The sequence below is a fragment of the Somniosus microcephalus genome, chromosome 9 (assembly GCF_052327205.1).
Source record: "Somniosus microcephalus isolate GS21.2 chromosome 9, FLI_Smic_1.0, whole genome shotgun sequence".
NCBI lineage: Eukaryota > Metazoa > Chordata > Chondrichthyes > Squaliformes > Somniosidae > Somniosus > Somniosus microcephalus.
Window position 1 is genome coordinate 204149752 of NC_140995.1, and position 72089 is coordinate 204221840.

Consider the following 72089-nt stretch of genomic DNA (forward strand, 5'->3'; position numbering starts at 1 on the left):
TTGACACAGAAAGTTAGGGCTGGTACTTAACAGCATATGGACCCTTTTAATGACAAGATTTATGTTCCTGCAAAATGACACTCAACCTCTCCGGCCCAGAAAAGGAACAATTGAAACTGTGGAGTCTCATTCCTGCAGGTAGTAAATTGTTCTTTGAGATTTTTTTAATGTTTAAATCTTTTTGTTACTTGTCTTTCCTGTCTCTTTTTTTCTCTCTCTCTTAATCCAATCTCTTTATTTCTCTTTCCGTACATGATTTGAATCTAATTCACCTCATTTCCTTCTCGGTCGTTTCTGTTTCTTTCTCAGTTCTTAAACCTCATTGGTTAAGGAAATAGACTGTGGTCCTGTTGTTCACCAAGGTCTCAGATACCCCATTGCCATTAACAGCTCGCACTTCCAGCAATATGTAGCTGAAGGATGAGGGAAAAAGTTTAACTAACGGAAACGCCGCGAGATGCCCCACTCCAGCAAATTCTGGGCCAATGACTTCAGGTCAAGTTCAGCTTGTCTTAAGTAACAATAATAGGACAAGTGAACAATTCCTTGGAGCAAGAATTTAGCACTTTAAATCAGAAGGAAAAGGATTTAAGAAAATAAATCTAATGTATGTATAATTAATTCCTCAGCCAAACAGTAAGTTTTACTCTCAATCCACTTCCACTGTATTTTATTCACAGAATATATATGCCTACATTACAATAGTGACTACACTTCAATTGCTTTAAAGCGCTTTAGGACATCCTGAGGTAGTGAAAGGCACTATATAAATGCAAGTTCTTCCTTCCTTTATAATCTAACGCTTGTGTAGTTCTGGGAGCATCTTTCCACATTAATGCATCACAATTGTTCTACAACATGACCCAGTGTCAATTTAGTTGCCTAAATAAACAATAAGATGTTCATATAATTATTTTTTAAACCTAAAAAAAAAAATAACTTTTTATAAATAAGTATTCGCACCCAGCCCCCTCGCCGAGTCTCCCCTCACCACACAACATCCCTGGCCAGGGCGGCAGGCTGCAGACCAGCTCTCGGGCCTCCGGAAATGAACAGGAGATTGCCAGAGGGGCTCAGGGTGACTGCAACCCCCCGACTCACCTTCTCCCCCTTTGGGGAGGCACCTGACCTCCACGCCATTGTTTGAGGCAGGAACCCTGAAGTGAGGAATTGCGGGCACAAGTCTATATCCCAAAACTGATGCGGGATCACGCCTGTTAAAATGGCCGACAGAGGAATGTCATACTCCAAGCATTTGTCTGCGAATATCAGCAACAGTAAATTGCAGCCTATGATCGGGGCAATTGATTTCTTCTTGTTGATACAGAGATTCCCCCCCACCCACCACCGTTCATTAGCATCGACAATTCTCACTTTAGTTAATATATAATTTACCATAAAATAATAAAGACTCCAAATTGTGTATGTGGTGTAAGAAAACATTTTATTGTGAGGACATTAAATAATGTGCAGGAAACCTAAATGGGATGTTATTGTAGCCAAACTAAAAAAGCAATAATGTTTAGGGAGTATAGAGGCCACAATTTGTAATTTTACATTCCACCGTTGGTCTCTCATTAGATGTGGGAACCGTTTCCAATTCTTTAAGAACTTCTGTGCCTGCTATCAGGTGTCTGGCAAAAAAAGATAAAGGTCAAGTAAGATTTCATTCCGAAGAAAAAAATGACAGCTATGATTAACTGATGGCTATTTCATGTAACAGTTGAAGACTGCTCCCAATCTGAGAAAATCTTCAAACATCTTTCACATGTTCCTGGATAGGATGCAGGGAAAAGCTTGTTGATGGACAGGTACTTGTTCTTTCATCTTTAGTCACAAATCTTTCTCCATCACAATCTTTCGTGCTTTTCTCTATTCTATGTACAGTATAGTAATATGGTAAGTGTTCCTCTGAATTTTTCTCTCGTTATGTCCTACATGTCATTCCTCTCATCCTCACTCGATATGAAACTATGATTCATCACACAGCATCCTAATCTAATTCTTTCTCAGGTCCTCACTGCTACTCTCCCGCAGTCTTTACTTTCTCCTACAACCCTCAGTCTTTTAAAACCCAGGCAGGATGTCACCTAATCACTTACTTCTTGATTTACCTAATCTTCTGTTTCAGTCTTTTCAAGTTTGATGGTGTCCTGTACCTTGAACCTTCACCTTGGCTTCTCAATTAAAAAAAATAATCTCACCCCTTTCTGTGAGTGGACTTTCCTGAAACTGTAATCCATATGTATGTAGATACAATGTGCGTGTACATATATTCATGTGTCTGTACATGTGTGCGTGCAAGCCTGGGGTACAAACAACACTGCAGGTTAAATCTTTGAAGGATGGATAGTTTCTAAACCTAATTTGGAATAAGAAATTAAACAGGAAAATTGTATTCAGTTGATCTTTTACGAGAGTAGAATTTAATTTTTTTTACAGAAAATATTGCCTTAAGAATGGTAAAACCAAGATTACAAATCTCTAAATGAACAATTAATTTAACCATGTTCTTACAAACATACCATGTTAAACCAACAGTGTTCAGACAGCAGTAAGGAGAAAGCCTGAAATACCTACCCAAAAGATACAAATTTGGTGTTCATCCAAAGAGTTGGCTGTAGTGTGATGTAGAACTGGCTTCCATTAGTATGTCGTCCCTTGTTAGCCATTCCAAGAACTCCTCTCTTGCAGTGAGAGATTGCAAAAGTCTCATCTAGTAACAGAAAGCACATCCTGTGCATTAGCAACCTTTGCTAACACTGGTGGTGACCTAAACATTTTCCATTTGGAATCTAGAAATATTAAGCACTCCTAGATTAGGTGGTGAGGGTCTTCCTACCCTAGGGCCAATGTCCTATTTTAATCCCAACCTGAACACCTCATCGCTGGATTGTAGTATATGTATTACTTATTTCACGGATCATTTCACTCAGGGCATATTTAAAACTTCAAGATAAATCACTCCTGGAATAAATTGCACTCAAATCTCAAAGGGATATTTTTTCATGGAAATAACTTATGATGCCATCTGAACTGCTTCATGAGATTACTGCCTTGTAATCATGCCTATCTATTGATCTCCATAACAATTTGATAATACTGATAACTGACCTTCAGTAGGATTAATGCTAAATTTGCACACAGTGAATGTCATTGTGTTTTCTGTAACAACACATTTTATTGCACATTTCCACCTTCCTTCATGATGTATTTCTTGAGGCTAAAGGGATCAAGGGATATGGGGAGAAAGCAGGGACAGGGTACTGAATTTGGATGATCAGCCATGATCTCATTGAATGGCGGAGCAGGCTCGAGGGGCCGAATGGTCTACTCCTGCTCCTATCTTCTGTGTTTAATATGGATTTACGGATGCTACATCTTCCACAAGCGCACATGGGCTGTCGCCAGCCAGATGGCTTCTATCAACCATCAACTGTAAAGCACAATCTGTTCATATGCTGCCTGTAAACTAACATAAATTATCGCATCCAAGGATTGTAAAACTGGTTCATCTCACAGTAAATGCATTTTTACTATATTCACACATTGGTCGATTCCTGCAAAATATATTTTGACATTATTTGCTGCTTAGGCAGAAATATGAAAGAATATGGAGAAGGCTATTGGTTGTTTACGCTCTAAAAAGAATGAGAAGATAGACCCATTCCTGTTGGGAGATCTTCTCGCAGTTTGATGGCCTTGACATATGGGAGTAAAATGTAACGTGTAAATGTAACGTATTGGTGATATATTTTTTAAGATAGTTTTGCATCTGTAATTAAATGTGACAGCTGGAATCTGATGGCTGTACGTTTGCACTTTGTATATATTAAATACATTATATTTATTTATACTTATTGTCCTTAGACACTTTTATTTATTACAATAAATTTTGAACTAAGTAGGCCATGTCATGCCAATGAAGTGCATGTGAAATATACCTCTTTTTACAGTACGTTTGAGATACCGGTTGTTAATACCAACAAAAGAACTTTCATAATCTACTGTCTATTATGTCATAATTTTTATATACCTAGGCCTTTCAGATCAGAGAGTGTCTAAATCAGTTGTGCCATGATCTAGAAGATAATGCATAGTTGATGCTTAAGGACAATAAGTATAAATAAATATAATGTATTTAATATATACAAAGTGCAAACGTATAGCCATCAGATTCCAGCTGTCACATTTAATTTAAAACTATCTTAAAAAATGAAAGAAAGCCAAGTAATTCACAGACCTAGAATACACCTCAGAAATTTGCAAGCAGCTACAATTATCTGGGGAATGAGCTTAGTAGGAACATTCTCACATCTGAGTCAGAAGATGAAGGGTTCAAGCTGCACCCCAGACAGCCCCGGCGAGTGAAGACTAGAATACAGTCTTTAAATACTGGGCTGACAGCGGCAGTGGCGGGAACTCGAGCGGCGGCAGTATTTAAGGTAAGCCCGAGCGCGGGTAGGCCTCAGTGCGGCAGCGGCGGGAACTCGAGCGGCGGCAGTATATAAGGTAAGCCCGAGCGCGGGTAGGCCTCAGAGCGGCAGCGGCGGGAACTCGAGCGGCAGCAGTATTTAAGGTGAGCCTGAGCACGGGTAGGCCTCCGAGCGGCAGCAACTCGAGTGGCGGCAGTATTTAAGGTGAGCCCGAGCGCGGGTAGGCCTCAGAGCGGCAGCGGCGGGAACTCGAGCGGCGGCAGTATTTAAGGTGAGCCCAAGCGCGGGTAGGCCTCAGTGCGGCAGCGGCGGGAACTCGAGCGGCGGCAGTATTTAAGGTGAGCCCGAGCGCGGGTAGGCCTCAGAGCGGCAGCGGCGGGAACTCGAGCGGCGGCAGTATTTAAGGTAAGCCCGAGCGCGGGTAGGCCTCAGAGCGGCAGCGGCGGGAACCCGAGCGGCAGCAGTATTTAAGGTGAGCCCGAGCACGGGTAGGCCTCCGAGCGGCAGCAACTCGAGTGGCGGCAGTATTTAAGGTGAGCCCGAGCGCGGGTAGGCCTCAGAGCGGCAGCGGCGGGAACTCGAGCGGCGGCAGTATTTAAGGTGAGCCCAAGCGCGGGTAGGCCTCAGTGCGGCAGCGGCGGGAACTCGAGCGGCGGCAGTATTTAAGGTGAGCCCGAGCGCAGGTAGGCCTCAGAGCGGCAGCAGCGGGAACTCGAGCAGCGGCAGTATTTAAGGTGAGCCCGAGCGCAGGTAGGCCTCAGAGCGGCAGCGGCGGGAACTCGAGCGGCGGCAGTATTTAAGGTGAGCTCGAGCGCGGGTAGGCCTCAGTGCGGCAGCGGCGGGAACTCGAGCGGCGGCAGTATTTAAGGTAAGCCCGAGCTCAGGTAGGCCTCACCAATCTCCAATCTCAGAGGGAGAGAAGTAAAAAGTAATCGCGATGTGACGTCACCACGAAGCAGGTAAGTGATTGGTTGGGAGTATTTCTCTCTTTTTAAAAAACTTTAACTCTGTGGTTTATAGTTTTTAAGGTCTCTGTGGTGTAGCAGGACAGTTTGTAAACCAGGGCCCTTAAATATATCATTTTAAAATAATATTAATAAATTTAATTAATTACATAGAATGGGAGAGCAGGTGATGTGTTTCTGCTGCAATATGTGGGAGCTGGTGGACACCATTGATGTTCACAGTGATCACATTTGCAGTAAGTGTTGGCTGCTCGAGGAACTCCGGCTCCGTGTTGATGAGCTGGAGTCCGAGCTTCAAACACTGCGACACATCAGGGAGGGGGACAGTTACCTGGACTCTGTGTTCCAGGAAGTAGCCACACCAATTAGATTAACTAATTCAGATGTAGTCCATGGTCAGGGACAGGAGGGTGTGACTATGAGTGAGGCAGGTACGGGGAACCAGGAGGTAGTGTTGGAGGAGCCGCAGCCCTTGCTCTTGTCCAACAGGTTCGAGGCTCTTACTCCCTGTGGGGACGGGAATGGGGACTGCAGGGAGGATGAGCAACCTGGCCACAGCACCGTGGAACAGGGGGCCATTCAAGTGGGGGGAGTAAAAAGAAATGTTGTAGTGGTAGGGGATAGTATCATTAGGGGGATAGATAGAGTTCTTTGCAGCCGAGAGCGAGAGTCCCGAAGGCTGTGTTGCCTGCCCAGTGCCAGGGTTAAGGACATCTCCTCTGGGCTGGAGAGAAACTTGGAGTGGGAGGGGGAGGATCCAGTTGTCGTGATCCATGTTGGTACCAACGACATAGATAGGACAAAGAAAGAGGTTCTGCTGAGGGAGTATGAGCAGCTAGGGGCCAAATTAAAAAACAGAACCACTAGGGTAATAATCTCTGGATTATTACCTGAGCCATGAGCAAATTTGGCTAGGGTAAATAAAATCAGAGAGTTAAATGCGTGGCTCAAAGACTGGTGTGGGAGAAATGGGTTTTGCTTCTTGGGACACTGGCACCAGTATTGGGACAGGAAAGAGCTGTTCCATTGGGACGGGCTTCACTTGGCCAGTGCTGGGACTAGAATCCTGGTGAATCGAATAACTAGGGCTGTAGAGAGGGCTTTAAACTAATTAGTGGGGGGGAGGTTTCAAGAGAGCAAAAAATAAAAATGTCAGCGGAGAAGGCAATAGAGCAAGGTAGCAGTGGGGGAATTAAAAACCAGAGCATGTCAGGAAGGGACAGAATGTATAAAGTAGTAAAGGGGGTAAAAGCAGGAATAAATTGTCACAAAACATATTTAAAAGTTCTTTATCTGAATGCACGCAGCATTCGTAACAAAATAGACGAGTTGACGGTACAAATAACTACACATGGGTATGATCTGGTGGCCATTACAGAAACATGGCTGCAAGGTGACCATGACTGGGAACTAAACATCCAGGGGTATTTGACAATTAGGAAGGACAGACAGAAAGGAAAGGGAGGTAGGGTGGCTATGTTAATAAAGGATGGAATCACTGCAATAGTGAGAAATGATATTCGGTCAAAGGATCAGGATAGTGAAACGGTTTGGGTGGAGATAAGGAATAATAAGGGGAAAAAGTCACTAGTGGGCGTAGTCTATAGGCCTCCTAACAGTTGCAACTCTGTTGGTCGGAGTATAAATCAGGAAATAATTGGGGCTTGTAATAAGGGAACAGCTATAATCATGGGGGATTTTAACTTTCATATTGACTGGACAAATCAAATTGGGCAGGGCAGCCTTGAGGAAGAGTTCATAGAGTGCATTAGGGACAGGTTCCTTGAGCAGTATGTTACTGAACCAACCAGGGGGCAGGCAATCTTAGATCTGGTCCTGTGTAATGAGACAGGATTAATAAAAAATGTCCTAGTAAAGGATCCCCTTGGAATGAGTGACCATAACATGGTTGAATTCCAAATTCAGTTGGAGGGTGAGAGAGTTGGATCTCAAACCAGCGTACTAAGCTTAAATAATGGAGACTATGAAGGTATAAGAGCAGAGTTGACTAAAGTGGACTGGGAAAATAGATTAAAGTGTAAGACGGTACATGAGCAGTGGTGTACATTCAAGGAGATATTTCACAACTTTCAAGAAAAATATATTCCACTGAGGAAAAAGGGGCGTAAAAGAAAAGATAGTCATCCGTGGCTAAGTAAAGTAATAAAGGATAGTATCCGACTGAAAACAAGGGCATATAAAGTAGCCAAATCTAGTGGGAGGATAGAAGATTGGGAAGCATTTAAAAGCCAGCAAAGAATAACTAAAAGATTAATTAAGAAAGGGAAGACAGATTATGAAAGAAAAGTAGCAAAAAATATAAAAACAGATAGCAAGAGTTTCTACAGTTATATAAAAAGAAAAAGGGTGGCTAAAGTGAATGTTGGTCCCTTAGAGGATGAGACTGGGAAATTAGTGGTGGGGAACATGGAGATGGCAAAAACGCTGAACAAATATTTTGTATCAGTCTTTACAGTAGAGGACATTAAAAATATCCCAACATGGGACAAACAGGGGGCTATGGGGGGGGGGGGGAGGAGCTAAACACGATTAAAATCACTAAGGAGGTGGTACTCGGTAAGATAATGGGACTAAAGGCGGATAAATCCCCTGGACCTGATGGCTTACATCCTAGGGTCTTGAGAGAAGTAGCGGTGGGGATTGCAGATGCATTAGTGGTAATTTTCCAGAACTCCCTGGATTCAGGAAAGGTCCCAGCAGATTGGAAAACTGCTAATGTAACGCTCTTATTTAAAAAGGGAAGTAGACAATAGGCTGGAAACTATAGACCAGTTAGCCTAACATCTGTGGTTGGTAAAATGTTGGAGTCCATTATTAAGGAAGCAGTAACAGGGCATTTGGATAAGCATAATTTAATCGGACAGAGTCAGCATGGTTTTATGAAAGGGAAATCATGCTTGATAAATTTGCTCGAATTCTTTGAGGACGTAACAAACAGGGTAGATAAAGGGGAACCAGTGGATGTGGTGTATTTGGACTTCCAAAAGGCATTTGACAAGGTGCCACACAAAAGATTACTACACAAGATAAAAAAATCATGGGATTGGGGGTAATATACTGGCATGGGTGGAAGATTGGCTATCTAATAGAAAACAAGAGAGTTGAGATAAATGGTTCATTCTCGGGTTGGCAATCTGTGACTAGTGGCGTTCTGCAGGGGTCAATGCTGGGACCCCAACTCTTTACAATCTATATTAACGATTTGGAGGAAGGGACCGAGTGCAACATATCCAAATTTGCCGACGATACAAAGATGGGAGGGAAAGCAGTGAGTGAGGAGGACATAAAAAACCTGCAAAAGGACATAGACAGACTAAGTGAGTGGGCAGAAATTTGGCAGATGGAATATAATGTTGGAAAGTGTGAGGTTATGCACTTTGGCAGAAAAAATCAAAGAGCAAGTTATTATCTAAATGGAGAGAAACTGCAAAGTGCTACAGTACAAAGGGATCTGGGGGTCCTGGTGCATGAAACACAGAAGGTTAGTATGCAGGTGCAGCAGGTGATCAGGAAGGCCAATGGAATCTTGGCTTTTATTGCAAAGGGGATGGAGTATAAAAGCAGGGAAGTCTTGCTTCAGTTATACAGGGTACTGGTGAGGCCACACCTGGAATACTGCGTACAGTTTTGGTTTCCATATTTAAGAAAAGATATACTTGCTCTCGAGGCAGTTCAGAGAAGGTTCACTCGGTTGATTCCGGAGATGAGGGGGTTGACTTATGAGGAAAGGTTGAGTAGGTTGGGCCTCTACTCATTGGAATTCAGAAGAATGAGAGGCGATCTTATCGAAACATATAAGATTGTGAGGGGGCTTGATCGGGTGGATGCGGGGAGGATGTTTCCACTGATGGGTGAGACTAGAACTAGGGGCCACAATCTTAGAATAAGGGGCTGCCCTTTCAAAACTGAGATGAGGAGAAACTTCTTCACTCAGAGGGTAGTAAATCTATGGAATTTGCTACCTCAGAGAGCTGTGGAAGCTGTGACATTAAATAAATTTAAAACTGAGATAGGCAGTTTCCTAGCTGATAAGGGAATTAGGGGTTACGGGGAGCGGGCAGGGAAGTGGATGTGAGTCTAGGTTCGGATCAGCCATGATCCTATTGAATGGCGGAGCAGGCCCGAGGGGCCGCATTGCCTATTCCTGCTCTTACTTCTTATGTTCTTATGACATCCAACGGGTTACTTGCATCCAGACGGAGTGACCACTGGCTCTCTGTCAAATGTCTCGGGGTTCAAGCACCACTCCAGGCAACCCTGGCAAGCGGAGACTGGAGAGCCAGCTCTGAATACTGGGTTGACATACAGTGGAGGGGGGAATTTTCTCCCCAGCAGTCTGTTTCAACTCCAGGGGGAACTGGAAATATTCACTAGCTGATTTTCTTTCCCTGGGGAAGTGCACTCCCTCTCCCCGAGTGGCCAAAATCCCAAACTCTCAACTTAGGGACTTTCAAGCACCAACATGGCACGACCGTACTAGCGTGGTTAGGCGATACACTAACACTACGGATAGACTCCTTTCCATCATGCTATAATGATTATCCCATGACAATACATTCTTGGTAGGTTTTTTTTTACCTTTAAATGTTTCTCCATAAATAGATACTCCACCATCTCCTCTACTTGTTAGAACATCTATGGGTTCAGAAAAAAATACCAAAATGGAAATTTGAATTAAAAAAAGGACAATATTTTAACAATTCTCCCCAAATACTGCAATAGTGATTAGTTTCCATTATTATACATCAGTTCTGTATTCTTGTAGTCCTGAAATTAATTTTAATGAAGGCTATTGCATTAAATATAAAATTATATATATCTGACAGTCTTCTATCTCCCCCTGGACCCTCCTATTCATAGTAGCCATCTTCATAATCTCATGTTTGAGTATTGTAAACTGGAGCAACTGGCTTATGACTGGCCTGGCTTCCCACCAGTGGCCACCACCATCAGTGCCACCCGCCTGCAACCAAATTCTCCTGTTACTTTAGGGTTATTCTGGAGAATAAGGACAAGCCCAAACTCCTCTTTTCCACCCCAACCACCTCCTTCTTCCCCTCCATTCCCATCTCTGATCCTAGATGGGAGGAGGTCATGAACATATTAGTTTCCAAAATCAAGCCCAGGCTCCTTTATCCCTTCCTTTCTCTGCTCATTTCTTCTTTACAGTCCCCCAACTCCAGCCAAACTGACTGACCGGCCATCCCCAAATTCTCTGTTGCTTCCAGCTGAATTTGTTAGATCCGTGTGTTAATGGAGACACGGAATGCAGGAGTTGATTTAACAAGTGTTTACTGAACAAAGTCTGGAGGTGAACTAACTACACAAGACGCTACACAGGCTTATATACCCGAGTGGTCACTACTGGTACTACAGTATACAGGGGCTTCAAAAACATAGTTCCTCTTAAAGGTACATACACTACAGAATTCGTTGTACAGGTGATGAGCTGCTGTTAGTAACACAAGTAGTTATGTGTGGTACAAATCTAGATTTCCTCGGAGTGAACGAGGACTCCGGCGTTACAGCGGTGGAGCTGGAGTGGGAGCCCCGTTTATGTGGGCAAATGAGGGTTTCCGACACACTCCAGCTGAAGGAATGATGACAGAGTGGGAGCAGCCAGAGGAATTTCCTGACCATTATGTGTGGTATAAACCATAATAATTTATTGTGAAATGTGGTTTTAAACCTGGGTAACCAATCTTCCCTAGATGCGGGGGAGGTGCCTGAGGATTGGAAAGTGGCAAATGTGACACCATTGTTCAAGAAAGGTTGTAAGGACAATCCTAGTAACTACAGGCCGGTCAGTCTAACATTAGTGGTGGGTAAAGTTTTAGAAACAATAATCAAGGAAAAAAATGAACGGGCACTTGAGAGGTTTAAGCTAATTAAGGAGAGCCAACATGGATTTGTAAAAGGCAGATCGTGTTTGACTAATCTAATTGAATTTTCTGATGAAGTAACAGGGAGGATTGATGAAGGGAATGCAATGGACGTTGTCTACATGGATTTTAGGAAGGCGTTTCACAAAGTACCACATAGAGGCTAGTTAACAAAATTGAGGCTCATGGAATAGGTGGGTCAGTGGCAGCTTGGATAAGGAATTGGCTTAAGGGCAGAAAACAGCGAGTTGTGGTAAATGGCTGTTTTTCAGACTGGAGGATGGTAGACAGTGGTGTTCCTCAAGGGTCAGTGCTGGGGCCACTGCTTTTTTTGCAATATATAAATGACCTGTATACTGGAATACGAAGTAGAATTTCTAAATTTGCCGATGACACCAAACTTGGGGGTGTGGCAAACAGTGACGATGATACCAATCTACAGCAACAGGACATGGTTAGCAAAGCTTATGGGATCTTGGGCTTCATAAATGAGAGGTATTGAGTACAAAAGTAGAGAAGTTATGCTGAACCTTTATAAAGCACTGGTTAGGCCACAACTAGAGTATTGCGTCCAGTTCTGGTCACCACACTTTAGGAAGGACATGAAGGCCCTTGAGAGGGTGCAGAGGAGATTTACCAGAATGGTTCCGGGGATGGGGGATCTTAGTTACAAGGACAGGTTGGAGAAGCTGGATTTGTTTTCATTAGAGCAAAGGAGGTTGAGGGGTGACTCGATAGAGGTGTACAAGATTATGACGGGTTTGGATAGGCTAGACGGGGAAAGGCTGTTAATGTATTACAAGCCAAATGAATGTTGAATGTTTAAATGTCATAATCTAAATGTACACTCTCGGGAGCCGCAAGCCTACATTTCGTTGTACTGCACTTATGCACTATCAATGACAATAAAGTTGATTATGATTATGATTAGGATTGATGGTACAAGGACTAGGGGACACAGATTTAAGGTTTTGGGCAAGAGATACAGGGGGGATGTGAGGGAAAACTTTTTTACGCAGTGAGTGGTGAGGACCTGGAACTCACTGCCGACGGAAGTGGTGGAAGCGGAGACACTCAATGTTTTCAAGGCACCTGGATAGGCACTTGAGGGAAATAAACTTGCAGGGCTATGGGGATAGAGCAGGGGAATGGGACTGACTGGATTGCTCTACAGCGCCGGCACGGACTCAATGGGCCGAATGGCCTCCTTCTGTGCCGTTATGACTCTAGGACTTAGAGTCACGGCTACTTTAGAATGTGTAGAATTCTGATCAATGTTGGATGCTACAATAATGTTTTTAAAGTAGCTTTCAGTCTCACCTCCTCCTTGAATCCAGCCATTCCTCACTAGTCTGTGAAATATAGATCCTTTATAACACAGTTGGAAGCCCGTAGACGAGAAGCCTGCCTCTGCTGTGCACAGTGCCTCAAAATTCTTGCAAGTCTTTGGACAAACATCTGTAAAAAGCTTTCAATGTATAAATTGATTAGTATCAGTATTTTAATAGCTGACTTAATAACGTTGATCATAAATAAGCTTTAATCTCTCCAGGAAAGAAAGACTTGCATTTATATAGCACTGTTCATGACCTCAGGACATCCTGAAGCGCTTTACAGCCAATGAACTACTTTTGAAATGCAGTCACTGTTGTAACGTAGGGAACGCAGCAGCCAACTTGCGCACAACAAGGTCTCACAAACAGCAATGTGATAATGACCAGAGAATCTGGGTTAAGTGATATTGGCCAGGACACCGGGGATAACTCCCCTGCTCTTCTTTGAAATAGTGCCATGGGGTCTTTTATATCTACTTGAGGGGACAGACAGGGCCTCGGTTTAGTGTCTCATCTGAAGGACGCCACCTCTGACAGTGCAGCGCTCCCCTCAGTACTGCACTGAAGTACCAGCCTAGATTTTGTGCTCAAGTCTCTGAAGTTGGACTTGAACCCACGACCTTTTGACTCAGAGACGAGAGTGCTACCACAGAGCCACAACCAACACCGAGGGCTCACTGGTGATCTGAACCATAGAGACTAGGAAGGTAGCTGGTCAATGCTGAGTTAGATGACCTTAGTTAGCACAATGGTGAGGGCAATACATTTGGACCTAGCATTCCTGCCTTAGGGAAGGGGAATAAAAGCTGCCAAGAATCCTGCTACTGACTGTTATCCAGTGACTCTTGTTGAATATGTGGGTCTATACAGGTGTGTATAAATGTGGGTGAGCAGCAGTGGTCCAGCCTCCCAGCACTCCGTCCAGACTCACATATGAAGACTGGCCAGTTGGTTGAGATGTTGGATGCCATCATTCCCCATAAGACTATATACCAGTTTGAATCAGCACCTTCACAAGAGGAGGGGTAATGAGAGAGAAATTGGATGGGGAGGGGGGGAAAGGGAGGAGGGCAGAAACAACCTTTCACTGCATTCCTTACCTCAAATAATAACCTCCCAATAGGTTGCCGATCAATGGAAATGTCCATGTAAACAAACGTGTGCTGCAGGAAACAAAGACAGCCTGTCAAACATGGAACTAACCGAATTGCACTTCCTATTGAAGGAGACAAAAAATCTGGGTAAAAGTGATTGCATTTCTTCCTTTGGCTGATGGAAAACCTAATGGGTTGGAGAAAGAACTTACAGTAGGGACCAGCGTTGAAACATATGGAGGGTTGATCTAAAAGATGGCTCAAATTGATTGCAGCCAGATCAAGAAGTTTGCATGGTGTACAAGGTGTGCTGGAGACTGGACAGGAAGGCTATTCACTTGAAGTAATATAAACAGAGACAGTAGCTGTAATTCTTGCAGTTAAGAATCAGTATAATACATTCTGGATAGAACAGGGGGAAGTTTATCATGAGAGAGATTACACAGCTCTGAAGTAAAGGAAGATCCTACTGAGGCAGGCAAAATGTTTTTGACAAGAAAACAGCTTCAAAAGACACAGGATTTGGAATAAACCAAATGAAAAATGGAAATCCGGTGGGGAAAAAAAAGTATTAGAAGGATAAAGCAGGTAGGCAGCATCTGAATGGGAGATAAGTTAATGATTCTGGTATGAAGGGTTATCTTTTATCATTCAGGTGTTGATTGACCTGATGCACATATCCAACAGTTTCGGTTTTTATTCCAGGACCCGGGGGGGGCGTTCAGGGGTGGGAGCTTAGATTTTCTGCTGCAGTGAGGGAATGTAGCGGCGGGAGCAGATCAGGTGGCTCTCCTCTCGCCTCTCACTGCATCTGGTGTTTAAATGGCCCAAAAGCTAATACTTTCAATCACATTGCGTAGCCTGGAGCCCTTGGTATTTTTTTTGCATTTATTCTGACAATATTTTCTCTTCGACCACCAGTGTGGCGCCACCGGCACTCCGCCGCTCCAGCGAGGGCGGAACCCCTCATTAGGGGTGGCCGGAGGGCCTGCTTTAATTATGCAAACGCTCCAGAGGGCAGAAGATTGTCCCATGGCCAGGAGTGCACCGTTCCGGCAGGCAGAGGCCCCACCACCCCGAAGATACCCTGGAATTCCGCAAAAGTGGAAGATCCGGAACATGCCGGAAAACTTTGCTGTAACTTGGCAAAATGATTAAGGTTGGAGGGACGGTTGGCTTTGCAATTGTATTTCATAAACAGTTCTCTACACGGTTCAGCCTTTGTGCTTAAGGCAGTGACCCGAGTGTGAGAGGTTTGAAAAAAAGTCGTCACTTTATTATGTTCTGCAAAGTTATGAGGAAGATCCATCAGTTTCACCAAATCTCATAATCACCATTTAATAACAAAATTATTACTAAGGCCTTGGCAGGTGCATTAGATTATCCTCAGAGTTCTACAAAAAAATAAACTAAATTTTACCATGGGCTGACAAGCTTCTGATAAATAGAAAATTAACCAAAGCACTTCAAATGTACACATATTGAAGGCCTGTCTTTAATTAAAGATCCGTTCTCCATGTATTAATAAGGTTATTGAGGTAAAGGACTATTCGGATGGCAGGTGGCACAGGGAGACCAAAGTGGTGAACGGGGAGAAAGCAACTTATAAAACTGAAGCGTAAAGTTACGCTCAGCAAAGACTCAAATCTCAGATAGCGCCATTTGCTGAACTATTCCATCATGTGGTTTAGCATTAAAATTCAGAGGACAATATTTCCAGTCATTATCCATGTAAGTGTTACATTTTTCAAACCTTTTTGCCTTTGTATTAATTCTGACCCCAGCTTGTTTAATGTATGGATGAGGGCAATGTTATCACGTGTATGAATTACTGAGAAGTTTCCCTTCACATTGGAAGGAAATACTGAGACTCACCTGGATGCCCTTCAGGTACTTGGAATAAAAATCTGCAGCTATTGCAGCGTACAACGCTTTCGGTCTGAAATCCGTGTAGCCAAACTCAGCGGCCGCCCAGTTCAGGAAGTCTTTCTCGTCTCCAAGAAGCTGGCCATTGATAAAGCACATGACTTTGGAGGAGAAGCCCCAGATATCTCCGTTTAACTCCTGTGAAAAAGAATAGCTGGTGTCTTTAACTTCTACAAATTGTATAACACTCTTTGTAAAAAGGAGCACCATCTTCATAAACATTTTTTGGCAAACTTTTAATTTGTTTACAGATACACAATGATGCAAGGACAGAGACTGCACTGGGCACATTCTCTTGCCATTTGAGGATCAAGTCATCCAAAGTATGCAAGTTATTTGCTGTGAGGAGCACAGCAGGAGGCCAGTTGGCCAATTGTACCCGTTGCATAGCCTCACCGTTCAGAGAGTCACTCACCTGGGTATCAACAAGGAATGATCCCTTACCTTGGTGAGAGAGATGGGGGGAATCCCAGAGCCTTTGGAGCAAAGGATAAACTAGAATTGACACTGGTTCATGAATATCTCATTCTCACCCATCTCAGGAGTGGTATCTCCAAAATAGTTTGTGAAACCACTTAACAGGGTTAGCAATGATTAGCCAGGGTCAGCCTGAAGCAATGACATTATCATGTTGATTGTTAGTTAACTCTGGCTCTACTTACATGAAGTTTTTTTCTTTAAAAAGAGAAAAGGAGTTTCTGAAATCAAAGCAACAGGTTAGGAACATAGGAATAGGAATACGCCATTCAGCCCCTCAAGGCTGTTCCACCATTCAATTAGATCATGGCTGATCTGTACCTCAATTCAATTTACCCATTGCTTGGAGCTTGGCGACAGAGCTGGGAGAATGCAATCGGAGTGGATTGCAAGCAGAGTGGAGGAATTTGGTGAGAGCAGGAATTTGGTGGAGAGGAAGAAGGTGGTTCAGACGTCAACTGAAAAGGAGGAGTGGAGCCACAAAACACAAGGACTTAGTTAAGGACAAGAGCGGACTTACGGGAGAGCGAAGGGAGTGGCTGCAGATAAAAGTAGGCCCGAGAGACCAGAGCCCAGTGCGAGTGCGAGCATCAGGGAGCGAGGTACAAAACGTAAAGTGACGTCAGCACAAGGGAAGGAGCTGATTGGAGAGTAGCTGATGATTGGTTATTTCTTAAGTCTTAAGTTTATTTCTGCTAAGTTAGTTAATAGTCTATTAAGCAGTGGCATGGCAGGGCACCTCGGTTCCATGGAATGCACATCTTGTGCCATGTGGGAACTCCAGGACACTTCCCGTGTTCTGGACAACCATGTGTGCAGGAAGTGTCGTCAGCTGGAGCAGCTCAAGTGCCAGGTTTTGGAGCTTGAGCAGCAGCTGGCATCACTGAGGTGCATCCGTGAGGCTGAGAGATACGTGGATAGCACGTTTCAGGGGGTGGTCACCCCGCAGTGCAAGAGTGTGCAGACAGAGAGGGAATGGGTGACCACCAGACAGACAAGGAGGACCAGGCAGGCAGTGCAGGAGACCCCTGAGTGCATCTCGCTCTCCAACCAGTACTGAATACTGGTTGAGGGCAATGGTTCCTCTGAGGAATACAGCCAGAGCCAAGTCCACAGCACCAAGGGTGGCTCAGCTGTACAGGGCGGGAGGAGGAAGATCGGGAAAGCAATAGTGATAGGAGATTCGATAGTCAGGGGAACAGACAGCCGTTTCTGCGGCCGCAGACGTGATTCCAGGATGGTATGTTGCCTCCCTGGTGCCAGGGTCAAGGATGTCCCTGAGCAGCTGTAGAACATTCTGAGGGGGGAGGGTGAACAGCCAGAGGTCGTGGTCCATGTTGGTATCAATGACATAGGTAGAAAGTGGGATGAGGTCATGCAAGCAGACTTTAGGGAGCTAGGAAAGAGATTAAAAGCAGGACTGCAAAGGTAGTAATTTCTGGATTGCTCCCGGTGTCATGAGCTAGTGAGTATAGAAATAGGAGGATAGAGCAGATGAATGCGTGGCTGGAGAGATGGTGCATGAAGGAGGGCTTTAGATTCCTGGGACATTGGGACCAGTTCTGGGGGAGGTGGGACCTGTGCAGACCGGACGGGTTGCACCTCAACAGGGCTGGGACCAATGTCTTCGCGGGAGGGGTTGCTGGTGCTGTTGGGGAGGGTTTAAACTAAATTGGCAGGGGGATGGGCACCAGGATATAGTATTAGAAAGGAGAAACAAGGTGCACAAAGGATTTGGAAAGACAGATAGCACTAGAGTAAGAAATATTACGGTGGGGTCAGACTAAGAGAGAATACAGGAAGGTTTAAGTTAGGTTTACAGTGCATGTGTGTAAAGGCACGAAGCGTGGTAAATAAGGTTGGTGAGCTGCAGGCGCAAATAACCACTTGGGAATATGATGTTGTGGTGATAATGGAGACCTGGTTCAAAAAAGGACAGGATTGGGTGCTAAATATTCCTGGATATAAGGTGTTCAGAAAAGATAGGGAAGGAAAGATAGCAGGTGGTGTGGCAGTATTGATTAAGGAGAGTATTACAGTGCTGGAGAGAGAGGATGTCCTGGAGGGGTCAAGGACAGAATCTATTTGGTTAGAGTTGAGAAACAATAGAGGTGCCATTACACTACTAGGTGTATTGTATAGGCCACCAACTAGTGGGAAGGATATAGAGGAGCAAATTTGCAGGGAAATTACAGAGAGGTGCAAAAACTATAGAGTAGTGATAATGGGGGACTTCAACTATCCTAATATAGACTGGGATAGTAATAGTGTAAAGGGCAGAGAGAGGGAAGAATTTCTGAAGTGTGTTCAGGAGAATTTTCTTGATCAGTACGTTTCCGGCCCAACGAGGAAGGAGGCATTGCTGGGCTTGGTTCTGGGGAATGAGGTGGAGCAAGTGTCAGTAGGGGAACATTTAGGGAACAGTAATCATAGTATCATAAGATTTAGATTAGCTATGAAAATGGACAGGGAGAAATCTAGAGTAAAAATACTTAATTGGAGGAAGGCCAATTTCAGTGGGTTAAGAATGGATCTGGCCTGGGTAAATTGGAATCAACTGGCAGGCAAAACTGTAATCAAACAATGGACTTGAGATGGTTTGGGTACAGTCCCACGAGGGGGAAAGGTAGAGCAAACAAAGTCAGAGATCCCTGGATGACGAAAGAGACAGAGAGTAAGATGAAGCAGAAAAAGGGGGCGTAAGTCAGATGTCAGGTTGAAAATACAAGTGAGAACCAGGCTGAATATAGAAATTTCAAAGGGGAAGTGAAAAAGGAAATAAGAGGGGCAAAGGGAGAGTATGAGAATAGATTGGCAGCTAACATAAAAGGGAATCCAAAAGTCTTCAATAGGCATATAAATAATAAGTGGGTAGTAAGAGGAGTGGTGGGGCCGATTAGGGACCAAAATGGAGACCTACAAGTGGAGGCAGAGGGCATGGCTGAGGTATTAAATGAGTACTTTGCATCTGTCTTTACCAAGGAAGAAGATGTTGCCAAAGTCAGTGTGAAAGAGGAGGTAGTTGAGATACTGGATGGGATAAAAATTGATAGAGGAGGTACTAGAAAGGCTGGCTGTTCTTAAAGTAGATAAGTCACCAGGACTGGATGGGATGCATCCTAGGATGCTGAGGGAAATAAAAATGGAAATTGTGGAGGTACTGGCCATAATCTTCCAATCCTCCTCAGATACAGGGGGTGGTGCCAGAGGACTGGAGAATTGCAAATGTTACACCCTTGTTCAAAAAAAGGTGCAAGGATAAACCCAGCAACTACAGGCCAGTCAGTTTAACCTCGGTAGTGGGGAAGTTTTTAGAAACGATAATCCGGGACAAAGTTAACAGTCACTTGGACAAGTGTAGATTAATTAAGGAAAACCAGCACGGATTTGTTAAAGGCAAATCGTGTTTAACTAACTTGATTGTGTTTTTTGATGAGGTAACAGAGAGGGTTGATGAGAGCAATGCGGTTGATGTGGTGTACATGGACTTCCAAAAGGCGTTTGATAAAGTGCCACATAATAGGCTTGCCAGCAGAGTTGAAGCCCATGGAATAAAAGGGACAGTGGCAGCATGGATATGAAATTGATTAAGTGACAGGAAACAGAGAGTAGTGGTGAACGGTTGTTTATCGGACTGGAGGAAGGTACACAGTGGTGTTCCTCAGGGTTCGGTAATAGAATCACTGCTTTTCTTGATGTATATTAATAATTTGGACTTGGGAGTACAGGGCACTATTTCATAATTTGTAGATGAAACAAAACTTGGAAGTTTAGTGAACAGTGAGGAGGATATTGATAGACTTCAAGAGGACATAGACAGGCTGGTGGAATGGGTGGACACGTAGCAAATGAAATTCAACGCAGAAAAGTGCGAAGTGATACATTTTGGTAGGAAGAATGAGGAGAGGCAATATAAACTAAAGGGTACAATTCTAAAGTGGATGCATGAACAGAGAGACCTGGGGGTATATGTGCACAAATCATTGAAGGTGGTAGGGCAGGTTGAGAAAGCGGTTAAAAAAGCATACGGGATCCTGGGCTTCATAAATAGAGGCATGGAGTACAAAAGCAAGGAAGTTATGATGAACCTTTATAAAACACTGGTTCGGCCTCAACTGGAGTATTATGTCCAATTCTGGGCACCGCACCTTAGGAAAGATGTGAAGGCCTTAGAGAAAGTGCAGAAAAGATTTTCGAGAATGGTTCCAGGGATGAGGGACTTCAATTATGTGGATAGATTGGAGAAGCTGGGGTTGTTCTCCTTGGAGCAGAGAAGGTTGAGAGGAGATTTGATAGAGGTGTTCAAAATCATGAGGGGTCTGGACAGAGTAGACAGAGAGAAACTGTTCCCATTGGCAGAAGGGTCGAGAACCAGAGGATACAAATTTAAGGTGATTGGCAGAAGAACCAAAGGCGACATGAGGAAAAACCTTTTTTATGCAGTGAGTGGTTAGGGTCTGGAATGCATTGCCTGAAAGGGTGGTGGAGGAAGATTCAATCGCGACTTTCAAAAGGGAATTGGATAAGTACCCGAAGGAAAAACATTTGCAGGTCTACGGGGAAAGGGCGGGGGAGTGGGACTGGGACTTGCTGAAGTGCTCTTGCAGAGAGCTGGGCTCGACGGGCTGAATGGCCTCCTTCTGTGCTATGATTCTATGATTTCATATCCCTCAATACACTTACCTAACAAAATTCTATCTCAATTTTGAAATTTTCAATTGACCTAGCCTCAATAATTTTTTTGGGGAGAGAGTTCTAGACTTCCGCTACCCTTTGTGTGAAGAAGTGCTTCCTGACATCACCCCTGAACGGCCTAGCTCTAAAGGTTGTGCCCCCTTGTTCTGGATACTCCCACCAGAGGAAGTAATTTCTCTCTAGGTTCTCTATCAAATCTTTTAATTATCTTAAAAACCTCAATTAGATCACCCCTCAATCTTCCATACCCGAGGGAGAACAAGCCTAGTCTATGCAACCTGTCAATGCGCAGTCTGACCAGAGCGTTGTAAAGTTTAATCATGACCTCCTCTGATTTCTCTTCTACTGCTTTAACTGACTTTAGTTTGGACCATGTGGAAGTTATGAATGGCCTTAGCATCCTTGGGCTTGGCTGGAGGCGATCTGGTAGAATGGAGTTCCCACTTTTGATTGCTATGTAGTGACTCCTGCTGGTAAGTCAATTGTTTTGCACCCCAACTGATAAGGTGAATCAGTTCCAGTGTGAAATCAGTATTTATGAACCTCAAACGTTTACTCTGATGAATTGCCTCAATTTAAAGGTTTTTCTAGCTTTCCTAGGAACCAAGCTGGCCTGTAATGAGAAAAATTATAAACATTCTTCGGCGTAATTTTTAAAAATTATGTATTTGTATTCTTCTCAGCCAATAAATATGAAGAATGGAAGAGGAAATTAATTTCCTGACTATGATCATTTTTAACATCAATGTGCTACCATTAGGCAAATGACAATCCAGGCATGGGAAGGCTACTAATGCAAATTTACAAATTTTGATAAAGGATTCCTAAGATGCGGAATTCTATGAAGGAGGAACATAGGGGGAGAAATTCAGTAGGTTGCAACACCTGTTAGCGCCTTAAGAGGGCGTTAAGTGGGTCGCAAGCCAACTGGCGCCCGGGCGCGGCACTGGCCACGCCTCCCGCTAAATTCCACGGGACGTTAGTGGTGGCGCTAACCGTTAGCGCTGCGCCACTACCGACGATGTCATCGGTGTGCGCAGCGCCCCGGCCGCAATATTTGGCAGCGCCCCCTGATTTACCGCCGGACGCTATGTCCGACCGGTTCAGGGGGGCCTACCTGCGGCCGGGGAGGTGCAAATTAAAGGAGGTGCGGGGCGGCCATTTTTGTTGTTCGCCGCCTGCCAGCACCTGTCTGCGGTCCCGTCCCCGACCTCCTGAACCCCCCCCGCGGAGTGCCGGCTGCGTTCCAAGAGCCCAGCACTTCTCTTCGGTGCCGGGCTCTTTTGCCTGCACTCCCGATCCTCGGGGGCCCAGCTGGGCCCCAGATCGCGCTGCACAAGGCCCCTCCCCTTTAAGAAGGGGAGGAAGGCCTGCAATACCGCAGCGCGACGTGCCGCAGCATGTTGCGCTGCGGCACGTTGCGCCACGATATTCAGTCGCAGCGCCCCAAGAGAGATGCGGGGCGCCTCCAGTAGCGCCACGCTTCCCTTTGGGGCGCTACCACTCAATTTCCGGCGGGCGGCCGCGAATGCTTCCGGGGCGCTACTTTTAGCGCCTTGGCGAGGCTGGCGCCCCAAACGGGGCTATACTCAATTTCTCCCCCATAATGTCAAAGTCTTGTGAAAGTCCAAATGTAGATGTGCCCAACCAGGACCTCTGATGTTGACCACACCAAATTTTAGCAGGTTGGGGTAAGACTTCTAATTTGAATGGGAAATGTGGGTGGCAGCATCACTAAGCTAGCATCTGAGGTGTCTGTCCATCAAAGAGACCACAAATTGTGGTGGTACAGTGGCTAATCTCCTCTCTCCCCCTCAGGAAATAACCATCCTTTGTAAGGGGCTCGTATTTAAAAATGAAAAAAAAGCCTCACCCAGTTTTGAGGATCCAGGCCACAATCTTGGCCTGGGCACCCCAGTGTGCCACTTTGGTTCTTTGGCAGCATGACATTCCTGGTCTTATCAGGTATACTGCCGCTGATGCTATGTCGGATCCCAGGAATTTGCAGCTTTGGAAGCCCCGACCCTGGAAGAAGCCCCACCCCTTACAAGCCCCATGGAAATCCTGACATAAGGGCAGGTCCCAGTGTATCTGGATCCTGGCCTAATTTCCACAGCTTTCAGCACACTCCTGCTAAAGTCATAGAAGGAATTCACTGTTGGGGCCTTGTATTTTTGGCACCCTGATTCTGTAGTAGCCTGCAAGGGAAATCCATTATTGCGATGTTTTAAGGGAGCGCCACTGATAACCAAATGATGTTCTTGCTACTGAAACAAATACTTAAAACAAACCCATTGCAGTCTGCAGTATGCCCCTTGTAAATGAGCTCAGCATAATGAATAAAGACATAAATACCCTCTTCTTCTCAGCTAAGTACGCATCCCAGGCAAATTCCAAAAGTGGACGTATTACTGGGTCAGCCAACTGGGAAGGAAATGTCAGCTTCAAGACCTACATAAAAAGAAAGAATTTTTTTAACTTTATTTTTTCTTTCAGTCTTTCATCCCACAATGAGGAGAGTAGGACGCTTTTAGTTTTGAATTTTTCAATTGACTCCCCCAACCCTCAACAGATTTTTAGGGGAGAGAGTTCCAGATTTCCACCAACCTTTGTGTGAAATGTGCTTCCTGAGATCACCCTTGAACATGCCCCTTATTCTGGACTCCCCCCGCCCCCCCCCCCCCCGACCAGAGAAAATGGTTTCACTCTATCTACCCTATAAAATACTTTAATCTTCTTAAACACTAAAATTAAGATCACCCCTTATTCTTCTATACTCAAGGGAATACAAGCCGGTCCTCATAATTTAACCCTTTTAACCCTGGTGAATCTGTGTTGCCAAGGCCAATAAATCCTATCTGAGGTGCGGTGCCCAGAACTGAGTGCTGTACTCCAGATGGGGTCTAACCAGAGCTTTATAGAACCAACATAACTTCCACCCTTTGTATTCCAGACACTTTCAGATAAAGGCCAACATTCCATTAGCCTTTTAAATTATTTTTTTGTACCTGTCCACTAGCTTTTAGTGATTTCTGTACTTGGGCCCCTAAATCTCTCTGCTCATCCACAGTTCCTAGCTCCTCACCATTTAGAAAATACACTGATCTATCTGTCTTAGGTCCAAAGTGAATGACCTCTCACTTTCCCACATTGATAGATTGAGTGGGCAAAACTGGCAGATGGAGTTCAATGTCCCTTTGCAACTTCCTGCTCCCATCTACACTATTTACTGTGCAGCCTAAATTAGCAAACTTAGATATACAGCACTCTATTCCTTTGTCTAAGTCATTTATAAACACAGTGAAAAGCTGTGGCCCCGGTACAGATCCCTGGGGGTCACCACTAGTCACATCCTGAGTATATACCCATTATCCCTACTCTTTGTCTCCGAGCTCCTAACTAATTCCCTACCCATGTCAATAGGTTGCCTTCAATTCCATGTGCTCTCTTTTTTGTTAACAGTCTCTTGTGTGGAACGTTATCGAATGCCTTCTGAAAGTCCATGTACTCTTTAAAAAATTCAACTAGGTTCGTTAGACATGACTTGCCCTTTACAAATCCATGTTGGTTCTTTCTGATCAGCTCATATTTGTCCAAGTGCTCAGTCACTATGTCCATAATCACAGATTCTAGTAACATCCCCACAATAGATATTAGAGTAATAGGCCTATAATTTCCTAGGTTATCTCTCCTACCCTTCTTAAGTAATGGAGTGACATTGGCAATTTTCCAATCCAAGGGGACAATTCCTGAATCAAGAGAGTTTTGGAAGATCATGATTAGAGCAACTACATTTCCTCACTTACTTCTTTTAATACCCTGGGGTGGAAACCATCAAGTCCTGGAGATTTATCTATCTTTAGTCTCATTATTTTCTCACACCTTTTTTTAAACTTACATGAAATCTCGTAAGTTCCACCCCTTGATTTAGTTTTAGTTTTCGTCATATCTCTGGTACTTTATCCTCTTTCTCTACTGTGAAGACCGATACAAAGTAAATGTGTAGCAAGTCAGCTATTTCTCAATTTTCAATTACAATATTTGGGCCCGAGTCCTCACAACATACCACTGTAGCAAAGACTTGCACATCAGTACCGGTCGCTTTCATTTTATATTAGGAAATTAGCCAAATAGCAAAATTTACAGCAATTTGGGAAGGACAGAAGTACAGTTGGTTGGAGCATAGGTGCTTCTCTGCAGCATAAACTGACGTGCTGGGAAATGGAGGTGCAACATTGCCACCATTGGTGGCAGAACGCAGTTACAGCATAACACTTATTTCAGCCGTTTCCATAATAAACGTGGGCATAAGTGACAATAGTGTGACAAAGACATGACAACAGGAAGTAATGTTTTGCAGACAGCAAATATAGGTTACTTAAAATTTCATAACATTTTCAAGTTCTCATCAAGCTCCTGATTCTACAGTAATTTCAACAACAGTGAAAATTTTACACAAGATATTTCCTACACACACTGGAATGAAGATAGTTTTAGCACAAGTGTTTCATTCTGCTGGTGTTTTGGGCATGTCACAAGACTTACATTTCACATGCAATTTCCTTCGCCCCACCATTGGTGGCCGTGCCTTCAGCTGTCTAGGCCCAAAGCTCTGGAATTCCCTCCCTAAACCTCTCCTCCTTTAAGACACTCCTTAAAACCCACCTCTTTGACCAAGCTTTTGGTCACCTGTCCTAATATTCCCTTATGTGACTCGGTGTCAAATTTTATTTGATCATACTCCTGTGAATTGCCTTGGAATGTTTTACTATGTTAATGGTGCTATATTAATGCAAGTTATTGTGGTATGAAATTTTTTAAAAGAGTAAGAATTCACATGTACAAAGCAGAAATTAAGCCTTCCACAGGTCATTTAGATATCTGCACTGACTCCTTGAATGGCTCAGGCAGTAAAGTCTATGGGGGGAAAATTCGGTTGCTTTGTGCCTCATTAGCGCCCCAAGAGAGCGCTAATGGGGCGCAAAGCAACTAGCGCCCTGGTGTAGCAATGTTTGCGCCGCTCGTGAAATTGACCAGACATTTTGCGGTGGCGCTAAACACTACTGCCACAATCTCCTGCGCCTGCAGATCGTGACGTCAGTCGAGTGTATAACGCCCTGGTAGCGCCCCAGACATTGAGTTTCGCCCCCTGCCTTACCACCTGCTGTTAGCAACGACAGGCTGAGGGGAGCGTTTTGCAGTCGGGAAGGGACTGGGGGAGCGCTATTTAAAGACGACCGCTTCCTGCCATTTTTTCGGCGACATTTTTGCACCACGCATTCTGAGAGAAAGAGATACACTTCTGGAGAGATTCAACGCTGTGTGAAGGAGTTTTGGGTACCGAGCTGCACTTTGCAGGTCCATTTTGATTTGACCTTCCTTGCATCGATTTAGAAGAGACTTTGGGGGCTGCACTCTGAGCTCTTTCCCTGGGCCTCTCCATTGTTCTTTCCAGCAGATTTGATGTACAGGTCTCTCCAGGCCGAGATTCAAGGCTGCAATGAGCAGAGTGTGGATGGAGAGCAAGACCGACCCTCCCCTTTAAGAACTGGCCGGCGCCAATGTGTCAGGGATTCATTGCTGACTGACATCACATGAGCTTCGCCAGCGCTCTGAGGTAGCGTCTCGCTCCTTGGCGTTAGCATCTTAAGAGAGGTGTGTAGCGCCTGATTTAGCGCTCCAATCACCTCCAGGGGCGATAGAAGCCAAGTTTGCAGTCGGAGGCGATAATTAGCGCCAGGCGCTAAACTTTGCACCCGGCCGATAATTGCGCCCCAAGCGGGGCGATACTGAATTTCTCCCCCTATGTGTAACAGCTAATTTATACAAAAAGCTCCAGGTTCAATACCTGATTGGTGTGGAGTTATCTGATCTTTGCTGGGATGGCAGTAGGGGCACTACAATTTAGCCTCAGTGCCCTGGACCAAGGGAGGAGAAAAAAACCCAACTAGTTGTTATCAATATAAAACATTTCTAATCTTAAAGCACAGATGAAGAATACATGCCCCTCATAGTTTATGACATCACATTAACTCCCTGAATGTCCTTCTGCCTTGTAACCGCCATGTAATTTACTGAGAGATATCAGCACCAGAACATGACATTTTAAGAACAGGAAGTTACCACGAAAGATCATAGACACAAAACGGTTCAATTGGATGCATTTACAGAGGCAGAAGAGATAAGTGGATATGGTAAGATTGAAATCACTCAATAAGTGATGGCTAGGTCAAGCAAGCCACCTCTTATTGAGTGATTTCAATTTTACCATATCCACTTATCTCCTCCTTCTCTGGAAATGCATCTAGTTGAACACATTTTGTGTCGCTGACATTCTGAGGTAATTTATTTAATATGTCTATTAGTGTCTTGTGTGAAATTATTACACTTACAGGTTCCTAGTTTTTAAATTGTGTCCCCTAGTTTTTGAACCATTTACTAATCTGAACAATTTGTCTGGGGCGACTTTATCAATCCTTTAAGAATTTTGAAAACTGTTATGAGATCCTTTTGAAGTCTTCTCATTTTTCTCATGTCTTAAGGTGTAGAGACCTGGCGACATATTTACTGCCCTACGCTGCACCCTTTCAAGTCAATAATGTCCTTCCTATGGGATTGTGCATAGTACTGGGCAGTCAACAATAGTCCAAATAGATTCTATCTAACCATATCTTTGCAGACCGCATCACTGTTTTGATTTATATCCCGCCCCCACCCCTTGCTAGTGCAACTCAGGAGTTATGGACTGTAGCTCAATTCAAATTAAACAAACCAGTAAAAAAAGATAAAAAACAATAAAACTCCCTTGAATCACCTGTGCAGTTACTGTTGCTGTATGAAATCTTGAATCTTTGAGGAGCCCCACCACCTCTATGTGCAAGGATGGATCCATGCTGGGTTACTATCTATGAACAAGTATGCGGCTTCCTGGGAGGTGGTCACAGATCAACATAGAGGAACTTTGCACGGTGTTTATGAAAGGTCAATCGAATAGTTAACATTTCAGAGAGAGAGAGACCACATGTGGCAGGGAGGACACAACACAAATTTATCATGTCGCCGTCAAAAAAACATTCACAATTAATCTTTTGTGATGTCAGAGCAAATGCACCTTGAATCAGAGGCTTGGCCCACTATCATTTTCCACCCATCAAGACATTGGACAACTTGGCCAATGACACCGAATGTTTTTGCAATTCTGACAGGATTGGCTTTAAACACAACTTTAAGGACAAGGTAACAGGATACAAGGATGAGCACTCGAGTCAAAAATGTAGTGTCAGACACTGGTTAGTCAAGCAGTGACCCAGAAATGTTCTCAATTTTAAGAACAGTTTTTCCCACACTACTGCTGGAAGAAGTAACTCGTGTTAATTTTAAATGTGCCAAAAGTACCGACCGCAGAATGTTATATAACGTTCACATGACCTGGTTAACTAAAGATCTTAGAGGTCATACCTTTGATCTCACAATTAGCCCACATTATAACTTTTTACCACTGAGATCAATGGAAAGCTGTCATGTGTTTTCTTGACACTTTTTTATGGACCAATTTACACAAGGACACAGCAGGCTGGGAATAGGTAGGGGAGACTGAATGTGGAAGCATGATTATTAATGAAAGCCTTGCTCATAATCTCAGAGGATGTTGCTGACTAAGAAGTAGATGTCAACAACAGAGGAGGTGAGACCGAGTAGCACAAAGGGGCCAAAACTGGGCAGGACAGCAAGGGCAGAGTGGTCCGGAGCAAGAAATATAGTGGGAGGGGCCAAGGGCAAAGCAGGAAAAATTGGATAGGAGAGTTCAAGCACAAAGTAGGTTAATTGGAACAGACACATTAAAAGCAAGCAAGATATCAAGATAAAGTGAGATGATTGGGGCAGAACTAATTGAGATAGTACCAGAAAAGAGAAGCCAAGTTAGATGGGGAGCTAATAATCTGACCACCTCTAGTTTAGCTCCAATTTGATCAGTTCCACCTTCGCTTCATCACAGCCCATCTGTTGCAGAAAGCCTCATCCATGTCTGCCACCTCCAGGTTCTACTATTCCAATGCTCTCCTGACCAGCTTCCCATCCTCCATAAACTTCAGCTCCACCAAAACTCTGCTGCCAGTATCCTACCCCGCACCAAGTACCACTCACACATCACCCCTCTACTCGCTTATCTACATTGGCTCTCGGACCCCAATGCCTCAAAATTAAAATTCGTATCTATGTGTTTAAATCCCTTCATGGTCTCGCCCCATCTCTGTCATCTTCTCCAGATCTACAAGCCCTCCGAGAACTCCGTGTTCCTCCAACTCTGGCCTCTTGCGCACCCCATTCCCTTTGCCCCACGATTAGCAGCCATGCCTTCACGTCTAGACCTTATAATCTGTAATTCCTTTCCTGTATCCTTCCGACTCCGCCGCCCTCTCTTCCTTTAAGATCCTCTTTAAAACTCATCTTTTTGATGAAGCGTTTAGTCACCCTTCCTAATATCGCTTTCTTTGACTCTTTTGTCGGGCTGTGCCTTTGTGAAGTGCTTTGGGACCTTTTCCTACATTAAAGACGCTGCATGTATGGAAGTTATAGTTGTTGTTCTGACCCCAGCCTTTTCTGCTATAACTCCCATTCTGCCCTCAGTGTCTCAGTGTTCCATCCTGGTTAATTCTATCACTGCATCTTCTACTCACTCCAGTGGTTTTTTTGCACTTGGAGCCTATTTGGAGTCAAGGTGATGAATGTGGCCGACAATATTTTTTGATACTTTAGCAGTGTGTGTTCTCCAACTATCTAAGCGTGTCATGGTATGACACTACACAAATATAAGCTTTATCCTGTTGGTTTTTATGTACAACTCATTTATCATGTATTTTCAGTTCCTTTTTCTTGATGTTCCCTCATGTCAGAAAAAAGCGACCATTTCATAAGTAACCATTCTGACGAGGGACAATAAATCCTCCCCAATAGATGGAACATTAGCGTCAGTAAATGCTTTTCTCAGTATTCTTTTTCAATATCACAGTTTCCTACTAAAAAGGTGACATTCCCTGGTTTCCTAAGAGAAAATGGCCTGTTTTAAGACCTGCCACACCATGTCTCCCAGCCAACATCGCCCCTGCTGACGTCTAGCGTTACGTCTTTGGCCATAATTTTATTGACCCAAGAATGGCCACATTCCTGAAGTTGGATGCCAAGCTTAACTTTCTACTGTCATTGAAAAGTTCATTGCTTTAGGGGTGGGGTGGGAGGTTCAACCTCTGCTGTGTAAACTCTTTGCTTATGTTAAGAGTGCCAGGATCAACATCCAAGACCACGATGTGAATTTCCATTCAAGGTAAGGAGAGCAAGCAGAAGGTGGCCTTGCTGTCACCTGACTAGGCCTTTCCAACCAGACCCTCTGATGAGGCTGGTCTCATTTGACCTCTACCTCATTGGGAAATCAAGACAGTTTGTCCTTGTAAGAAGAAGGTCTTCTAAAGTTTTTTTTTAATTTGCTTTTTCGAGGGGAATATTTTCCGTTGAAGCAGCTCCCTTTCTACATTCTGTCAGTTACTACAGCACCACTGTCTCAAAGTTTTTTCCAGCAGGTCATAAAAATTAATTTCTCGTAGTTTGTTAATTTTTGACTATAGTATCAGATAACAGATGGCAGCCTAGCAATACATAAAGTGCAAGAACAAATCTCAAGGTCTTTTGTGAACAGCAGGAGGACCTGGACATTAAATTAGTCTGAAACTCACTGCCAGCTATTTATTATTCATTACAATCCATACATTTAAAAAAAATCCTATACGCGTTTACCTACCATGACTACGGCAAGCAGGTCGAGCATTATAGAAGTATCATGAGGAGGAAAAGGGCAATGGTGATGATGGGCTGGAAATTATGCAACATTTAGCAAGAGATTACAGCTGTTTTTAGTAGTGATGTGTCAGTACACGGTTCAGTGTAAAATATAATTTATACCGTATATATTCCAAGTATTTTGGTGTTATTTCTGTACATGTATATTAAAAATATATTCGAAAGAGAAAACTTCTTATAAGTGCCACACTTGATGCTGCAACACTTGCTTCTCATCACTTGGTTGATAATGCCCTCACTATTATAAAACACCATGGGGGAAAAATTCGGTTGCTTTGCGTCTCCCGAGGGCGCTAATGGGTCACAAAGCAACTAGCGCCCGGGCGCGGCAATGTTTGTGCCGCTTGCGAAATTGACCAGACACGGCGCGCTAAACACTACCGCCACAATCTCCTGCGCCCGCAGATCGTGATGTCAGTCGAGCGTGCAACGCCCCGGACCGGATATTGAGTGGCGCCCCCTGCCTTACCGCCTGCCGCTAGCAATGACAGGCTGAGGGGAACGTTTTGCAGTCGAGAAGGGACTGGGGGAGTGCTATTTAAAGGCGACCGCTTCCTGCCATTTTTTTTGTCGGTGACATTTTTGCACCATGCATTGAGAGAGAGAGAGACTTCTGGAGAGATTCAACGCTGTGTGAAGGAGTTTTGGGTACTGAGCAGCACTTTGCAGGTTCATTTTGATTTGTCCTTCCTTGCATCGATTTAGAAGAGACTATGGGGGCTGCACTGTGAGCTCTTTCCCTGGGCCTCTCCATTGTTCTTTCCAGCAGAATTGATGTACAGGTCTCTCCAGGCTGAGATTCAAGGCTGCAATGAGCAGGGTGTGGATGGAGAGCAAGATCAACCCTCCCCTTTAAGAACTGGCCGGCGCCAGTGTGTCGGTGCTGCATTGCCGACTGACATCATATGAGCTTTGCCAGCGCTCTGAGGTAGCGCCTCGCTCCTTGGCGTTAACGCCTTGAGAGGTGTGCAGTGCCTGATTTAGTGCTCCAATCACCTCCAGGGGCGATAAAATCCAAGTTTGAAGTCGGAGGCGATAATTAGCGCCAGGCGCTAAACTTTGTGCCCGGCCGATAATTGTGCCCCAAACGGGGCGATACCGAATTTCTCCCCCCAAAACCTTTGACTTGCTGTGAGCAGTACCACAGCAGATCTGCTCGCACATATAAAACAATGGCTGGGAGGTCGCTATAAGGATATAACATAACACCCTCGAGGTTATTGAGATGACAGTGTAAGATCAAAAAACAAGCTTGAATATCTTAGATTGTCACAACATTAAACCCTCGGGTAATTTTGTCACGAATTTCTGGTGCTCGGGTCTGTATTTGCAAAATCCAATAACTTTCCACTGGACAAAGAAGGCTGCAGCTTCACAGCAACTGACACAGAGGCAATACTGCAGTAAGGAGCAGCAAACGAGTTAGTGGGAAAGGGAAAAAAAACTTTTGCACAATGTTTAGTTGAGCGATTACATTTTCAATTTCCACAGGTTGAGCTTGTGGCTACCTCTCTCAGCAAACGCTTTCATATAGGCAGCTTGATCTCTCGCTTATTGACATTTAGGCCTGCTATTTATTCTAGCCAGGTGGGCATTTCCAGCAGCTGTCCTAGTTTCTCAGCATTCCTGGAGCATCAATTGTATGCTCCCCCTTCACCTGCACTGCAATGTGCTGAAAGTCCAACTTAGAGCTCAGAGCCGAATTACAAGTTCCCCAGACCCTGATTAAAAGGGCAGTGGCGATGTGGATACAAAATTGGTTAAGAGACAGAAAACAGAGAGTAGTGGTGAATGGTTGTTTATTCGACTGGAGGGAAGTGTACCATGGTTCTCCCCAGGGGTCAGTATTAGGACCACTGCTCTTTTTGATATATACTAATGACCTGGACTTAGGTATAGGAGATATTCCTACATTACAACAGTGACTACACTTCAAAAGTACTTAATTGGCTGTAAAGTGCTTTGGGATGTCCTGAGGTTGTGAAAGACACTATATAAATGCAAGTTCATTCTTTCTTTCCATAATTTCCAAGTTTGCAGATGACACAGAGCTTGGAAATGTAGTAATCGGTGAGGAGGATAGTAGCAGACTTCAGGAGGACAGGGACAGACTGGTGAAATGGACAGACACACAGCAGATGAAATTTAATGTAGAGAAGTGTGAAGTGATGCATTTTGGAAGGATTTTTTTTTAAAGGGGGTGCAGGAACAGAGAGACTGGGGCTTCACATACATAAATATTTGAAGGTGGCAGGACAAAAGTGGTTAGGATCTGGAATGCAATACCTGAAAGGGTGGTGGAGGCAGATTCAGTCATGGCTTTCAAAAGGGAGTTGGATAAGTACTTGAAGGAAATAAATCTGCAGGGCTACAGGGAAAGGGCGGGGAAGTAGGACTAGCTGAAGTGCTCTTGCAGAGAGCTGGCACGGGCTCAACGGGCCGAATGGCCTTCTTCCGTGCTGTAACTATTCTATGATTCTAAGTTAGTTCTACTCCCCCACCCTTTCCCTGTAGCCCTCCAAATTTATTTCCTTCAAGTACTTATCCAACTCCCTTTTGAAAGCCATGACTGAATCTGCCTCCACCACCCTTTCAGGCAGTGCATTCCAGATCCTAACCACTCGCTGTGTAAAAATGTTTTTCCTCATGTCGCCTTTGGTTCTTCTGCCAATCACCTTAAATCTGTGTCCTCTGGTTCTCAACTCATCCGCCAATGGGAACAGTTTCTCTCTATCTATTCCGTCTAGACCCCTCATGATTTTGAACACCTCTATCAAATCTCTCAATCTTTTCTGCTCTAAGGAGAACAACCCCAAGCTTCTCCAGCTTCTCCATGTAACTGAAGTCCCTCATCCCTGGAACCATTCTTGTAAATCTTTTCTGCACCCTCTCTAAGGCCTTCACATCTTTCCTAAAGTGCGGTGCCCAGGATTGGACACAGTACTCCAATTGAGGCCGAATCAGTGTTTTATAAAGATTCATTATAACTTCCTTGCGTTTGTACTCTATGGGCTGGATTTTGTCAATGGAGACTTGATGGAGGTGGACTCCCACTTTTTGGGTTGTAGTCCCGCCTCCATCGATTTGTGGCCAATCCACGTGATTTTCCCTTGATTGACCTTGTTGAGCCTGCCCAGCGGGCTCAGCAGGCCAATTAAGGGACACCCGGTTACTGGTGACGTCAGTGATTGACATTTCATCTGTCAAGAGCTTTAGACAGATGAAATATCAGCGTTTGACAGCTCTGTGAAGCTGTCAAACACTGACAATCTGACTTCTAACTTGAGTCCTTCTCCACAGACTCAGTTAGAAATCTCTCCAGAACAGAAAGCTGAATGCTGCAACTTTTGACAGCTCGCGGCCATTCTGCTTTCTGTGCCGGTGAGATGAGGGACTCCCGAGACCTGAAGGAAGGAAGCCTGCATTAGTAAGTAAAGGTAAGTACAACTTATTTAAACACTTTACACACACCAAACACACTTACCTCTGCACTCATCATTCACCTGAACACCGGACATCTCGACCCCTCCAACCCAACGGTCCGCCTCGCTAACTTGGTGTGGTTTGGAGCCATCGGGAAGCCCACACTTCAGAGCTAAAAATGGGGATTAGGCCAAAAACTGCCTGTTAACTACTTGTTAACAGGCAGTTAATTGGCACTAATCCCCTTCCTGCCTCGGGGAGGCGGCTCCCAGCACAGGTCGGGTACCCGCCTCCTGGGAAACGGGCATGGAGGCGGGTTGGGGCGGGAAGGGTTCATGCCCCCCGATTCTGCAATTTTAACACCCCACACGCCTCCATTCCCGCCTCCATGGCCCAGGGAAATTCGAGCCCTAAGCCTCTATTTATGAAGCCCAGGATACCGTATGCTTTTTTAACCGCTTTCTCAACCTGCCCTGCCCTGCCACCTTCAACGATTTGTGCACATATACCCCTAGGTCTCTCTGTTCATGCACACCCTTTAGAATTGTACCTTTAGTTTATATTGCCTCTTCTTGTTCTTCCTACCAAAATGTATCACTTTGCACTTTTCTGCGTTAAATTTCATCTGCCACGTGTCCGTCCATTTCACCAGCCTGTCTATGTTTTCTTGAAGTCTATCACTATCCTCTTCATTGTTCACTATACGTTGATAAGGTTGTTAGAAAGGATGTCAAGGCCTTGGAGAGGATATAGAGGAGATTTAAGAGAATGGTACAAGGGATGAGGTATTTTAGTTACATGGAGAGAGGTGTTCAAAAATTACGAGCTGTTTTGATGAAAGTAGATAGGGAGAATTGTTTCCACTGACAGGCGAGTCGATAATTAGGGGACACAGATTTAAGATAATTGGCAAAAAATCCAGGGGCGAAATTCTTTTATGCAGTGAGTTGTTAAGATCTGGAATGCACTACCTGAAAGGGTGGTGGAAGCAGATTCAATAGTAACTTTCAAAAGGAAGTTTGATATATACTTGAAAAGGAGAAATTTGCAGGGTTAAGAGCAGGAGAGTGAGACTAATTGGATAACTCTTTCAAAGAGCCAGCACAGACACGATGGGCCTAATGGCCTCCTCTGTGCTGTATGATTCTACCAGTTAAGCTGCTCAGGTGGTATACGTTGAGGGATGTGCTGATTAGGATACTGGGTCAACTTCCCTGTTCTTCAAATAGTGCCATGGGATCTTTTACATCTACCTAAACGGGTAGAGAGGCCTTTGGTTTAACATCGCATTCAAAACACGGCACCTCTGACTGCAGCAGTACTGCACTGAAGTGATAACATAGATTATGTGCTCAAGTCCTAGGGTGGGGCTTGAACTCAAAGGCGAGAGTGCTACCACTGAGTGAAGCGGACAGTAGGCTAATAATTTGAACTGTTCTGACTGCAGTGTTATAGTAATAATAATTTTAGAAAGTAAATCGCGTGACATATGTACGCTAAAATTTTTATGGATCAAATTTTTATTCCCATCTAAAGTAAAACCAGAGAAGATTCTGCATCTGGTTGCACTCTGCTGTCAGGAAGCTCTTAGTATTCATACATTATATCTGCTTTAAAACAAACCAACCTTTAAATAACAGAAAAGAAGCAAAAACATTTTTATCACCTCTGCTGCACATTTTGCCTGGCAAAATGTTGGGTTTGTAAGGCAGCCGACTACTTCAAGCTGTAAACACGGAGCCATGCTGAAGGAAGAAATTATAAACAGTCACGCAGTTTCCATGGGGAAGGTCAAAGTTCTGTACAGAGAAACCTCCCAGCCATGGGAATAGGGCAAGCTAGTTCCACACTGACTACAGGAGAGCTAATGTTTCAGGAAGACAGAGCTTGTGTTGCAGGGAAGATTCAACACACAAAACCTGCAAACATTCAATAATTTAGGACCAGAGGACAGACCATTAAAAAGAATCAACTCGAGGCACAGGACTACTGAGCATTCATGAATAATACAGCCTGATGTCATCTGATGATCATATTCTGGGTTTTCCCTCCTTTTCTATATGAAGCTGATGAGAAGGATCTTACAACTTTTGCAACTCTGCTAGATATGTGTGCAGAAAGAAAATATTTTAAAAAGTTTATACAAAATACCCCAAAACTTTCTTTTAAAACAGAAATGAAAAAATTAACCTGCCTCGATTTAATACATTATTTTTCAATATTCATCCATTAGAATTTAATAAATCTATAATATATCTGGTTACTTTTTAATAAGCTCAGGCAAGTCAGCTCAATAACAGTCATCCTATTCACAAAATGAAATAAACAGAAGATATCGGAGGCGGAAGGAGGAAAGCCACAAATGGCGAGGTGAAAATTGGGCAGTTTCCAATCCAGATAGTTATTTAGTGGTACAAAAGCAAAATACTGCAGATGCCATCTGGTACAGTAGTATAGTGGTTATGTTACTGGACTAGTAATCTACAGGCCTGGGCTAACGAGACATGAGTTCTAAATCCCACAGCAGCTGGGAAATTTAAATTCAGTTAATTAAATAAAAATCTGGAATTAAAAAGTCTAGTATCAGTAATGGGGACCATGAAACTACTGGACTGTCATAAAAACCCATCTAGTCCACTAATGTCCTTTAGGGAAGGAAATCTGCCATCTTTACCCCATCTGGCTTATGTGTGACTCCAGACCCACAGCAATGTGGTTGACTCTTAACTGCCCCACTCAGTTATATTCAAGAAGGCAGCTCACCACCACCTTCTTGAGGGCAATTAGGGATGGGCAATAAATGCTGGCCTTGTCAGTGACGTCCACAAGCTCGAGGAACAGCATCTCATCTTTCAATTAGACACTTTACAACCTTCCGGATTGAGTTCAACAATTTTACATCATAACCACTACTCCTATTTTTTTGTACTGGTACTGATTCTGCTGTTGCCATTTACACCTCCTCTAGGTCCATCTTTTGTTTCTTTACTTGTCCCATTACCATCCCCTTTTGCCTTGCACTATCATCCCTTTTGTCATTTAATCTCTCCTGCCTTCCACCCTATCACAGACCTTCCCTTTTGTTCTTTCCTCCCCTCCCCCCTTTCCCCGCCTCTGTACCTGCTTAAAACCTGTTACATCTCTAACTTTTTCCAGTTCTGGTGAAAGATCATCGACCTGAAACGTTAACTTTGTTTCTCTCTCCACTGTTGCTGCCTGACTGGCTGAGTATTTTCTGTTTTTATTCGTTATTTAGTGGTGCCTGCTGAACACACATACGTGTGGATGTTGGAGAGAGAAGGATCAGGCTTGTCTGTAATTCCATTCACAGCCAAATAGCCTGCCAGACTTGCTGCCATGGTTCACAAATGAATAATGAAACATAAAATTGTAGAATTTTGCTGCTTAACCAATGGAGTCTGTGCCATCTCTCAGTTATCTACTTAGTCACATTTATCTGCCCTTTCCCCATGTCCATCTTATTTTGTCTAATACCTATCCACTTCCCTTTTAAAGAATATTACAGACTCAGCTTCCACTCCTGTTTCTCATTGGGCATTCTGAGTCAAAACAAGACCGACTAAAAAAAATTCTCCTTCCTCATTTCGGTGAGGTCCCAGAAGACAACTGGCCTGATGGAATTCACAAGATACTTATGGATGAGGAAGGTCCCTTTGGTACAGCTTAATTCATCCATCCAGAAAGATCCCAAGTCTCCCCAGTGCTGCATCTAAATCGATTCTTAAATGATCCCAGGGACTCTACTTCCGATACTCTAATGAATCTCTGTTCCCATCCTACTCTCACGGTTTAAAGTAATTTTCTGGATTTTCTTCTTCCAAATCATTTACTATAATGACGTCACTGCTCAGACACCACTTTTCAAGGTTGAAAACCTCAAGTTTCTCCAGTCTCTCTTTTGATAGATCAGGCCTTTGATACTAGAGAATCAGTCTTGTGGCTCTTCCCTGCATTGACTCCAGCACTAGAAAGTCTTGTTTTTCAGCGACCAGAACTGGACATTACTCAAGATGTGGTCTGCCCAGAGCACTGTACACTAGACGTCCTCCATTGAAGTTTTGCCGAACAGATGGAATAATAGGATACTAGTCAGAAGAAGTTGTGATTTACTGCATAACAACCCCCTCCATTCCATTTGCTTTAGTTCTCCACTGAGTTCTTTGAATTTAGACTTGTTGAAATTGTATACCTGACTCCTCAGCTGCGATTTTGCCAGCGCCCAGAGGGCGGGTTTGGAGGTGGGTCAGGAGTGAAAACCTAAATAATTGACGGGTTGCGAACCCACCGCCATCCCGTCTCCACGCAACTTTGCAAAGTGTCGGGTCTGCGAGTCCCAATCAGACCCGACACCAAGCGGCGGGAGAGGCACTTAAGGCAGTTAACAGCCTACATAATCCCATTTTAACAGGTTCTTCCCATTTTACTATATTTTCAGTGTGTTGCACGTCGTGCGACAAACACGCCAGCTGATTGTGCCGGATTCAGCAACTCACTGAATTCTTGACAGCTGCTCCTGCAGCATAAAAGCGGACCTGTAACATGGCTGACTTTCCGATGCCAGAACTTTGTGTTTTGAGGTTTTGGAACACATTTTTCAGGCCTATTGAGCTTGTAAGTGTTTAAGCTGAGATCCATATGCACTGTGACCTCCTTGGAAAACCCTCTCCCCACGTTGACTGAGTGCTTATAACATCTCTTCCTCAACTGAGATATAATCCAGCGGAATGGGAACCGTTTATACCCTCTCATCCTGGTACTCAGAATCGGAGGAAGAGCAGCTGCGGCAGCAGCAGAACCAGGTACAACAGCAGCAGCAACAACAGGAGCGCCAACCTTCTCCTCAGCCACCTGATGCTGAAAAGGGCAGAGGACGTCAGCGCAGGGCTGCACCATGCTGCAGGAGATACCCCCAACACAGGGTTTACAGGCCGAGGATGAGCTTCCTCAACATGAGTGAGCAGCAGTGCCAAAGGAGGCTGAGACTTTCACGAGAGGTAGTCACTAACATCTGCACAATGCTGCACCAACACCTGGAACCCAGAGGAGCGGGTGGACACTCCTTACAAGTGGCTGTCAATGTCACCACCGCACTCAACTTCTTTGCTTCAGGGTTCTTCCGGGGATCAGCAGCAGACATCAGTGGCATCGCCAAGTCGGCCGCACACAGTTACAACACGCAGGTTACCGATGCCCTATTTGCAAAGTCGCACAATTACATCCACTTCTCCATGGAAGAAGCAAGTGTAACCGCGCGTGCGGTTGGCTTTGCAAATATGGCAGGCTTCCCAAGGGTGCAGGGCGTCTTAGACTGCACACGTGACCATTAGGGCACCCCATCACAACCCAGCTGTATTTGTCAACCGCAAGGGCTTCCACTCTCTTAACGTCCAGCTGGTGTGTAACCACAGGAAGAACATTATGCATGTTTGCGCCAAGTTCCCTGGCAGTTGCCATGACTCGTTCATCCTGCAGCAGTCTAATGTGCCTCAGCTGTTCAATCCGCCAACCCAACTTTCCGGATGGCTACTTGGAGACAAGGACTATCCCCTGAAGACGTGGCTAATGACACCGATGAGGAGGCCATCAAACGAAGCTGAGGAGCGCTACAATGTGAGCCACATTTCCACCAGAAGCATCATAGAGCAAACCAGTGGCTTGCTCAAAATGCGATTCAGATGCCTCGACAGATCTGGTGGTGCCCTACAGTACTCACCAGCCAGGGTCTCCAGAATTATCGTGGTCTGCTGTGCAATGCACAACATCGCACAGCAGCGTGGCTTACCGCTGCCTGAAGAACAAGTAGCTCAGCGCACAGCCTTACGAAGACGGATGTGCCAGCTCCACCAGCATGAGAGCACATTGCTGGCTGTGAGGCAAGGGATGCACTAATCCATGCCAGATTCACGCAAGTTTATGCAGCAAACACATGTGGCCGGCACATGGAAATGAGTGTCTGGCCAACCTTCTTAACACACCATACAGCATCTGTACAATAAACTGTGGGTTCCTATCACCCTCAGCACCATCGTTATAAATGAAAGGCGCCCTGACCCCTCACTGTGACACTTCCATTTCTGAGCACACATAGGCCAACTCTTTGAATCTTTGCCATCGCATTTCTTTATTACAATTGAAATAACAGTGAGAATCTTCACTTTGTATCCGATCAAAATACCCAAGTGACTATTTGTGTGTTAACTTTCTCTTACGTGTGCTTCTACGTGGTGCTTCCCCTGTGGCTTCAGCAGATGTTGCGGCAACTTGCTCACTTCCATGCTGCACCTGCTTCGACGCCTTTGGCGGGCGTCCTCTGGGTTTGGGAGCCTGGGAGAGCTCGGCAACAGTCTGCTCCTCCTGCGGCTGTGCAGGGACTGAGATGGCCATCTCAGTTGGATGAGGAATCTGGGGCTCTGACCGAGGGCTCCGCAGTGGCATGAGAGTGTGAGCGCTTGGAGAGGAGCCCATACTTCCTCGTTGTCGACCACCAACATCCCTCTCATGGGTCACCCGCACTTTACTGCTAGCAAGTAGCTGGAGAGCACCTTGCTGCACATCAGTGGGGCCATGAGGACCTGTCTCTGTACTGACAGTTCTCATAATGGGGACGTCCATGTACCTCTGGTTCGTCTCCTCAATAGATGCCCATCTATCCTCCATAGCAGACCATCTATTTAGAAGAGTCACCATGTTCATTTGCGTCTGGCGATTTATGTCCTCCATGGAGGTTGCCATCCTTTCCATGGCGGCACCTATATTTTTATTTTTTAATTTTTTATTCATTGATGGAATGTGGGCGTCGCTGGCTGGCTAGGCCTGCATTTAGTGCCCATCCCTAATTGCCCTCGAGAAGATGGTGGTGAGCCGCCTTCTTGAACCGCTGCAGTCCATATGGTGTGGGTACACCCACAATGCTGTTAGGAAGGGAGTTCCAGGATTTTGGCCCAGTGACAGTGAAGGAACGGCGATACAGGTCCAAGTCAGGATGGTGTGTGGCTTGGAGGGGAACTTGTAGGTGGTGATGTTCCCATGCGTCTGCTGCCCTTGTCCTTCTAAGTGGTAGAGGTCGCGGGTTTGGAAGGTGCTGTTGAAGGAGCTTTGGCGAGTTGCTGCAGTGCATCTTGTAGATGGTACACACTGCAGCCACAGTGCGCCGGTGGTGGAGGGAGTGAATGTTGAAGGTGGTGGATGGAGTGCCAATCAAGCGGGCTGCTTTATTCTGAATGGTGTCGAGCTTCTTGAGTGTTGTTGGAGCTGCACTCATCCAGGCAAGTGGAGAGTATTCCATCACACTCCTGACTTGTGCCTTGTAGATGGTGGAAAGGCTTTGGGGAGTCAGGAGGTGAGACACTCGCCGCAGAATTCCCAGCCTCTGGCCTGCTCTTGTAGCCACAGTATTTATATGGCTGGTCCAGTTCAGTTTCTGATCAATGGTAACCCCCAGGATGTTGATAGTGGGGGATTCAGCGATGGTAATGCCATTGAATGTCAAGGGGAGATGGTTAGAGTCTCACTTGTTGGAGATGGTCATTGCCTGGCACTTGTGTGGTGCGAATGTTACTTGCACCTTGTCAGCCCAAGTCTGAATGTTGTCCAGGTCTCGCTGCATATGGACACGGACTGCGTCAGTATCTGACGAGTCTCGAATGGTGCTGAACAGTGTGCAATCATCAGCGAACATCCCCACTTCTGACCTTATGATGGAGGGAAGGTCATTGATGAAACAGCTGAAGATGGTTGGGCCTAGGACACTGCCCTGAGGAACTCCTGCAGTGATGTCATGTGATTGAGATGAATGACCTCCAACAACCACAGCCAACTTCCTTTGTGCTGGGTATGATTCCAACCAATGGAGAGTTTCCCCCTTGATTCCCATTGACTTCAGTTTTGCGAGGGCTCCTTGATGCCACACTCGATCAAATGCCGCCTTGATGTCAAGGGCAGTCGCTCTCACCTCACCTCTTGAGTTCAGCTCTTTTGTCCATGTTTGGACCAAGGCTGTAATGAGGTCAGGAGCCGAGTGGCCCTGGCGGAACCCAAACTGGGCGTCAGTTAGCAGGTTACTGCTGAGTAAGTGCCGCTTGATAGCACTGTCGACGACACCTTCCATCACTTTGCTGATGATTGAGAGTAGACTGATGGGACGGTAATTGGCCGGGTCGGATTTGTCCTGCTTTTTGTAGACAGGCCATACTTGGGCAATTTTCCACATTGCCAGGTAAGTGCCAGTGTTGTAGCTGTACTGGAACAGCTTGGCTAGGGGCGCAGCTAGTTCTGGAGCACAAGTCTTCAGTACTATTGCCGGAATGTTGTCAGGGCCCATAGCCTTTGCAGTATCCAGTGTCTTCAGTCGTTTCTTGACATCACGTGGAGTGAATTGAATGGGCTGAAGACTGGCATCTGTGATGCTGGGGACCTCAGGAGGAGGCCGAGATGGATCATCCACTCGGCACTTCTGGCTGAAGATAGTTGCAAATGCTTCAGCCTTGTCTTTCGCACTCACGTGCTGGGCTCCACCATCATTGAGGATGGTGATATTTTTGGAGCCTCCTCCTCCTGTTAACTGTTTAATTGTCCACCACCACTCATGACTGGATGTGGCAGGACTGCAGAGCTTTGATTTGATCCGATGGTTGAGATCGCTTAGCTCTGTCTATCGCATGTTGCTTCCGTTGTTTGGCATGCAAGTAGTCCTGTGTTGTAGCCTCACCAGGTTGACACCTCATTTTTCAGTATGCCTGGTGCTGTTCCCGGCATGCTCTCCTGCACTCTTCGTTAAACCAAGGTTGATCTCCCGGCTTGATGGTAATGGTAGAGAGGGATATGCCGGGCCATGCGGTTACAGATTGTGGTTGAATACAATTCTGCTGCTGCTGATGGCCCACAGCGCCTCATGGATGCCCAGTTTTGAGTTGCCAGATCTGTTCGAAATCTGTCCCATTTAGCACGGTGGTAGTGCCACACAGCACGGTGGAGGGTATCCTCAACATGAAGACGGGACTTCGTCTCCATAAGGACTGTGCGGTGGTCACTTCCACCAATGCTGTCATGGACAGATGCATCTGCAACAGGTAGATTGGTGAGGACGAGATCAAGTAGGTTTTTCCCTCTTGTTGGGTCCCTCACCACCTGTCGCAGACCCAGTCTGGCAGCTATGTCCTTTAGGACTCGGCCAGCTCGGTCAGTTGTGGTGCTACCGAGCCACTCTTGGTGATGGACATTGAAGTCCCCCACCCAGAGGACATTTTGTGCCCATGCTACTCTCAGTGCTTCTTCCAATTGGTGTTCAACATGAAGTAGTACTGATTCATCAGCTGAGGGAGGGCGGTAGGTGGTAATCAGCAGGAGGTTTCCTTGTCCATGTTTGACTTGATGCCATGAGACCTCATGGGGTCCTGAGTCAATGTTGAGGACTCCCAGGGCCACTCCCTCCCGACTGTATACCACGGTGCCACCACCTCTGGTGGGTCTGTCCTGCCGGTGGGACAGGACATACCCAGGGATGGTGATGGTGGTGTCTGGGACATTGGTTGTAAGGTATGATTCGGTAATTATGATTATGTCAGGCTGTTGCTTGACTAGTCTGTGGGACAGTTCTCCCAATTTTGGCACAAGCCCCCAGATGTTGGTAAGGATATTTGCCATTGAGTGCACCACGGCATTGCTCATGTTTGAGATGGACTCCTCCATTCTCTGCACACTCGCAGTTACAGTGGTTGCAAACCCAGTCAGAGCCTCCTGCACTTGTTCCTGAAGTTCCAGCACCGCTCTCTTTCTGGATGGCCCCAGAGGCACAGCGTCCACATGCAGCTGAGCAGAGCTAGGAGCGTCCAGCACCCTCTGACGAGGACTCTCCTATGCTGTCCCTGTCTCCACCATCTGCTGATGCTCACTTGTGAGCTGTGATACACCAGGTGACAACACTAATCTATCTTGCGAATGACCCACCGAGGTGTGTGTCTCTGTGCTGGTGCTGGGTGCACTCATTTCTGCTGACACTGCACCCTCAGAGGTTGCAGCTTCCTCTGAGGAGTCTTCCGGCTCTTCCTCCTGGACAGTGGGGAGAGGGGCTTTTGATGGTCCTGTGGGGGAGTAAAGGCATGAGTTAGACATGTGATAGTAATGTAGCAGACACATCCCATTGTGCAGATGATCAGAACTCAATCTGTATGAACATCAGATGCCATATCAGTCACTAATGCAATCTAAATGAGGGTTTCAAATCTATTGCGTCACCAGCTTGCTCTACTGCGCCCGTCTCTCCATCCCCCACTTCCAGCTCCTCAGCACCTCCGACGATGTCGATAGCAGCCTCCTCAGCGGTGGTCAAGTGCGCCATGGAAAGTGGCCCTCCTCCTGTCCTGCCCCTCTCCCTCTTATTGTGGGCTCTCTTTTCCTGCAATGAGAGACACAAGTGGAGTTTGAGCGAGAATGTTGGAGTGTAGAGAATGCATAGCATAGATGCTTAGAGGGAGACAAAGATGGAGTGAGGTGCCAATACCAAGGGCCCTCCCCGTGCGTTGTTAGTTGTTACATAGAAACATAGAAGATAGGAGCAGGAGTAGGCCATTCGGCCCCTCGAGCCTGCTCCGCCATTCAATGAGATCATGGCTGATCATCCAAATTCAGTACCCTGTCCCTGCCTTCTCCCCATATCCCTTGATCCCTTTAGCCTTAAGGCTCTGACTGAGAAATGAGTGCACCCAGCACCAGCACAGAGACGCACACCTCGGTGGGTCATTCGCAAGATAGATTAGTGTTGTCACCTGGTGTATCACAGCTCACAAGTGAGCATCAGCAGATGGTGGTGACAGGGACAGCAGAGGAGAGTCCTCGTCAGAGGGTGCTGGACGCTCCTAGCTCTGCTCAGCTGCATGTGGACGCTGTGCCTCTGGGGCCATCCAGAAAGAGAGCGGTGCTGGAACTTCAGGAACAAGTGCAGGAGTCTCTGACTGGGTTTGCAACCACTGTAACTGCGAGTGTGCAGAGAATGGAGGAGTCCATCTCAAACATGAGCAATGCCGTGCTGCACTCAACGGCAAATATAGGTGCCACCATGGAAAGGATGGCAACCTCCATGGAGGACATAAATCGCCAGATGCAAATGAACATGGTGACTCTTCTAAATAGATGGTCTGCTATGGAGGATAGATGGGCATCTATTGAGGAGAAGAACCAGAGGTACATGGACGTCCCCATTATGAGAACTGTCAGTACAGAGACAGGTCCTCATGGCCCCACTGATGTGCAGCAAGGTGCTCTCCAGCTGCTTGCTAGCAGTGAAGTGCGGGTGACCCATGAGAGGGATGTTGGTGGTCGACAACAAGGAAGTGTGGGCTCCTCTCCAAGCGCTCACACTCCCATGCCACTGCGGAGCCCTCGGTCAGAGCATAACAGTGAGAGTGTGAGGGGTGCATAGTAGAATGGTGGAGTGAATCTGTACATAGAGGGATGGTTAAGGGTGCAAGGGATGTAAGGGTAAGCTGGGATGTGCAGAGTAGGTTGACGATGCAGAGTGCTGCTGATGAGAAGAGATGAGGAGCAGATTGAAGGTAAGTGTGATGTTATACTCACTTTTGCTGAGTGTAGCAGATCATTGAACCTTTTGCAGCACTGAACCCAGGTGCGTGAACACAAAGACCTGGTGCTAACCTCCTCAGCAATTTGCAGCCAGGCTGCCTTGGTTTGCTGAGGAGGCTTCCTCCGTCTATTTGAGGGTAACAGTACTTCTTGGTGCCCTCTCACTCCCTCCACGAGCATGCAAGGAGTCATCATCGAATCTTGGAGAGGCCTTTGCTCTTGAAGCAGTCATCTTGCTATCTGCCACACTGAGAAGCATCAGAATATGAATGAAACACCACAAGGCTGCATGGGCCCCTTAAATGCAGCTGAATGGAAAACGTCAGCAGAGGTGAACAGCAGACCCGAACCCACTGATTGGGCCAGGTAACGTGCACGACGGGCTTAATAAGCCCAGTTAAGGGAAAATATTTATTTCAGAGCGGCTGAAACCGACAGCGGGACAGGAACCCACTGACCAGCCAACCCGACTCCAACGGTAAAATCGCGGCCCTAGTCTTTATTATATCTCAATCTTGCATCATGTTAAATTCGACCATTCTGTGGTCGCTGTGTCTTCCATTTCTTGTATGCGGTTTGTGTCATTTATGAGAATCAGGTCAAGATGAGCACTAGCTCTCGTGGCTATTTTACATACTGACTCATGAAGCAGTTACTGTACATACATTACTATTACCAGCTCTAACTCTATGCCATTTGGGTTTTCCTAAATTATATTTGATTGACTGTAGTCTCCCATCCTGTCCTTGCATACCCTTCTTACATCTTTATTGAGCAAACTATCCTCTTTCTAGTGTTGACCTGGTCTGTAGCATAACCTAGTGTTAGCTTAGACTTTTTCACATTTGAAATGTCTAACTATAGTTCATTATGTAGTTATAACTCCCTCCCACAGGATCATCTCCAGTAACCTCCCAGTTGCTTCTAACATATATGACTACATCCTCTCCTTTTTCTGTCCACTCTGTACTCCTAAATATTATATTAATTTTCATTCTCGGGATTTAGCCAGATTTCTGATATTCCCACCATATCATAGTTTCCTGCTGCCACATCAGCTTCCAGTTCCAGCATCTTAGTTATATAAAAGCTTCTAGCATTCAGGTATAAGCATTGTAAATTTTCCTCCTTTCTGGTCACTCAATGGATACCTTTTCTGAGTAGCCAGTAAATACTCACTCCCTTTCACCTGAGTACTGAACCTCCACATTGATCCCAAATCTTGGCAGAGTGGGGATCTCTCTTAATAGAGTATTTCGCTGTTTTTCTCCCAATCTTGATGTTATCCTGGTCCAATATGGATAGCTCATGATAGAGACCGTTAACCATTTCTATACTTAGTGATTGAACTGCACCCTAGCAAAGAGTCTACACCTATAGCACAGAAGGGTAGGACAAAAACAGGATATACATCCATTAAGAAATATTGGCCTAGAAATTAGCTATAGCCCCGCCAGCTCGCTGGCGGTCAGAATTTACCGCTGGGCGCGGAGCCACTCGCGCCCAGCCGATATTCGGTTTCAGCGCCCAAAGTCGAGGACGGCCGCTGTTCAAGGGTGTGGCCGCCCCCGCTTGGGGCGCTGAAACTGAATATCGGCGTGCTAGTGGCCGCAGCGCCACCCGCAGCGGAGCGGCAGGCTGGGGTACTGCAGGCCTTCCTCCCTCTCTTAAGGGGGAGGTGCCTGCAGCAGCTGGAGCCCCGATCGCGAGTGCCGGCAAAAGAGCCCGGCACAACGGAGAAGTGCCGGGCTCCCGGAAACCAGCCGGCAATGCCGGGGGGGGAAGGAGGTGCGGGCAGGCGGCCGCCGAAAAAGCGTCCGGCCGCACCTCCACCTTAAAGCGCCCCACTAAGGCTGCTGTACGGACCCGGTCTCCGAATGTTATTAGCGGCCGCCACGGAAGAGGCGGCCGCTACTGAAGATGGGGATCGGGCCGGTGTCGGGGCGGAACCGGGGTGCTGCGCACACCGATGACGTCATCGGTGGCGGCGCAGCGCTAACGGCTACCGCCGCAATTAGCGCGTCAATGAAGTTCGCCCGAAGTTTGCAGACTGGCGCAGAAGCCCTCTTTGGCCGGTAACTGGGCGCAAAGCCCACTGAATTTCTAGGCCATTGTTCGCAATGACCAACAAAACTTGTACTTTAAATTTGAACTTTTCTTAGAAGATCTTTATTCTCAATAAATGAAGAAAGTTTACTTCAAAACTATTATATAATTATATAAATGTAGATGGTCACAGAATACTGCCTTTTTTCCTCTGGGACTTGGCTTCAAATTTAACCTACACTGATGGGGTGAAAAATCATTTATTCTTAAATTCCTTGCAGTCATGGTTAAATGATTTTCAAATACAAATCTGCATGAGTATTCTGTAAATAGGTGCAGGAAGCTGGAAATAAATATAAAAGTCACTCACCTGGAGGTATTCCCTGACAGTATCTTTAACTATTTTTAAAATCTGCAGTAAAATGACTGATTCCATTTTAATTACCGTGATTTTACAGAGGAAAAAATAACTATGACCAATCTGTTTTGGGTGGAATTGGTTGACGGAGGCACATGTCCAAGACATCGGGCGAATCCATTGCTCTTTTTGGACAGTGCAATAAGATGTATAACATACAAATTGAACAGGCAGAATGGGAACACAGTTTAACAACCTGAGGTTGAGGGCACCCCCAGAAATACAGCACCTCTTCAGTGCTTTGAATAAAATATTTAAGCAGCTGGAAAAATGACATAAAATTTTCAAGCAGAAAAAATTTAAAGAACTGCCTACAAGAGGAAAGAAATAGGTGACACATGCACTTCATAAGTGGTGTTGAAATAGTTAAAAGATGAAGTCAAAAGGGACCTAGGAGCCTTGGCAGACTCAATACTCAACATGTCACACTAGTGAAGAGCAGGAATCAACAAAGCCAATAGAATGTTGGAATACATGGCCGAAATTGAGTAAACAAGTCAGAGTATACTGTGATCGAACTGTACACTGCTCTGGTTAGACCATACCAGAGTACTGTGCTCACTGAGACACAAGTGAGACATTCAAACACTGGAAGCGTTGTAGAGGAGAGCCACAAGGTTGATCCCTTGTGGCAAAGGTCTGAGTTATGAGGAAAGACTGGAAAAACTTGGGCATTACTGCCTGGAATGGTGGCATCTCAGAGATGATCTTAAAAGTATATAAGATAGTTAAAGGAATGGAAAAGATAAAACTGGAAGATTACTTTAAGTTAAATAGGGGGCAAGCCAGTAAAATTTAAACTTAGGACAGATGCCAGGAAATTCTTCTTTACAGAGGGAATAATGTATGGAATAGACTTCCAGAAAGATCACTGGATCCTGGAATCTTTTAACAATTGGCTCCTGAAATGGGGGAATTTTTGGATCTTTCTGGGTGGATGAATTAAAATGAGCTAAATGGCCTTTCTCAGTCGTAACTATCTTGTCATCAAAGCAACAGGTATTGAATTGAGAGGGAAGTGGTGGAAAGGCAAAGTTGGATTTTGTCAGTATACAATGGAAGCGAATGCTTATGGATAATATTACTGTCAGGCTGCATATAGAGGAAAAATAGGAGGGAGTTGAGGATGGAACCTCTGGGTACATTGGAGGCTACCTGAGGGCAAGGGAGGCAGGAGATGTGCTTGCTGTGGCAGGTAGTAATGGAACAATGCGAGAATGGTACTACAGATGAAAGGCCAAGGACTAAGGCACACTGTTGGGACAGTCTGCAGTCTAAATTTAGATCTAACCCAATGCTTTATTGGATCAGACAGCATGATAATGTTGCTCCATGTGAAAGGGATAGGTGTCCCATTCCACAGCAATATTGTCCTTTACCTTGATGAACACAAAAATACAACTTGCATATGATAAATTAATTAAAAGAATGGATTATAAAAATTAAGTTTATGCACACAAACAAAATATCTCAACCAGCACTCAGGCCCTACTTGGACTGCATTGTTTTGTTGTAGTAAAATTGTAGCGATTCTCACCACCGTACAGCACTCAAAAGTGTTTATTCACACAATTACGTTAAAGATTTTCTGGCAGATGCTTACGCTTGTTAAATTTGCCAATTTCTTAGTAAAACTATCACAACTCAGGACAGCACTAAAAAGAATTAATCTGTGGGACAGCTACTGCGGCATCTGCACCAAGACACAAGACTGATCCCGGGTTCCTCCCTCTAAGGGAGCCGAGATCTGAAGGAAACTTAAGAGGGAGACCTATGTCCCGCTTGCTCTTGCATAACTGGTCAACACTAACAATGGTTCAAATGCAAGTCAAACATTCAACTACCTAACTTCTCAAAGGCCGGGATTTTGCTGGCGCTCAGAGTGCGGGTTTGGAGGCGGGACCGCTGTCAAAATTGCAAAGATTGACAGCGGGTAGGAAACCCGCTGTCAACCCGCCTCCAATCAATCTTCCCAAGTGTCGAGTCCCCGATTTGCGCATGGACCACATACCTAGCAGCGGGAAGAGGATTATAGCCACTTAACTGCCTGTTAACAGGTACTTGATAGTTGTTAACAGGCTCTTTTTCAATTTTGCCGCTTCTGCCTCGGGTTTCCACGCCAGGTAAGTGTGGCGTGTTGTGAGTCTGCTGTAATGTTTCTGCATTGATGACAGCTGCAGAAGTGGTGTGAAGGATCCAGTGCTGCACTGGTGAGTTTCAGAGGTAAGAAAATGTTGGGAAAATAATTTTTAATGCATTTAAACTTTTCTGTAGGTAACAAGTTTTGAATTGGATGTCCAGTCCCACCTCATTGGGAGAGCCTCTCTCACCAGTGACAGATCGCTTCTGTAACTTCACCTGCAGCTGCCATCTGTTCTAGCCCAAGGAGGGAGTCACTGGAGAGTCTGGGTGCAAGAGCTCACCTTTGTACAGTGATTGTCAGTGTTTGCAGCACCTCAATGCTGTCAAACACTGAAAAATGAGCTGTCAAAAAAAAATTGTGCATGGTCCCTTTAAGAAAACCAGCAGATGACACGTCATCAAATGACATCATCTGACCGGCTTCCTCTTAATTGGCTGGCAAGCTCGCAGGGCGAGCTTAACAAGATCAATCGACGTAAAATCACGTCCGTGGGCCGGATGCAGTTAGGGGTGAGGCTGGAACCCAGAAAGCAGCTGACCCGCTCCCAAGCCGCATCCAATGACAAAATCGCAGCCAAGAGAATTTGGGTAATTTAAAAAAAAAAAGTTTTTCATATCCCAAAGGATATAACTGTATTAAAACACCCAAAATACATATTACATTTAACTGTCATTATCCAACACACATTACTCAGCATGTAAAGATTTTACTAACATTTTAAATGAGTGTACAGGTTTAATAATATAGAATCCAGCTAATTTTTAGGGGACAAATGTCACCCCAGCAATCCCTGTTAGTCATGCAATTTTGATCTAGATTTGACTGTACAATATACAAAATTTTATAATTATATTATACAAATGTAAATAATTTAAAACATTTATGCAAATATTAACAAAAATGAACTGAACTTAAACAGCTTTTTTTTGCCTCACCTTTTCTTTTGTCCTCTTCAGGCCCAGCTGCATGTGTACCATTCACCATCTGGAAGGATGCATTGATACCTTGTTTCCTGGCCTCAGTTGGTGCTGGGCTATAAATGGCGAGGTCAGGATGCTCAGGAGCATAGCAGGTGGAGGGGGGAAAGGGAGGAGAGGAAAGAAGGGAGTTCCCTGTCCAATTACCCCACTTATTTTGTGAGGAAATGCATGACAGCCAGCAAAAGGATGGAATCTCACCGTCATATCACACCTGCAGCAGCTTGGAATGACTCTATTAAAAGCTCTTATCCATTTTTTTTAAAGCTATAACTATTTGCATTATGTTATTTGCACAAAACGTTTGATTGGTAGACTGGTCTGCTATCAGTGAAAGCAATGGTTTCAGGAACTTAAAAAAAAATCTTGAACGTCATTTAAAATTGTCTTTTGCGGTTTTATTATTGCTGAATCATTTGTGCAAAGTAGTGAGACCCTGATCAGTAACTGTACATACTGGGAGCAGAAATTATGATTCTTCTGATGGTTACATATGTCAAAACATGGTGTCAAAGTAACAACACTATATAATTCTTACATACATAAAATACTCTGGAACCTTCGTGTTAATATAAAATATATATTTTACACTCTTGGGATGTGGCAATCCGACCGCATGTTAATGCTAACAAATTGATGCTTATCGTATTCTTAAACTAAAAAGCAAAAGTGTTTACAATGCATAAAGCAAAATGTGAATTTATTTGTAAAATCTGATCTCTTTTTAAAAAAGAAATAATAAAAGTACACATCTGTGTAACTTTAATTACCTCAACAACTACAACAGAGGCTGAAGCTTAAAAAGAGAGAGGAGGCCAGAAAGATGTAATTTGTGAGGTACTGTATCACAAAATATAACTTGAAGTTACAGAGCAAAAGATTTTCTACTCATGCTATTCCTGTAATGGGTTGGAGTTTTTGTTTAATGTTCAGCTTCTAAAACAGAAGTTAGGCACATAATTATAAAATAAGTACTTTGCATTCTGTGACCTGGGAATCATTTAGACATAATAAGAGTTTAAACTATAAGCATAAATGAGAATTCTAATATTTAAAAAACAGCATTACCATATTTGACATTTTTAATTCAAAAAATAAATAAAAATACTACAAAAGGAGGGCAGCAATTAGGATTGGGACAGCAAAGAGTTAATTTTGTTGTAAAGGTTTCAAGTACCACTGGTTAAGAAAAGGCACAACAAAATACTCAGACACATTTAAACAGCCTCTTTAGAACTATTTTGGTGTTTGAGCTTTTTTTTTTTATGTTGATCTGACAGAGATCTATTGAAAGAGTGTTTTTCACCAAAAGGACTTGCTAAATAAAATGTAAAATGTGGGTACGAACCAATGGTGTTCAACCTACAGTTCAAGTGTATGCAAATCATTTCTCTCCTCTCTCCCATTTTTTGCGGGGTTAGTGGAGGAGGCAGCGGGAGAAAGAAGATCTAGCATAATGCTTTGCAAGACTCAACAAAACCTCTGCAGAGTGGGAAAGGTTCAAAGAAGTAAAAGCAAAGGAGGAGAAAATAATCTGGAATAAATCAACTTTCGAATGCATTCTTAAAATAGAAAAACGGTGATGCTATTTTAAATAAAAACCTCTGGGGACTGTAAGCATCTGAGCAATCTTGGATTATGGGATAACTTTCTTTTTTATGCAGCCATTAAAAAGGTGAACAGTTCAAACCACAGTTATTGATTTGCCTAGTTCTGCGTGACTAAATTGGTGGTGTAGAGGTAAGAAACACTGTCCGCTTGCAATTGAAACGTCTGATCTGTGATCTGCTCTCCTTGCATTTGCTGCGAGGCTCGGTTCACAGAGATGGTTTGAGGTGACGGTTCTGGAACGTGTACAGATCGACTCCGTTGGAGGTGCTGAGCTGCTTCCTGGTTCAAATGAACTGGCTGAGTGGCCTCCTGCCCAAGACTAATAGGCTGCGATCTCCCCTGTGCTATCTGCAGTTGCTGAGCTTGACCCTGGAGGTGCTCCATTGCCTCTTTTGTCAATGTGATCACATGCATCTGTTCTGGCTGTCCTGTACCTTCCTGGTTTTCCACCATGCCAATGGCCTGGATGTGGTCTGTTTGCCCAGGCTGAGCTACCAGAGTCAAATTCTGCACGTGCTCTCCCTGCTGAGTGAGCAGAGCCAAGTTTGAGGCCTGGTCCTCAGGGAGACTCTGCGATCCCTCTGCTGAAATAATGCTGATGCTCTGTCCGTGGTTGGGCATGAAATTAATGTTATGAACATCATTGGTCACCACCAGCTGGATCTGTTGTTCACCAGCAGTACGAAGCTGGTACTGCTGCAGCTGCAAGATGGTCTTCATCTCCTCTGTACTCCCATCACCTGGAACATTAATTATCCCATGGGCTTTCTTCTCCTTGCTGTGAATCTTCATATGGGACCTAAGGTTATCAGCACGAGTGAATCGCTGATTACAAGTTGGACATACAAAGGGCTTGTTTCCAGTGTGCATGGCATCATGACGTCTTTTTGCGCTAGGATCAGCAAAGCACTTTCCACAGATACTGCAGGAAAAGGGTTTTTCTCCCCTAAAATACATTAAATATTGTACATTCATTTCCACATATAAAATTTGAAAAGTAACATTATTTCCTTTTAAGTGAGGATAACAATATTTTCCCAATCAAAAAGTACTTTTTCAGACTGGAGGGAATCATACAGTGATGTCCCCCAGGGGTCGGTATTAGGACCACTGCTCTTTTTGATATATATTAATGACCTGGACTTGGGTATACAAGGCATAATTTCAAAGTTTGCAGCTGACACAAAACTCTGAAAAGTAGTAAACAGTGAGGAGGATGGTAGCAGACTTCAGGAGGACATAGACAGACTGGTGAAATGGGCAGACACCTGGTAGATGAAATTTAACACAGAGACGTGTAAAGTGATGCATTCTGGCACAATGAGGAGAGGCAATATAATCTACATGGTATAATTTTAAAGCAGGAGCAGGATCAGAGTGACCTAGGGGTATACATACAGAAATTCTTGAAAGTGGCAGGACAAGTTGATAAGGCTGATAAAAAAGCATACAGGATCCTTGGCTTTATAAACAGAGACAAAGAGCACAAAAGCAAGGAAGTTATGCTAAAATTTATAAATCACTGGTTAGGCCTCAGGTGGTGTAGTGTGTCCAATTCTGGGCACCACACTGCAGGAAGGATGCCAAGGCCTTGTAGAAGGTGCAGAGGAGATTTACTAGAATGTTACCCGGGATGAAGGACTTCAGTTACGTGGAGAAAGTAGAGAAGCTGGGGCTGTTCTCTTTAGAGCAGAGAAGGTTAAGGGGAGATTTAATGGAGGTGTTCAAAATTATGAAGGGTTTTGGTAATTTGCCAAAAGAACCAGGAGACAAGAAGAATTTTTTTTACGCAGCAAGTTATGATGATCTTGAAGGCACTGCCTGAAAGGGTGGTGGAAGCAGATTCAATAATAATTTTTGAAAGTGAATTGGATAAATACTTGAAATGGAAAAATTTGCAGGGCTATGGGGAAAGAGCAGGGGAGTGGGACTAATTGGATAGCTCTTTCAAAGAGCCGGCACAGGCATGACAGGCCAAATAGCCTCCTTCTGTGGTGTATCATTCTATGATTCTATGATATCCAAGTCTGCTGATGATACTAAGTTAGGAAGTACAGTAAATAGTGCTTGTGGGAGCAGGAAGTTGCAAATGGACATAGACAGATTAAGTGAGTGGGTAAAACTATGGCAAATGGAGTTCAATGCGAGGCCATCCACTTTGGATCAAATGGTGAGAAACTAGGAACTGTAGAGGAGCAAAGAGATTTGGAGTCCAAGTGCACAAATCTTTAAAACTAGTGCACAGATACAAATAGCAATAAAAAAGACTAATGGAATGTTGGCCTTTATCTTAAGAGGACTGGAATACAAGTGGAAGGAAGTTATGCTTCAGCTGATAAGAGCCTTGGTCGGACTGCATCTGGAGCACTGCGTTCAGTTTTGGGCACCGCACCTCAGGAAAGATATATTGGCTTTGGAAGGGGTGCAGCGCAGATTCTCCAGAATGATACCAGGACTTAGCAGATTAAATTATGAGGACAAGCACATAAACATGGCTTGTATTCCCTTGAATACAGAAGATTGGAGAGGTTTAAAATGTCAAATGAATTTGATATAGATACGGAGAAATTATTTCCTCAGAGGGACATAATCTTAAAGTTAAAGGTGGGCTATTCAGGAGCGAAGTCAGGAAGAACTATTCCACACAAAGGGGGAGTAGAAATCTGGAACTCTCTTCCCCCAAAAGGCTGTGGATGTTACAACAATTGGAGCTTTCAAGACTGAGATAGATTTTTGTAGGTAAGGGTATCAAGAGATATGGAGCAATGGCACTACAGGAAAAATGTGATTGCACTAGAGAGGGTGCAGAGGAGATTTACGAGGATGTTCCCAGGACTGGAGAATTTTAGCTATGAGGAAAGATTGGATAGGCTGGGGTTGTTTTCTTTGGAACAGAGGAGGCTGAGGGGAGACTTAATTAAGGTGTATAGATAGAGTGGATAGGAAGGACCTATTCCCCTTAGCAGAGAGGTTAGTAACCAGGGGGCATAGATTTAAAGTAATTGGTATAAGGATTAGAGGGGAGTAGAGTAGGACCTTTTTCACACAGAGGGTGGTGGGGGTCTGGAACTCTCTGCCTGAAAGGGTGGTAGTGGCAGAAACCCTCATCGCATTAAAAATGTACTTGAAGTGCCGTAATCTACAGTGCTACGGACCAAGAGCTGGAAAGTGGGATTAGGCTGGATCGCTCTGTTACGGTCGGCACAGACACAATGGGCCGAATGGCCTCCTTCTGTGCTGTAAATTTCTATGATTCTATGAATGGTGGGGAAATGGAGTTGAGATGCAGATGAGCCATAATCTAACTGAACTGCAGAGCATGCTCGAGGGCTAATGGGGTTATTCTGTTCCTTATCCCTCAACCGACACCATCAAAAACAGATTAGTTGGTCATTTACTGCACTGCTGTTTGTGGGATCTTGCTGTGTGCCAATTGGCTGCTGCGTTTTCCTATGTTACAACAGTGACTACACTTCAAAAGGACTTCATGGCTGTAAAGCACTTTGGGATGTCCCGAGATTGTGAAAGGTGCTATATAAATGAAAGTTCTTTCTTTTATCTACAAAACTCCTCTTTCCTCACCAGATAAAGCATCTCCAGTTATGTTTAAATATAGTCAATGGGTTAGTTCACCAAAATTATGTTGTTTTATATTCAAAATAAATACAAGCAATGTTGATGCTGTAAAACACATTATATACCTGTGGATTCTTATGTGGGTCTGCAGGGTATTCTTTGCAGTAAAACATTTACCACAAATCTCACACGTAAATGGTTTCTCACCTGAAAAACCAAAAGGTAAGTGAACATTACTGCCATAGCTGGTTACCTTGACTATATATATTGTTTTCTGACAGAGGATGCCCCATAAATGTTAATCCATGCTTAACGCTGAAGGACTTTCTGTGCATTTCCAGTTTGGTTCAGGAGTTCCAGTTCTTGTGTTTTGCTCTCAACATTACCTTTAGAATAATGTTCTGTGCTCATCAAAACAGTACCAGTAGCAGGGAATAGTACTTTTCCAGCTAGTGTTAGCATCAAGCACTTCTAGTTTAGTACAGCATGGGGTACATATGGAGTAAAGCTTCTTCTAGTCATAATAAGGGGTTAAGAATTCTTTTATGACTACTTGTTTAACTCACTGACCTCTTTGCTGGTTTGTTATTCGTTGCTCGCCGAATCCTAAAGGGCTGTCTTTGTTTACATACTCTTCCCACCCCTTCCAACTATCAACCCATATTGAACCTCATATTCTTCTCCAAGGTACTTGAACACATTGTTGCCACCCAGTTCCGTGGTCCCCTCTCCCAAAAATATCTATCAATCTAGTTTACACCTTCCTCAGAGGACTGAAATTGCCTTTGTAAAAATCACTAATGAAATCTCCTGCGACTATGGTGCGTCATTGCCCCTTGTTCTCCTTGACCTCTGTGCCATTGCTCGACACTTGACCACTCCATCCATCTCCGTTACATCTACCTCTGTGGTCCACCTCTAGGGGACCACTCTTGTTTCTTTCCACCTATTTGTCCCAACAGAGCCAGCACATCTCTAGCAATGGTTTGTGCTTCCACCTGGGCACAGTCACCTCCCGAGTACCCCAAGATTCCACTTTGGATCCCCTTCTTTAATGATTTACCTCCCACCTCAGAGAAATTACCCACAGGTATGGGTTCACTTTCCAGATGTACACTGACAACAACCAGCTCTATCTCTCTGCCATCAACCTCAATTCTACAACCACCTCCTTGTTGCCAGACTGCCTATCTGATAACAAGTCATAGATCAACCAGAATATTCTCCAATTGAACAGTGCTGAAACAAAAGCCATCTTTCTTTGGCTCCAGACGAAAACTCTGTAACATTGCACCCAACTCTGTCCCCATACTTGGCTGCTTGTTCAGGTTGAACCAGATGGTACGTAACCCAGTCGTCCTATTTTTTCTTGAGCTGAGTTTCAAACCCCATTCCTATTCATTACTAGGGCCGCTTACTTTCACTGCCATAACATTGCCCACCTCAGCCCCTACCTTACAGCAGCTGCTGCATAAACCCGTATCCACATGTATGTTACCTCAAGGTTCAATTTCCTCAATGTCCCCTTTGTTGGCCTATTAAGCTCCATCCTATACAAACTCCAATTCATCGATAAATATTGCCACCCGCATCTTGTCTCACACTAAATCCCACTTGTTTTGGTCCTTGCCAACCTCCACTGTTCCCCAGTCCATCCAGCTCACTGAATTCAAAATTACAATGAAGCTACATTGCCTTTCAGATGAGACATTAAACGGAGGCTCTGTTTGCACACTCAAGTGGACGTAAAGGGTCCCATGGCCTTATTCAAAGAGGAGCAGGGGAGTTCTTCTGGTGTCCTGGCCAAAATGTATCCCTCAATCAGCACTACCAAAACAGTGGCTATGTAACTCATTTCTGTTTGTGGGATTTGGCTGCTGCATTTGTCTACATTAAAATTATTACACTTCAAAAGCATTTCATTGGGCTTTGTGACATCCTGAAAGAAATCTGGAAATAAAAACCTAGCATCAGTAAAACTGATCATGAAGCTTTCAGATTGTGGTAAAAACCGAACTGGTTCACTGATGTCCTTATGTCCTTACACAGTCTGACCTATATGTGACTCCAGTCTCACATCAACATGGTTGACTCTCAACTGCCCTCTGAAGTGGCTGAACAAGCCACTCAGTTGTATCAAACTGCTAGAAAGATTGCAGTGGTTCAAGAGGAAGGCTCACCACCATCTTCTCAGGGCAACTAGGGATGGGCAATAAATACCAGCCTTGCCGGCGATGCCCACATCCTGAGAATAAATTAAAACACAATCGTCCACTCAATATCTCATCCATGACTAATAAATCTACTAAGGGAACAAATGGGAATTAACAGTTTGCCAAAAAAGTGCTATTAATACAAAAAGCTATTATTTCTACATTACTTCCACAATGCCATAATGGTTGAGATATTATTACATTTTATACGACATAAATAAATAAGCATATATAATGGCCAGATTTTACTTTAACTGTTGCAAAATCTGAAATGTCTCAAAATTTAAGCTTCACGTAAACTGATTTATCATTTTACCTGTTCTACGACGGTGACATGCAATGGCCATTAATAAATCAGGTTATCAACACTGATCAGAATGCAGTTTAAGGAGTGGACTCTTTAACCAACAACAAAACTGACAGGGGATCCCTCAACACTCCCCAAAATATACAGCAATTATGAAATTGACCAGTTAATGGATTGATTGTCGTATAAATTTGTAACAGAATCTAGTAGCTTGACAATGGAACAATGAGAACAAGAGATGTAATTCCCATTTTATATTTACTTTCAACTTCTGGGCTGCACTCTAAAGAATACCTCAGTCAGAATAAATCATGTGTTTGTTTTGTCAATGGTAATGACACTGCGCCACAATTCTGTGGTCGATGAAGTTAACTTTGTGCTGAAAGAATGCAATGATTTATTGATACTGTTACACTGCTCTCCCTGGACATCCCTTTAGTCTCATCTGTGATGTAGACTATTGAGCATATTTTTATTTGCACACCAGCTCCTCAGTGAAGGATGGAGTTACCCTCAAGGTAGCAGATAACCTGCAGTCTAAAGAATACCTCAGTCAGAGTAACTCATGTATTCATTTTGGATCAGAACACGTTCTTGACAATACAACACTGATTTGGCCCAATGATGAAGCATCCCGAGGCTTTTGGTGCGATATTTACCAATAGCAGTGATTTATCTCACACTATGTACTTACAACCTTTTATTGTCGAGGTGAAAGGGACAAGTACAGCTTCTGATTATTCCAGCAATTTCTGTAGCAGTCAGTGTGTTAAGTCATTTCCCCCATTAGTATGGGGCATAGATTTCTCCTGTCAAACACTGCTTTTTCTATTACACTATGAACACCCTTATAGGTTTAGAACTCTGATGCTGTATCTTTGGAATAGAATCATAGAAACTTACAGCACAGGTTGTCATTCGGCCCGTCGAGCCTGTGCTGGCTCTTTGAAAGAGCCGTCGTGTTTAGTCCCACATCCCCGTTTTTTGTCCGTAACCCTGTAAGTTCCTCATCCTCGAGTTCCTGTCCAACTCACTTTTAAAATTAGTTATGGAATCGGCTTCCACCACCTTTTCAGGTAGAGTGTTCCCGATCCCGACAACCCTGAGTGAAAAAAAATCCTCATCTCTCCTCCTAAATCTTTTTCCAATGATTTTGAATCTATGACCTCTAGTTACTGACCCACTCGCCAGAAGGAAGACTTTTTCCTCTCTCTACTCTATCAAAACCTCTAGGTCACCTCTTAACCTTCTCTGTTCCAAGGAGAACAGTCCTAACTTTTCCAACCTCTCCTCATAACTGAAGTCCCTCATCCCTAGTAACATCCTGGTAAACCTCCACTGTACCCTTTCTAAGGCCTTTACATCTTTCCTGAAGTGTGGTGCCCAGAATTGTCCACAATACCCCAGCTGAGGCCTAACCAGTGATTTATAAAGTTCTAGCATGATCCCTTTGCTTTTATATTCTATTCCTCTATTTATAAACCCAAGTAACCTATAGGCCTTTTTAACCACTTTATCAACTTGCCCTGTCACCATAAAGGATGTGTGTATATGGACACCAAGGTCTCTCTGCTCATCTACACTTTTCAAAATCGTGCCATTTACTGTCTTTCCATATTAGTCCTCCCAGAGTGCATCACTTCACACTTCTCTGCATTGAACTCCATCAGCCGTGCTTCTGCCCATTTCACCATCCTGTCTGTGTCATCCTGAAGCCTATAACTGTCCTGGTCACTATCTACTACTTTATCAAGTCTTGTATCATTTGTAAACTCTATAATGCTGCTCCCTACACCCGAGTCTAGGTTGTTTATAAAAACTGAAAAGAGTAATGGACCCAAAACTGACCCTTGGGGAACATCACTGGAAACCACCTCCCAGTCTGAAAAACATCCATCCACCACCACCCTTTGCTTCCTGTCACTGAACCAATTTTGTATCTATACTGCCACTTTCCCCTTAATTCCATGGGTTTCCATCTTCTTATAAGCCTCTTGTGTGGCACATTGTTGAATGCCTTCTGAAAGTCCATATTTACAACAACTACTGCACTACCTTGATCAACCTTCAATGTTACCTAATTAAGTTAGTCAGACATGATTTACCTTTAACAAATTCATGCTGGCGCTCCTTCATTAACCCATGCCTTTCCAAATGAAAGTTTATTTTGTCCCTGATAATGGCTTCCAATAATTTCCCCACCACTGATGTTAGGCTGACTGGCCTGTAGTTTCCAGGTTAATCCCTCTTCCTTTCTTGAATAGTGGTATAACATTAACAACCCTCCAGTCCTCCGACACTACTCCTGTATCCAATGAGGGTTGAGATTGTGACCAATGCCTCTGCTATTTCTACCTTTGCTTCTTTCAACAACCTAGGATGCATTCCATCTGGACCCAGTGACTCACCAACGTTCAGTAATGCTAATCTTTTTATCATAGAATGGTTACAGCACATAAGGAGGCTATTCGGCCTGTCGAGCCTGTGCTGGCTTTCTGCAAGAGCACATCAGCAAGTCCCACTCCCCCGCCCTTTCCCTGTAGCCCTGCAATTTTTTTTCCTTCAGGTACTTATCCAATTCCCTTTTGAAAGCCACGATTGACTCTGCCTTCACCACCCTTTCAGGCAGTGAATTCCAGGTCCTAACCACTCACTGCATAAAAAAGTTTTCCCTCATGTCGCCTTTGGTTCTCTTGCTAATCACCTTAAATCTTTGTCCTCTGGTTCTCGACCCTTCTGCCAATGGGAACAGTTTCTCTCTATCTACTCCATCTAGACCCCTCATGATTTTGAACGCCTCTATCAAATCTCCTCTCAACCTTCTCTGCTCTAAGGAGAACAACTCCAGCTTCTCCAGTCTATCCACATAATTGAAGTCCCTCATCCCTGGAACCATTCTTGTAAATCTTTTCTGCACCCACTGTAAGGCCTTCACATCCTTCCTAAAGTGCGGTGCCCAGAATTGGACACAATACTCCAGTTGAGGCCGAACCAGTGTTTTATAAAGGTTCATCATAACTTGCTTTTGTACTCCATGCCTCTATTTATGAAGCCCAGGATCCCATATGCTTTTTTAACTACTTTCTCATCCTGCCCTGCCACCTTCAGAGATTTGTGTACATATACCCCCAGGTCTCTCTGTTCATTCACCCCCTTTAGAATTGTACTCTTTAGTTTATATTGCCCCTCCTCGATCTTCCTACCAAAATGTACCACTTCGCGCTGTTCTGCATTAAATTTCATTTGCCACGTGTCCGTCCATTTCACCAGCCTGTCTATGTCCTCTTGAACTCTATCAATATCCTCCTCGCTGTTCACTAAACTTCCAAGTTTTGTGTCATCTGCAAATTTTGAAATTGTGGCCTGTCCACCCAAGTCTAAGTCATTAGTACGTCTTCTCTATCTATTAGGCACATTGGATACAAAACTGGCTTAGTGGCAGAAGGCAGAGGGTGATGGTCGAAGGTTGTTTTTGTGACTGGAAGCCTGTGGCCAGTGGGGTACCACAGGGATCGGTGCTGGGTCCCTTGCTGTTTGTGGTCTACATTAATGACTTGGATATGAATGTAAAGGGTATGATCAGTAAGTTCGCAGATGATACAAAAATTGGTAGGGTGGTAAATAGCGAGGAGGGTAGCCTCAGTCTGCAGGACGATATAGATGGGTTGGTCAGATGGGCGCAACAGTGGCAAATGGAATTTAACCCAGAAAAGTGCGAGGTGATGCACTTTGGGGGGACTAACAAGGCAAAGGAATACACAATGAATGGAAAGACCCTAGGCAAGACGGAGGGTCAGAGGGATCTGGGTGTGCAAGTACACAGATCCCTGAAGGCGGCGGAACAGGTGGATAAGGTGGTAAAAAAGGCATATGGGATACTTGCCTTCATTAGCCGAGGCATTGAATATAAGAGCAAGGAGGTTATGATGGAGCTGTATAAAACACTGGTTAGGCCACAGCTGGAATACTGTGTGCAGTTCTGGTCGCCACACTACAGGAAGGATGTGATCGCGTTAGAGAGGGTGCAGAGGAGGTTCACCAGGATGTTACCAGGGCTGGAGCGCTTCAGCTATGAAGAGAGACTGGGCAGATTGGGTTTGTTTTCCTTGGAGCAGAGGAGGCTCAGGGGGGACATGATTGAGGTGTACAAAATTATGAGGGGCATAGATAGGTTGGATGCTGAGGAGCTTTTTCCCTTAGTAGAGGGGTCAATAACTAGGGGGCATAGATTCAAGGTAAAGGGCGGGAGGTTTAGAGGGGATTTGAGAAAGAACTTTTTCACCCAGAGGGTGGTTGGAGTCTGGAACTCACTGCCTGAAAGGGTTGTGGAGGCAGAAACCCTCACAACATTTAAGAAGCATTTGGATGTGCACTTGAAATGCCATAGCATACAAGGCTACGGGCCAAATGCTGGAATATGGGATTAGATTAGGCAGGGCTTGATGGCCGGCGCGGACACGATGGGCCGAAGGGCCTCTATCCGTGCTGTATTACTCTATGACTCTATTACTATCCTGTCCGTAGCTTTCCTCTCCTCTTTTAATGTAACCTTCACACTATCCACTTCCTTTGTGAAGACAGATACAAAATACTCATGTAATACTTTAGCCGTGTCCTCTGCCTCTACATGAAGGTTTCCCTTTGGATCCTTAATAGGCCCAACTTTTTCCCTCGCTAACAGCTTAGACTTTATGTTTATAAAATGTTTTAGGGTTCAATTTAATGTTGCCTGCTAATCTTCTCTCTTTGCCTCCCGTATTAACTTTTTCAATTCCCTCCTGTACTTTCAATAATCTTCCTGGTTAGTAACTGAATCTTGTTCCTGACATTTGTCATAAGCCCCCTTTTTCTGTTTATTTCTCTCAAAATAAAAAGTGTTTAACACCTACATACAATTAGGGACGGGCAATAAAAGCTGGCTGTGCCGGCGACGTCCACATCCTGTTGTAAAAAGGTCTTGTGAGATTATACTGTTGATAAAATTTACACAAGTAATTGTGTTTTCTTATTGGGCATGTGTAAACAAAGCTGATAGAAGATAGTGCAGGAAAGACAGCACATCCACTGCCAAAACCAAGCACTCCCCGGTCAGGTATTTCATTGTTGACACGCCATTATTACAACAACAATCCCAGGCTCCTACTTCAGGAAATCAACCACTAGAATTCTTCTGTTTCGTCTGTCTTGTTTTGTATCATGTTAGCAGAGAACTGCTGAATCAGAGACTTTGGAGAGCTGTTCTGTGTTGTGAACTCACTGGAAAGTGGCATCAATTCACTTGAACTGGCTACAGCTGTCAGGTGAAAAAGAACCCTGCCCCAAGCCATGTCTGAGCTGGAGTTGAGGTTAAAAGATTTGCATATTAACAGGCTGAATCATTCAAATCCTAATCATGTTCAGTATTTGACTCACTGTTTAAAATGGTTCCGAGCCACGGACAATTAATGTTAGGGTGTATGGTGACACTGCCCTTTCAAATAGAATACTAATTTCTCACATCATTTCTCAACACAATAGAGGGCAGGCAACTTTCATGCAGGCCAATACCAATTTTACTTGTTCTAGAAACTAGAAGGTGCATGGAAGCTGTTTCAGATGACTTGGGCATTTTTCCCCTCTCTTCCTGTGGGGAAGAGCTTGGCCTCTGTTCAGCACCTCCACACAATGCATGGTCTGGAGCAAAAAAAACCCAATTAAAATAGAGGGTAAAATAAACAACAAGGCATCCTTTTTCTAAAAATGTTTTCCTGTGCCGCACATCTTTTACGGTGCAAGTTACCTGTGTGGGTTCTCAGATGTTTCTTGAGCTGAGCAGCATCCATGAATTTACGATGACAGTGCACACATTCAGGCATCGACTGACCTAGTAAAACATATTATGGGAAAATATTTAACATTATAACATCGATACACTTTGTGAAACTATAGCTGTGTTTATAACTGTCTGTGTAGTCCAGCTGAAAATAATTGACTATCTTTATAATTATAAAAAGGGTACATATATATAGTATAAAAAAAGAGTAGGCTAGAAATAATTGTAGATAATGTTACCTTATGAATGCAGTGAAATGATATCAAATAACTTTCTCCACTGCACTTTAATGAAGGTGTTAACCCAAATGGTTAAATGTATTGAGCATTCACACAGCAATTCACCAACAGCAATTTCTACCCTATACAGAGCATCTCATCGAGGGTTGTGCAATGCATAAAAAGAACACTGTGTTGCAGACATTGTAAATCTGACACTTGTGTGTTATGGAAATTACATGCATTAGTCCTTTCGCAAATTAGCATTTTTCACAGCTCTAATATGGACATTTCTTACAGGCATTTATGGTTTATATTATTATCTACAGCACTGCTACAGAGAGCTCTGTAATAACCTCAGGGTTTTTGGCAAAACCTGGGTCGGTAACCAGCGTGCACAGATTTAAGATAGCCAGGAGGAGAGGAGGAGAAGTTTTTTTTTTCACTCAGCGAGTTGTAATGATCTGGACTGCACTGCCTGAAAGGGTGGCGGAAGCAGATTCAGTAGTAACTTTCAAAAGGGAATTGGATAAATATTTAAAAAGGAAAACATTTCAGGACTATGGGGAACGAGCAGGTGGAGTGGGACTAATTGGTAGCCCTTTTAGAGAGCTGGCACAGGTATGATGGGCCAAATGGCATCCTTCTGTACTATATGATTCTATGAACATCCACCTTATGTGGCTGTTAATGTCCACTGGTTTCACAGCCTGGTGTAAATTTAAGACATTACAAAAGTTACATCAGAACTCTGATCACCTCTGCAGTGAGCAGTACTAGGTGACTGGGTGGTGCAGTGATTTAGAACATTCTCTTTTAAACTCTGGGACCTGTTTCTGACAGCTATCATGGTCTTAAATGAAATGAGTTTGAATCCAGTTGCTAGTGGGCATGAATCAATAGCAAATAGTGGCCACAATTATTATGTTTTCATGCAACGGTGATCAGCCTGGGTGGTGCAGGATCATTTTAGAGGTTGGAGTTGAAACATACTGTTAGGGCAGGGTGGACTTTAATGTGCACAAAACCTGACCTGGATATACTCGGTGCTGACATTGGGTGCAAACAGTGGAACATGTTCCACTCTCCAGCACTGACATCCCTCATCTCGACAACCACAGGATTTTAAAGGACAGCAAACACTGCATAGCTCAGGAACATTTCTTATGGTTTGTTGAAATGATAGGGAAAATCCTGGAGCGTGTAGAACTGCAAAAAATTAACAAATCTCCAACCTTACACACTATGCAGTTTTGTCAAGTTAAAAGACTATGCATCACAGATGTAAAGACAAACTTAATAACATACGTATTCTCTCCAATGAGAAGATATGTTCAATAACATGAGCAAGCCCTGAAATACTGTTCATGATGTTACTCAATCTTATGAGATGGGGATGGCGGAGAAAGGGGCAACTTGTAAAATAAGCAAAACGCCCAACATAAAAACAGTGCATTATAGACTAAGTGAACTTGAAGGAAGTTAATGTATGAATGTACAAGCCTTACAGCATGCCTCCTTCCTGATGCCATCGCTGAAGATCAAATTTAATTGGTCAAGTATATGAAGAATTCTCATCCTTGTTTTCAAATCCCTCCATGGTCTTGCCACTCCCGATCTCCGTAAGCTCCTCCAGCCCTACAACCCTCAGCGATATCTGCACTCCTCCAATTCTGCCCTCTTGTGCATTTCCGATTTCTTAGCTCCACCGCTGGTGGCCGTGCCTTCACTTACCTAGGCCCCAAGTTTTGGAATTCCCTCCCCAAACCTCTTTGCCTCTCTATCTCTCGCTTCCTTTAAGATGCTCCTTAAAACCTACCTCTTTGACCAAGCTTTTGGTCACCTGTCCTAATGTCTCCTTATGTGGCTCCTTTTTGCAGATTTTGTTTGGTCGGGGAGTCCAGAACCAGGGGTCACAGTCTAAGGATAAGGGGTAGGCCATTCAGGACTGGGATGAGGAGGAATTTCTTCACCCAGAGAGTGGTGAACCTGTGGAATTCTCTACCACAGAAGGCAGTAGAGGCCAATTCATTAAATATTTTCAAGAAGGAGTTGGATATATTTATTAAGGCTAAAGGGATGAAGGGATATGGGGAGAAAGCAGGGACAGGGTACTGAATTTGGATGATCAGCCATGATCTCATTAAATGGTGGAGCAGGCTCGAGGGGCCGAATGGCCTACTCCTGCTCCTATCTTCTATGTTTCTACGTTTGATAACGCGGCGTGGGAAATTGAAAAAAGACTTGCAGTTATATAGCACCATACACAACTTCAGGACATCTCAAAAGCGCTTTACAGGCAATTAAGTACTTTTTTTTGAAGTGTAGTCACTGTTTTAATGTAGGAAACGCGACCAGCCAATTTGTACACAGCAAGCTCCCACAAACAGCGATGTGATAATAACCAGATAATCTTTTTTTTTTTTTTAAAAGTGATGTTGATTAAGGGATAAATATTGGCAGGACACTGGGGATAACTCCCCTGCTCTTCTTCGAAATAGTGCCATGGGATCTTTTACGTCCACCTGAGAGCAGACGGGGCCTCGGTTTAACGTCTCATCCCAAAGACGGCACCTCCGACATTGCAGCACTCCCTCAGCACTGTGCTGGAGTGTCAGCTTGGATTTTTGTGCTCAAGTCTCTGGAGTGGGACTTGAACCCACGACCTTCTGACTCAGAGGTGAGAGTGCTGCCCACTGAGCCACGGCTGACACTGTATTATGTTAAAGGCGCTAGATAAATGCAAGTTGTTGTTGAGAAGAAAATACTTGGGATGCTCACAAAGCAGTTACCTATTTCAGAGGTTATCAAAAGCACAAGAGCAACATTCGGGCAATTTATAATGGTTATATTTTGACTTTTCTGATAGCAACAGCTACCGGTGCAGGCACTCTTGATTTGGAATTCTAAGAAGCCGGTACAAATCAATATCCATGATACCTGTATGGACTCTGTAATGGCTCTTCAGCTGTCTCTTCTGAGTAAAAAGCTTTCCACACTGGTCACAGTTAAAGGCCTTCTTTCCTTAAAATGAAAATTTAATTTTTAACAAAAGTTTTCAAGAGATAAAATACCAGTGCCCATTCAATATAGGCATAAGTGCAGGAACAGTACTGCATAATATTTTAATAAAATAATATAATAACATATTGACAAAGTTTAAAAATAAATGAACAGCTGTTGAATGTTTAGTCAGTGGCAACCCGAATGGAGAGCAGTGTTTGCTCCTTACTGATATCTACCTAATGTTGACAAGTGCTTCAAAATTACAGAGGCCTGTCAGGAAACATGTCTGGCGTCATATTACCACAGGTCACTGACATTTCTGAACATTGCAAACCATTTGTCAGCACTGTGGGTGCAAGAACATTGTCAAAAATATCTTGTTCTCAACTAAGGTTGTTTCAAACACATACAGTAATTTGCTCAATAAGCATATTTTAATCCCATTTCTTTTTTCCAAGTCTCCCATAATCCATACCATTCCCTTGTTGAGAAAGTGGCCAGGCAAACCTCTCCCACTCCATTACCAATGGTGATCTATATCTGGTGCAACAACAGCCCGGGGCGAGGGGTGGCATGTGACAAAGAGCTGTGCGACTTCACTTGAAGTTTTCCTCACCCCAAAGAAGTGTCCAATTTCTACATGGATTAGTTTGGGAACTCACTGTTTAATGCTGTTCCTTACTCTAGATCTTTCAGCTCTTTTAGCCGAGATCACTCACAGAGGTGCTACAACTCCCTGTGCCTTGGAGAGTGTCTTCACTAACATTACTATTTAGGTACATGTTTGTTAATGTTCCCAGAAATAACAAACAGAAAACTCTATCTAGTAATTATTATAAGCTACTAGAATTATCCTAGGTCTTCCTTCAGTCTTTAATAAGTGAAAATGAATCACATCAGACCTTGTTCTGGGTTTAAACTATGCAGCATATTTACTGAACAATGAAATGAACACATTACAAATTCCATTATCTCTTTAACAGGATAAACAAAATATTAGATTTTCATAAATGCAACAATAAAAAATAACTAGTTCAGTTATGAATATAAAAGCCAATCTCAAAAGCTGCATATATTCAAAATGTGCATTTGTCCCTCTTGCAAGCTTATTATCCTGTATTGGGGGAGGGCGCGGAGTGGGGAGAGAAAAACTCCAACTTTCCAACGCATATCAATCTGGCTCGGTCGGTACAAGTGGCTTTTTAAACTCCAGGCATTGTATCTGAATTAAAGGAATAGCTACCAGACCAAAACAAGACAGAACTTATGTCACAGATGCAATATGCACGTGAATCCATTGAGCAATAAACCACACTACCTACATGTAACAATTATTAAAGCTTAATGTAACAGCACAAAACATCACAAAATCACAGAACCAAGTGATGCTGTGATCACTCAAATCACTTCTTCCAACATTGAGAACTTGAAGTATTAGAAGTCAGCATGTGACGTTAAATACAATTTTGATCATTTGAAACAAATGGAGCTGCATGCACAATAAAATACAAATTAGGGATATTATAAACACATCATTTTCAGTTTTCAAAGATCTATTATATTGGTTTCACTGGCATAGAAAACCAAAATTTTGGACACAAGAAAAAAATCAATGATCTGAAATCGGGGCAGACACAATGAAAAGGGGATTGAAAAAAGCAGAAAAGTCTGGAATGGCGTTTTGCAGCTTCACAACAATTGTAAAAGACAGAATGGGATATTCATCGCACAGATCACTAAACACCAACACATAATATGGGATATGGAACATAAGTTTTGTAAGACAATACATACTGTACATATCAAGATGAACAGTAACCTACAAGAAGACATTAGCGATGCATTCTGCTCAAACTGATAGCCTCCTGGTCTGTTTGGCTCAGTACTATAACACAAAGTGCATTACAGGAAACTTTGTGCTATCCGGCACCGACGGGACCGCGCTGTTGCCGTTCCCTCAAAACTGCCGGACACTCCAGCGCTAATGTTGAAAGATACGGAAGCTTCTGAGCTCCATATCCGTCAACAAACCCTGTAGCTTCTAAACAGTCCAAGCGTCTCTGTAGCTTAGCAACAGCTTCAGCAGACCTTGACTGTTGAGGAAAAAAGCAACGAGAAAAAAAAACCTAACGAAAACGGCACCTGATTTTTGCCGGTGGCTCGAGCATTCTGGACAGTTAGCCTCCGGATAACACAAAGTTTCCTGTATTACTCTACGGAGCCACCAAAGCAGCATGAGTGGAATCTATTGCCAAATAAAAATATTCTCCAGTGTCTCGCATCTTTGAAACACGAGTACTCCGCTGGAACTTGACTCTGTCACTCCTGTGAGGAATCACTGATACAAATCATTTCTCTACTGCACGGCACAGTATTGGTAAGTTAGTTGTCTTTCATCTGTAATGGTCTTTTTATTATTCAAATTATTATGATATAAAAAAAGAACAAGGTGCAGTGTAAATACCTGTGTGCAGGCTCATATGCTCCAAAAGAGAGTGCTTGGTGGTCAATGCCTTTCCACAAACTGTGCAGTGATAAGGACGTTCCCCGGTGTGCATTCGCTCGTGAACCTGTAGCGTGTGCTTCTGTGAAAATCCTTTACCACATTCAAAACACTTAAAAGGGCGTTCACCTGCCATGGAACAAAATATTTAAAAAAATGAATGCTTAAGTGTCAAAATTTGCATTCAATCCTGACCACAGAATTATGTGAAGCTTTTTTCCCTCTCTTCTCTTGAAGGTACGAACTTAGTAACATAGGAACCGGAGGAGTAGGCCATTCAGCCCCTCGAGCCTGTTCCGCCATTCAATTAGATCATGGCTGATCTGTATCTCAATTCCATTCACCCGCCTTGGTTCCATATCCCTTAGTATCCTTACCTAACAAAAATCTATCAGTCTCAGTTTTGAAATGTTTAATTGGCCTAGCCTCAAAAGCCTCGATTGATTTCCACTACCCTTTGTGTGAAGAAGTGATTCCTGACATCGCCCCAGAATGGACTAGCTCTAATTTGAAGGTTATGCCCCCTTGTTCTGGTCTCCCCCACCAGAGGAAATAGTTTCTATCAAATCCTTTAATCATCTTAAACACTTCAATTAGATCACTCCTTAGTCTTCTATACTGAAGGAACATAGGAACAAGAGTCGGCCATTCAGCCCCTCGAGCCTGCTCGACCATTCAATGACATCACGGCTGATCTGCGACCTAACTCCATATACCCGCCTTTGGCCCATATCCCTTAATACCTCTGGTTAACAGAAAGCTTTCAATCTCATATCAAAGGGAATACAAGCCTAGTCTATGCAACAACTTGTATTGGGGTACAATTCCACAGGTGACAGGTGACGGTGTCTCTCCAAATGCCTAAGCGTCACGTGCAAGTCTGGAGAGTGATTGTACGTGCACTGTTCGACCACAGGGAAAATCACAGCTGAGCCCACTTCTCTCCTGAACTTTCCAGCAGACATTACTAGATAGTCACATCTGTTCTGATGATGCCACCTTCCACACCAGTGCTTCCGACGTGTTTTTCTTTTTCTTCAACCAAGGATTCCCTTCCAGCATGGTTGACAGGGCCCTCGACTGTGTCTATCCCATTTCCTGTCCTGCACTTCTGCTCTCACCCCCTCCCCTCTCTCCCAAAACCACTCCTGTCCGCACCTTCCACCCCACTAGCCTCCACATTGAACGGATCATCCTCCGCCATTTCCAGCGTGATTCCACCACTAAACACATCTTCCGCTCCCCTCCCCTTTCAGCATTTTGAAGGGACCGTTCCCTCCACGACACCCTGGTCCACTCCTCTATCACCACCAACACCCATACCCCTTCCCATGCAAGCGCAGGAGATGCAACACCTGTCCTTTCACCTTCTTCCTTCCCACCATCCAGGGCCCCAAACACTCCTTCCAGGTGAAACAGTGATTTACTTGTACTTCTTTCAATTTAGTATCTGTTTTTGTTGCTCACGATGCGGTCTCCTCTACTCTGGGAGACCAAATGCAGATTGGGTGATGGCTTTGCTGAACAACACCGTTCAATCCTCAAGCTTGATACCA

The 72089-nt window shown here is 44.2% G+C and overlaps 2 protein-coding genes across 2 annotated transcripts in view; both read right to left on the reverse strand.

Annotated features, from left to right (window-relative positions):
• Positions 1–1343: 1343 nt before the first annotated feature.
• ppil6 (peptidylprolyl isomerase (cyclophilin)-like 6) lies at positions 1344–36008 on the reverse strand. The gene is made up of 8 exons (XM_085996253.1): positions 35772–36008; positions 23186–23281; positions 15608–15796; positions 13739–13801; positions 12625–12772; positions 10001–10057; positions 2581–2716; positions 1344–1634 (listed from the first exon to the last, which is right to left on the reverse strand). Exons 1-8 carry the CDS (start codon positions 35847–35849, stop codon positions 1523–1525), a joined length of 879 nt encoding a protein of 292 aa, XP_085852379.1. The 5' UTR covers positions 35850–36008; the 3' UTR covers positions 1344–1522.
• Positions 36009–51663: 15655 nt separating this feature from the next.
• Positions 51664–72089, reverse strand: part of zbtb24 (zinc finger and BTB domain containing 24) — a 38088-nt gene continuing 17662 nt past the window's right edge. The window contains exons 3-7 of the mRNA XM_085997789.1: positions 70495–70662; positions 67965–68048; positions 64774–64857; positions 56600–56681; positions 51664–53844 (exon numbers count right to left, since the gene is read on the reverse strand). Coding sequence (XP_085853915.1) covers positions 52995–53844; positions 56600–56681; positions 64774–64857; positions 67965–68048; positions 70495–70662 — 1268 coding nt within the window. The 3' untranslated portion in view covers positions 51664–52994. The remainder of the gene's footprint in view (positions 53845–56599; positions 56682–64773; positions 64858–67964; positions 68049–70494; positions 70663–72089) is intronic.

Excerpts from the sequence above, each read along its gene's own strand:
- ppil6 (XM_085996253.1), bottom strand. The coding sequence starts at position 35,849 with ATGGCTCCGTGTTTACAGCTTGAAGTAGTCGGCTGCCTTACAAACCCA. Across the intron at positions 10,058-12,624 it reads TGGCTGGATTCAAGGAGGAG|ATGTTCTAACAAGTAGAGGA; the intron begins GTGAGACTGAAA and ends CTGAACCCATAG. Across the intron at positions 1,635-2,580 it reads ACCAAATTTGTATCTTTTGG|ACACCTGATAGCAGGCACAG; the intron begins GTAGGTATTTCA and ends TTTTTTTGCCAG.